Here is a 71,332-nt window from a genome sequence, read left to right on the forward strand (position 1 = left end):
AGGTCCGTGGGAGAGTCATGGAGTGGGCTGTTCGTGGTGTCGTCTGCGCGAGGGGAAAAGCGAGGCGGTCGCTTGGCAATGCAAAATCTTGGCTAACCGGGACTATTTTCTATCGATGCGGCGGCGTCGCGGTCGAAATTACGATCGCAAGCGTCTTTCTATGTGTGGCACCGTATACTCCAACGACGCCCGCGAACGTGGAGTGGTGGCCCCCCGTATACGGTGCCTGTTTAGGCGTCCGGTTTTGCTTCTCTTGGCACCGTATAACACGGTCCGCTTTCCTATATAGTGACGTGGGCCGTATTATGCGGGGCCTGCCATAATGACATCAGAATCCAAGATGGCTACCGAACGAACAGGACACGGTGCCGGCACCGTATAATACGGGCCGGCCAAAGATAGTTCAACATTTCCAAAATCGTTTATGTTTGCAAAAACAGTTTTTGCCCTGGAGAACTCCAGGAACCGCGTAATCGGATTCAAAAACATGCGTTCTTGCTTCTTTAGGAGTTATCGTGCTATTTTTGACAGAAAGGTCTTGGAAGCATATTGATACTCAAACTTTGCGTAGCTTACACTTGAGTGCAAGTGAATGATTGAATGAGATTTAATCATCTTTTTCTGGACGAGTAGAACAGCAGAAGTCGGCCAAGTGGTCGAAGAATCATGTCGAAGAACTTCATAGCTTCCTCGCTCTTCAACCTAAAATTCTTTTTTGGGATACCGTCAATAAAATCAAAATCTAGCTTAACTTTATTCCAAGCCTTTCCCATTCCTTCCAATCTCTACCACTAAAAGCATACGCGCCATCTTGGTCGAACGTCACGTGACGACTTCCACCGCGAACTCCTCCGCCGTTTCGCGTCGGAAGCCGATTTTCGACAAATTTTCGAGCCCTGCGAAAAAATGAAGATAACACTTTGGCCTTTTTTCGCGTCGGGGACCCTTTCGAAAATCGTCGATTTTCGAGCGATTCGGGCGACGTTTCGCTTCGTTCGAAGTGCCGAGAGCGATTATTCGACGCCGCGAAGCGTTTTCGATCGTCGAATCGCGCCGAAAACGCCCGCGAAGCCCGTTTTCTGCGATTCTCGCGATCGATCGATTTCGAACCGCGCGCGGACGACTTTCTCAAAGACAGGGTCGCTTTTTCGCGTCGTTCTCAACACCCTTCCACTTTCGATCGCCGTTCGAGGCCCCTTTTCGGGAAATCGTCGTTTTTCTCGAAAACGAAGCGGCCCGCTCACTTGCCGATTTTTCGACGTCCGCTTGGACTAATATTTTCTCGCCTGCTTCGATCGTTTCGTTGCAAAGACCGCTTCGAAAATTTTTCCGCCATCTTGCATTCCGATCTTGCATTCCGTCTCGCATACGGGTCACAGCCATTGTCTCCGTCTCCGCTCTTCTCGGCGCGGCGTCTTCGACGTCTTTTCGCTCCTTTCTGCTCAAACTTTTCTCTCGGTCAGCGTTCTCATCGTTGCTGGCTCCGGTTTACACCCGAACACTGTGGTAATTCTTTTTTTCTTGTGCTCAGCAGGATATTTCGAAACGCTTTGCGCGAGCAGCTCTTCACTCGCTGCCGACGTGAATTTCGAATTCGCCGTTCCTATTCGCCTCTCGATCTTGCGCATTTTTGCCGAATACGTCGAATCTCGACTCGCTTCTTTGGAACGGATATATTTTCCTTTATTTCTCTTGGGAAAGCTTCTAACATTCGCGGCTCCGTAGTGCGCCAGAAACTGGTCTTGCCAAGGTATTTCAATAAGTGCCGTCGTTCATTCTCTTTAATTTAGTTATACCTTATTTTGTTTTTAAGGACGCTTTTCGCTGTATTATGGCGTTTCCTCACATCACACACCGTGCCCAGTTAAAAACATTTCAACGCATTGCTGACATACATGACAGCCCTTCAGGTAGCAAAGTCGTTTTTATCAACCGATTCCGAAAATTTGTTTTTACGGGGTTGAAGCTTACCGGGCAAATTTTCATGCCAAAATTGACATGCTGTCCGACGTGAAGTTAACTGGAGCAACGCGTTACTTTCACGGTTACCTTGCCGACGAGACCGGTAAGATTCGATTTGTTTGCTTCAATCCGTCCAAAAAAGCCAAATTCGACGAATTCGCTCGAACGCAAGAAGCTGTGTCGTTCGTGAACCGTGCGTTGATCAAACGAAGCAAATTTGGCAGCGGTGTTGAAGTACACGTTTCTGACAACTCACTAGCGAAATCGCCACAAAAGATCAACGTTACCACGCACCTAGACGCAAGACCAGACTGCCCGAAGAAACTGCATCTGAAGGATCTGGCATCGCAAGTCCCAGGACAAATCATCGACGTTCACGCCAAGGTCATCGAAGCAACTGACGTCAACTTTTCGGCGCAAGGTGTTCCAGTGCTCAAAGCTGGCATTGCAGACGACACTGGCGCCGCTGTTATAGCCGTCTGGGGCGAAGAGCTTCTCTCTCTTATTCGCACAGGCAAATCCTACGATTTCAGAGCTTGCGTAAAATCAATTGACGGTTCACATCAGCTATTTACTCCAAAAAACGTCGGACGCATCGATTCCGCTACAGATCTTCACAACGTCGTTTCTCTTCCATTTACTCTTCTGGAAAAGTCTTACACTCTCTCCAATGCCCGTATTATTGGCGTCGCGAATTTCTCTTCATTCTACATTGGCCCTTCATGCAACAAAGGCAACGCCGCCCTGGTCGATCACGCCTCGCCCTTTGCCCGATGTTCCTCATGCGGAAATCTGTCATTAGCTGCTGATTGCGAGAAGGAAGTTTCTGCGCTTCTGACGTTGATCAGCGGCCCCGTGAAAGTTCATCTCACTGCTGATTCTAAGCAGCTGGTTAAGATATGCGAAATGCCTCTCTCCAGCATTGATGACTCAAAGCTTCTTTTGGCCAAAAATTTCACAGCAAAATACATCAAGTCGAAGAAAATTATTGACGTCATTCGCGGCCCCGAAGAAGACATTCAGCATCGTACCGATCAGTTTGAAAATCCCGGAAGGAACTCCGTTTTGGAGACAACAGAACAAAGTTCACTCGTCGCTAAGCCAAAAAAGGATAACCGCGTCGACTTGCAGCGAAACGTCACCTCCCGTAACTTAGCCAGTGAGTTCGATGCTGCAAAAGAATCCACCCAAGAAAATTTGGACGAAAATCTTCTTCTGTCTATGCTCGAAGATAGCGACGAGGAAGTTCTGCCAATGGCAACTTCTTCCCTCAAATCACCTTCATCACCAAGTAAGCGCTTTTGCAAAAAGTAATCGCCTCTTGCGATACTTCAACTTTTCGTGACTCATTGGTCACAGTTTTTTTGACCCGTTGGTCTATCATCTTTCTGTCCCGTTTTGGAAAGTAATCGCCTCTTGCGATACTTTGACTTGAACTTTGACTTTAGCCTATTTTCCTGACTCATTGGTCAGTTTTTTTTGACCCGTTGGTCTATGACCTTTTTGTCCCGTTTCGGAAAGTAATCGCCTCTTGCGATAAACCCTTTATGCGACACACTGCTTACCGTTATTTGGCCTGTTGGTAATTCGATTAGTATTTGCGTCGATAATTACCTTTCTGTCGCATTTCGTCTTGCATACATTCACGCTAAGCCAGTTTGTTGCAATAACATAACCCGAGCGAAGGCGGGTAATGAGGCCCTTCCACGTGACACAACCACGTGCTACAATGCTAATAGTCGCTCCACTTGAGAAAACTCGCAACAAAACCCGGGTGAAGACGGGTACACTGTTAAATTGCTAGTGTACACCAGTCCCCAAATGAGAGTTTGGAAACCTGCCACTATTTTAAGCTAATTCGGGTGATAGGGAAGCACGTCTTGTAAGTGTTTCCTAACACCACTTTCTTGGAGTTGTGCTAACCTCAAAAGAGAGTTGCTTGGAACCACGTTGAGGTTGTGCAAACTACCTCGCTTGTGCTGCAGTCGCCTAAACGCTGTGCAAATCTAGCAATAAAGTTTTCGCCTTTTATTTATTTACAAAATAATTTGGAAAATATAAAGGTGCTGCAAAACAAACCCTTTCTCTAAAACAGGACACGCGCTTATTCTATTTAATTAATACATGCTGTCTAAAATCTTGAAAAGTTATCTGCCCATGTATACAATATGATCATGCATTTCCTCCTTCCAAAAATAGATGGTCTATCTTCTGTTTTTTGCCAAGTCTAGAAAAGAAGATGGATTACAAAGCGATTTCTTTTTTCGTTCAGATTGTTCTTCCATGTAACCGAGCCCTCTTGTCATTATTCCGCGTCCCATTCTGCAAATAGCACAAAAAAGCACAAAAAGTAATATCAGATTTCAATAGTAACTATACGAAGACTTATCTATTTCACATGCAGCTGAAATGGCTAATTCCAATGATGTTTTTGGTAGTCAAGCAGAAACGTTCTGTATTAGATTGAGCAGAAGCGAAATCTTCACCTGCATTTGCTTATAATTATAAAATTATCATATGCCTAATTTGTACCCCTAAATATTAGAGAAAATAATCTCAAACCTATGTTGTCTTGTTATCGCAGCAAACCTATAGAGAAACATCTTCAAATACACAGTAAGGGAATTTTCACCTCTAGATAACTACGATTTGAATTAAATATTTAAAAGAGATATTTATGTATAACTACAAAAAGCCCCAGATCTCCTTGTCGCCACTCTTCTGCTTAGCAGTCGAGCATACAGGTTCTGATCGAGGTGCATGACCAACAAGTGTTAGTCTAATTGGTAGTGCTTTGTCCACATTTCCATGTCACCACTCGTCTGCAAGCAGTCGAGCATACAGGATCTTGTGGAAAGCTCTACTCTTTAGTCTCACGGATGTGTTCTGTTCAGAGATCTCCTTGTCGCCACTCGTCGGCAAATAAAGCCAATCGAGCATACAGGAACCGATCTCTAGCAGATCTTCATGCACGAACTGCATCATAGGTTTTTGCGGCTGTGTGAGCCAAGAATGTAATTTGGAAGCAGCATACCTGTTTGCAGGTGTGAACGTTGCTGTAGAATTTTCACACCTGCAAACCGGTATGTGCCTCGATCTCCTTTCTACCGCTACCTTTTGCAATGAACTCTACCAAGGAAAAAGAGAGGAGACAGGCTTACGGCTTTGAGCGATGCCGTCTGTAGCCTGGCGTTCGTATAAACAGGTATAAAAGGTTGCGTGAGACACCATGCAGATACATTACAGATTATATTCTACTGATCATGCATTTGTCGGGAGATGCAGTTACCACACAGTCTTTATCTGCTCTCTTGAAGGAAAGGGAGAGTTCGGGCGATGAGTTCCAAGCATACGACCGTCTGCGATCACATGGCAAATGCGTAAAAAAATAGCGCGCGCTATCTTTTATGACCTCATGGACGAAAGCGTTCCACCAGTCGTATCCCGCAAAGCGATTCGCAAACAAAAGCAAAGAAGGAAGCGCAAAGCAGCGGTTGACACCTTAAAGACGGAAGTTGTAGAATTGAAGAGCGCAAACGAGATGCTGACCAAGTAATATAAAAAGGATAAATGAGACGACCTCTGTGACCAATTTATAGAGATCTGGATGATAAAAAGGCTGAAATGGAGACGCTTGCCAAAAAACAAAAAGAGAGTCCTTCTGAAAAATTTGAAACTGATGAAAGTAAGACATATTTACGTTTGTGCAGATTACTTATTCATGGTTTCATATCAAGTGCTACCTCAGCCTACATCTACAATTCACAGACTTCTTCGCCCAAAAATAGCTTTGGGCAGAGAAATAAAATTGGATTGGTTAACCCGGATAACAGATCTGCACTTAGAAACCAGCAAGATTGGAACAGGGGTATTTGGAAGCTGCTATGCGAGAGTACTTGATGGTGATTATGTCTCTGTCAAAACATACAAATCCGGCGAAAAAGAAGAGCTTTTTCACGAGGCTGATATCCTGTCTAGGCTGCATCACCCTAATGTATCATGGCTAGTGGGTTTAGTGTCAGAGAGCAAGCCGTGCTGCCTAATTAGTAAACTGTACCTGTTTTGTCAAAAACCAGCCTCACTCCACTTAGCGATCAATGACAAATCTTGGCCAGCTCACCTAAATCAGAAGTTTTTCACAAAGCTATGTGTTGACGCCGGTTTAGGCATCCAGTATTTGCACACAAGTGGAGTCATTCATAATGACATAAAAGCAGACAATATCGTTCTCCACGGACACAGACAATGTGCTAAGGCTGTGGTTATTGATTTCGGAAAAGCTCAAGTTATGACAAAAATTAGGTATAGAAAGGGTCTCTCAGGTAAACCCTTAGATGTTTTTCTGGAACGACATAGCCACATAGCTCCAGAGGTTGCTAGAGGAACACGTTCTCCTGGGATAGAAAGTGATGTATACTCGTTTGGAAAGCTGCTAATGAGTGCTGGGAAAAAAATGAAATGCAGCCAGATAATTGCTGAAGGAAAATCTTGCTCAAACCATCAGTGGGAGTTCAGAATGGGACTCAGCGCTGCAATTGAAAACCTCTGCAGCATCAGTAATTGATTAACTGGTATTAATTCGTATAACAAGTGAAAGACAGAAATAAAATTTTTCGTTCATTAATACGAAAATAAATCATTAGTTTCTCTTTATTGCATCCTTGACAAGGCTGAGATTGTGCTCTCAGTAACAATAGTCATTTTGGTGTGAGTTTTCTCTCTTATAGCGTATTCCAAAAAAAGCAGAAGGGATTTGTGTCCTGGCTGATACTTTACGCCAAAGCCAAAGTACACAGCAAGGAGAGATGCTGGAATATTGGCGGGGTCTTCAACTTTAAATATAACCGATTTTTCTGCTGCAATAAAAGCTTCTTCCCCAGACACCACAACGAAGGGCTCAATGCAGGCCTGTTCTCTAACGAAAGTGTCCAAATCATTACTAGCCTGTAAAAGTAGATTGGAAAAACAAAAGAATATTGAAAGAAAAATTTTTTCTCACTGGGCAGTACGAAATTATGTATGTTGTTTTCTTTGCTTGAGATTTGGTAGGAGGAAACACGTAAGGCAGCACTAAAGTTGAAAGTAACGCAAGCTCTAAAGTATTCCGTTATATACGGGTAAGCAATCTTTGGTAACACACTTTTACCTGATGTGACATTTGACAAATCTTTTGTTATTTCAGAGAGAGGGGGATTCAATAGCAAATTCCTGGCCTCCTTGCTCCCGTGCAGCTGTGCAAATTTGAATAAGCGCGGAATCCAAGGTTTCCACATTGTTGAAAATGAAAAACTTTCATCTAACTCCCATATCCTTTTCAGTTCATCAGTCAACTAAAAGCAGAGATAACTTAGTCGATGCTAGTGGAAAAGTAACAAATACGTTACCTGCTTCTCCCGTCCAAGAAAAGGGTTTTCTTCAATAATTTCAGTGATGGGAACATCGCTTTCTTCAATAATTTGTCGACGCTGGGTAAACGTCAACGCCATTAATTTGTCAACTGCAGCTCTGTTGGGATTTTTTTTCTGTCCTTCTTGTCTTAGCGTTTTGAGATGTGTCTTGTATGAGTGGCCATCAACCGAGACGAAGCTGGCTTGTACTTTCATCTTTTTCCGTCCTGGACCTTGGGAATCATCCTTTCCCTCAATATCGCCTCGCCCACGACGGAAGGTTTTAAAACGATCCTTTAGTTTTCGAATCCATACACTCTGAAATAAAATGATATTTTATGTTGAGCTACAATTTTTTTATGGTTAAACATACGGCTCTCTTTCCAATTTCAGACGCAAGAAAAGGATATGCTTTGATGATCGCTTCGCCGACAGCCTCAAATTCTCCTGACGTTGGGTAGCGTTTCACGGCCAGCATAGCGTGAGCTATTGTCTGCACAAACTGATTACATGGAGCGCCGATGAGATATTCTTTTTTCTCAAGTAAAACTTCTACTCGAGAAGGAAATGTTGTTGGAAGAGAGAAATTGTGCAGTGTTCCAGAAGGTTCTAAAGGTGCCAAACTCGTCTTGCTCTCCGCTGGAGAAGGGTTCTTTGATGCAGACGACGCTGCGTCTGTTGGGCCAGCCCCGTCGCTAATCACGCAATATATTTATACATGCAGACCTGGTTATAAATGTAACAAGATGCTCACAAAATTACAGTCCACAGTATTTTCAAACGTGCTTGCTCCAGAAGATGCTGATATATCGCTTCTTTGCTAAAAAATTAAAATTTTTAGCTGGGGTCCCTGATGGGGTTAGTGCTATACACTTACATCGATAGTTGCACACAAATCAGTAAGCGGGGCGATGACAAGTACGCTTATTTTGTCTTTATCGGTAATTTCGTCGCCGTCATTGAGATCAATCCACTCCCCCCATTCTCGATTGTATTTTTGGAAGACTACCTTCCCGTAGTCGTCAGCTAGGGAAGGGTAGGACTTTGCTGCCTCTTCTAATGCTTTAGAAGCATTAAAAGTTATCCAATTCACGGACAGAACTGTCTTCCTTTCGCCAAAACAAAGAAGTACCGATTTTAGGGACATCGTGTGGATTCTTAGCGCGCTAGGTTCTGAAAAAAATGTATCGCTGCTCGATGTGCTCCGAATTTGCCGCCCTAAAATTCTCAAAAATTCTTAATCATATAAGGCTTATTCACGTAGCTGAGCCTAATTTTCGTGTCTCCTGCGGAATTGAGAAGTGTCCAGCAACATACACGAATTTCGAGAGTTTTCGCTCCCATGTCAACAGGAAGCACAAAAGCGTCCTTAACTGGTCCTTTGCCAAAAGTAGACACAACGAAGACCCTGAAAACGTAGATACAGAACGCGAGGCTACTTGTTCGTCTGAGAGAGAAATACTGGACTTTGACGATGATGAAATACAGGAGATGACGGACCACAAAAATGAAGAAGATCAGTTAAAACGATGCAGTGCAAAATTTATTCTAAAAATTAGAGAAGAGCTGAACCTTAGCCAGACAGCAGTTCAGCAAATTGTAGCGAATGTGGAAACACTTTTTGAAGAAAGAGACAGGATTGCTGAACTGTCTTCTGGAGAAAACGCTAAGAAAATCAGAAAATCACCATTTTCTGGACTCGAGTCTAGGGTCCAGCAAGAGAACTACTTTCGAGACAATTTTCCTTATCTGGTAAAATGATTCGATGACGCCATAATTTTATCAAGTATAAACCGTTATTCAGGCGCCCACTGAGAGGATATTGGGATCAAAATATACTACAGTTGGCAGAGGCAAAAAGAGGCGAAAAATAAAAAATGATTTCTGCTACGATGTTGATTTATTAAAGTCTATCGAAGCTTTATTACAGATTGATGACGTTTGGGCGCAGGTTAGATTAATAAACAAAACTTTTTTTGCAAAATAGAAATCATTTTTCATTTTCTGTGCACAGATTCAAGAAGGTCATAGCCAAGATGGCGAAGTTTTGAAAGACATATGCGATGGCCAACTTCTGAAACAAAGCCAGTTCTTTCAGGACCATCCTAAAGCTCTTCAGATCATCTTCTTTTATGATGATTTAGAAATTTGCAATCCTCTTGGTTCCAACACTAAAAAACACAAACTAGGTAAATCATTAATCTGTTAAAGATAAAATTAGGAATTTTAAATGTTTTAAGCCATGTTTTACTACTGCCTTGGAAATGTGCTACCTCAGTATCGATCATCTCTTCGCTCCATTCAGTTAGCTGCTGTGGCAAAATCATCAGTTGTGGAAAAATATGGCTTTCAGACAATTTTGGAACCTTTTCTGGAGAGTATTAAACGGCTAGAAAATGTGAGTCTTTGCTCTACGTGGAGTCATTCATTGTCTTTGTGTAATATGTAATTTTTTGTTATAAAGGATGAAGGCGTAGTTATGCAAAGAAAAGGGAAATCTGTTACTGTTCATGGCACTCTTGTTGCAGTTTCTGCTGACAATCTAGCAGCACACCTTCTTGGAGGCTACAGAGCATTGCATTCTTCTATACGTCGTTGTCGTTTTTGCATGGCAACAGCAGATGAGAGTCAAACAAAGGTTAGGTATTGAAGGTTGTTACTGTTTGCTAATTTCAAAGACAGTTTTGCAGTTCATGCCATCCGAGTTTCAAGAGCGAACAAAAGAGCTGTACGACCGTCACGTTTCTGAAATGGAAAAGAATCCTGAGATTAGAAGCGATCTTATGAAAGCATCTGGTCTACGAGAAAGTTCTTGTTTTAATCAACTACAATATTTTCATGTTACTGAAGGACTTCCTCCAGATATCATGCACGATTTCTTAGAAGGATCCCTTCAACATGAACTCAAGCTTCTAATTCAAACGTTGGTTCAAGATGGCGTAATTACTCTAGAAAGACTGAATGAAAGAATGACAAGCTTTAACTACGGTCATTCAGAAGCCAAAAGCAAACCAAGTGAAATAGGAAAATCAAAGCTTTTTTCCAAAGATAACAGTTTGTCCCAGTCAGGTACATAAAAAATTAACACCTTCATGCTCCTAATCAAAAGTCATCATTTTAGCTGCTAAACTTTGGTGTTTAGCAAGGCACTTTCCTATTATGTTTGGTGAATTTATCCCAGAAGACCAGAAGAATTTTGAAAATTTCTTGCTCCATTTAAGGATCATCGATTTGATATTTGCTACGACAACATCAAAGGAAACCATTGACTACATCAGACATCTATTGCGTGAACACCACTGGCGATTTGTTCAGCTTTACCCAGAAATCCGAGTAACACCTAAAATGCATTACAATATACACTGCCCTGACTGGATGTTGAGGTTAAAATAGCCAAAATAGAATTGACATTGAAACCTAATTTTGTGCTATTTGATTTAGAATGGGCCCACTATGTCGTGAATGGTGCATGCGTTTTGAAGCAAAGCATCAACACTTCAAACGCCTGGCAATGAGTTCAAATAATTTTATAAACATTCCAAAGACATTGTCGTATCGTCATCAGCATTACATGTGCTATCAAATGCTCAATCACGATTCGTTTTTATGTCAAAAACCAATAATTAAAAATGGTAGAACTGAAATTTAGTAGATGTACCTTACTTCTCTTAATTAAAAATCTATTTAGTGTCTGACGTGAACGCAGGTCAGATTCAAATCAATTACTCAATCGAACTTCCTGAAGGCGAAACAAAGATGTTTTGGTGAGAAATTTAGAAAGATACGTTGATTATGATCAAAACCCACTTATTTAGCTGCAAGTCGGTATCGTTTCAGAGCAACGAGTACAGAATTGGTCATTGCGTGTGCCAAAAAATTCACGATATTACACTTCATCCCGTATTTGGCGAAATAAAAGAAATCTTGGCTTGCTCTGATAAAACCTATCTAATTTTGGAAGTCTTGGAAACAGTTGCATATGTTGAACATTACCACGCATATGAATTAAGAAAAAATCCTCAACCAAATTATGAAGTATCTTGTTTAGAAAATTTGCATGATTATCATTCCTATTCTATGCATTGCCACAAATTTCTAGCTAGTGACAGTTTTTTTGTAGTTCCTAAATACGATCTGTTGTAGGTGTCAATTTCTATATTAGGATAAACGTTTATCAATAATTACTTAACGCAAAACAAAGAAGATACTTTTCACTACCTAATGCCATTAATGTTAGCATGTAAATTAACCAAATTAAGGAGCTTGACGTACCCAGGACGTACCCAGGGTGGCCATTAGTGGATAGGCGCAAAATGGGCAGCGAGCAAGGAAATTCTTCAGGACCATAAGTAATTGAAATTTGGCTTCAGCACCGATGACAAAAAATTGCAGATATCCAGCAATTTATGATTATTTTTGCTGTACTTCACAATTCTTTCAGAGCAAACGTGCCCGCAAGGTAAAAAAGCGTATGCCTCGCAGATAATACGGCAATGCGCAAATGAAGTGATAGATAAAGTTATCGCATTAAAGAATTACTCAACTACATGCAATAAATTCTCCGTACGAAATTCGCTTCGTTATCGAGCGCGGTTCGCAATCTTCTTCTTCTAAACATAGACCGATAGAGCTGTTGCTACTTTCAGGGGCTAGATCAAGCCACGTAATCTCTCTTTCAGTCACGGAATCGCTTTTTAGATCATGCACGCTAAGGGAAGGAGGAGCGAAAAATCATCCCAAATATTGTGTTCGCTGAACACCAATTCACTCCTCGCTGACAAAAGTGCGGCTGGACACTTACGAGGTGCAGCCAAGCACTTTTCAAGATAGTGATAAGGAAGACCCTCAGGTGTTAGTTCACAGAGTGTCAGGCAAACTCCAAATAAGTGCTCAGCAGACTAGCTCAATTTACAGTGTACTCAGCTACGCGTAGATAGTAATAACCGCAAATAATGCTGGAACATCTGAAGTTAGGATTTCCACGAGCGCGTCACACGCTCAATCGAAAACCTTAGAATCTTCTTCACCACCCGGGCGCAGCCGGGTAGTCAGCTAGTAGAAGCTAAATACACTCTCGTGACGAAACTGGAAAGAACAGCCACATGAGACTTTGACATTGAGCACTAAACGATATATAATGCTTCTTGTCTGTAAAAGAAACAATCACAGTACGCAGAGTTTTTCGTTATGCAGTCGTGCATCATTAAAGGGGAACTGAAGTGGCAAAAAAATTTATTCCGATCACTGCTGTTTCGGGTGTACGTGAATGCGTACGATTCGTTAGCGTTAGTCAAAATTCTGTAACCCAAAGTTTCGCGGCTCTACAACACTCTAAAGTTTAGTGGGCGGAGTAAGGCATGACGTCACTATAGGAACGGAAGTGGCGTTTCGGCTGCTTCCAGTACTTTTTTGACAGCTTCTAGACGTCGAACTCGCTTACTAGCTATGATAGACCTTACCGATTTACGGTAGATACTGACACAAAGAAGCTATAGCTTCGACGTCTAGCTCCATTTTGGGGCAATAAGGGCCAGTTTCATTTTCGGGGAAACCGCTCCGTCTCCTAACTAGGTATGGAACAAACGCGGGTTTTAATGTGTAATTGAAACACTTTCAAACGGTTCTAGAGAGGCGAATGACGTTGTAGGCCTGATTTCGGCGGGTACCAAAATAGCGGCCGAAACTGGATGCAGCGAAAGGCACTAATTGCCTAAAACGGGGCCCAATATCGCTTATTCAAAGCGGTCTGAACTAGAACTAACACTGGCCATACGTCCTTGTTGAGAAAAATCGTGCTGTAGAGGCAATCAAAAATGTACTGGAAGCAGCAGAAACACCCACTTCCGTTCCTAGTGTGACGTCACTGACTCTTCTACGCCCAAACTAAAGCGGCTTCAAGTCCGCGCCTAAGGATCGCGATCGTAATTGACTACCGCCATTAGAGTAGGCCTATCTATAGCTCAAGCATATCAAAAGTTTTCCTGACCACTTCAGTTCCCCTTTAAGCTAAATAAGGGTGCGGACAATTTTATTTGCAAAAAATGAGACGTTGAAAGGGGAAGTCTCATGGGTTCCATTTCCTCCATCGCTTGAAAGATCTTATCAAAATAAAGCGTTCTATACGGCGATTAGCCGCTTTTGTACCTTTTTGAGCGTGCAGCGAGTTGTCGAAGTAGAGGGTGTGTCAGGATGGGCCTCGCCCCTACTATGCAGTGACGTTAGTGGTTCTTGGTGCGTATGGTGTACTGCATAGCTTATGGTTGCAGCAACGGCGACAGAGAAGCAGCCCGCGGAATCAGCTTTTTTCGCCTACCGTTGACTAGGAAAGACACCTTAAGAAAATGGCTTCTTCGTTTGCGCCTGAAAGACCCTCCGCTATCGTCAAATAGCCGGGTTTGCTCAGAACATTTTACGCCAGATTGCTTTGTGAAAGATCTTCGGGCTGAGCTACTCCACGAAAAGCCTCGCGCGACACTCCGTGAAGGAGCTATCCCCACCTTTTTCGACTCCAATTAAGAATGGATTTTTCATGCCCGGCGTTCGTCCAGCATGGTTACTTAGTGGAATTTCCCCAATTTCAAGTCCTCAGCGTCCATCAGATCATTCGTCGGAAATGAAGGGTGACAGTGTAGCAGAGCATTCTTTGGAAATCAAAGAAGAAAGGAGGATTATGAACCCATAGACTCGTCGGCTGCTGACGCAGGGCTCGATTAGTCTAAAAATTTTCCATCGCAAGAACTGCTACGCAAAACAATCTTTGCGTAGCAGAACTTTTAAAATGCATCGCAATTTGTTTAACTTACGTTAAACGATGTGTAAGCATAAGTCTTACAGTATGTTATGACATAGATAAGTCATTAAGTTTCTAAGTCAAAGTGAAACTGACTCCGAGTTCGAGTCTCCATATTTCCTTTTTCGAGATCCATATGGCTGAGTTCCCGAACGTCTAGCGGTGGTAAAAAACCGCCGTGTCGCTTCTTTCGGTTCAAAGTTTTCTGTAGGAGTTCCGTCGATGCTGATTCGCATGACGTTGTCGAGGCTTTCTTCTCCGAGACTTGAACGCCAATCGGTCTTGATTCGTCTCATTGCACTAAATCCCCGCTCGACTATAGCGTTGCTCACGGGAAGCATCAAAAATGCGAATGAGGTGTACAAGATTGGAAAAGGAGTGACTGTACTCGGTCAGCACAATAGGCCAAATCTTATTCTTTTCCACATGTTGCAAGTTGTCAAGCCAAAAGACTTTGAATGTTGTCCACTCGCTCATAATGTTTTCGACTGATGTATTCTTTGCCTCAAGTGCGAGGTTGAAATGACGAACTGCTGATGAAATTTCGCTGTCTCCGTAGCCCATGATTTGATCCTTGTCCGTTGGCCATAATTTCGTGTCAAGCAACCGAACGGCCTTGAAGAAATCTTTCTTTAAGTCATTCATCCGATTAGCAACGCAGTTATTGACAGCCGTAATATAAAGGTTTCGGGAGTTATTAAACGCCTCAAGAACGTCTCAACGTCTACAGCAGAAAGAAATTTTGTAATTTCTGTTGTTTCAATTGTTCCTTCGCGCAACCTCTCGACAGAAACATGAAGTGTATCTAGGATAGCTATTGCTAAAGGCAAGTCCATCAAACTACCTTGTAAATTGCATGATAGTTTAGCCAAGGGCTTCAACAATGCTCGAAAGAAGAGCATATGCAGCACAAATTTGAAGCTCTTTAACTTTTTCAAATAGCCTTGAAAACAAGTTCTTTCTGTTGCAGGCGAGCTCTCAGAAGAAAGGGACTCTATGTGAGCACAGATAACGGCATATCCTGCAATTAAGCTGTCAAGAGCGTTGCATTTGTGTTGTAGCCACCTCGTTCTGTGGGCCTTCTCCGGCTTTTTTACTGCAGTCTCTAGTATACTTCCTAAGTCTCTTAACTGTATTAGCCGCTTAGGACTCTTTTGGTAGACATAGTACATGTCCATTAGCACTTTCGTAACTTCCGTCATGTATGTTTCTGAAAAAGCGTCTTTAGCAAGCCAATTCAAGGCGATGGTTTAGACAGTGAATGCCTACTATCCAGGGAACTTCTTGTCGCAGTAAGGTAACTAAACCTGGTCGACGTCCCAGGTTTACAGCAGAACCATCAACGCACAATCCAATCAACTTAGTTTTCCAGTCATCTATGCCCATTTCAGCAAAAACGTCTTGGACAGTAGCAAAAATTCCTTCAGCTGTAGCATCCGTGACATCTTTTAATCGCAGAAATCGACAATCGGTTGTTCCATCTTGACGACCAAACATCACGTAAATTAGCTCTTTTTCCTTGACACTACTGTCCGTCGAACCATCCATCAGCAGCGAAATATAAGGTGATGCCTTCATATCTTTAAGCACGGCGTCTTTGAGCGTTTGACTGATGACATCTGTAAATTCTCGGCACTTTTTGTCGGTTGCGTATGTATTACCCAAGGCAACTCCGTGTCGTTTTTCCGAAACTTGGCAAAAGGAAGTTCCTCTTTTGCTAAATAGTACGCCACATCAAAAAGTTTCTGCACACGCTCCTCTTCTTCACTTGAAGCTACTGCCATCGCACGGCCTATTGGAGTCGACGTGTAGAGGTTCGAAATAGATGCTGTTGGCCGTTTCTGTCTTCTGGCTTCTTCGTGCATTTGCGACTTCGAGTGCTTCGCGACGTTATCTTTCTTTAGCCATTTGCCTGATACGCCTTCGAAAAAGCGGGACTGTAATTCCGACAGCTTTTCAGGCGCTCACTGTGCGTCTGGCACCATTCGCAGTATATTCTCGTGATTAGACCTTTGTCCTCGTCAAACCGAAGCCATTCGCCGGATCGGTCAACTTCCAGGGCCCAACGCTTCACCGTAAGGACACTGACTGCCATGTGGAAGAAGCAAGGAAGAAAAGATCTCCGCGTGTGCATTCCTTATAGCGTGCGCTACTGCGCTTCTAAGCGTCTCTTGAGCCAAAAACTTTGCGTCGCAAAATCAGCGACGCAAAATCAGCGACGCAATTACATTTTTGCTTCGCAAAACTAAAATCTTCTGTCGCAAATTGCGATGCGATACCGCTTAAATCGAGCCCTGTGACGAAACCAAATCAACAAGCCTTGCTGACGATATCACACCGCAGGATGACAAGACATTTCTTGTGTTCGCCACCTCCGTGAATAAACTGTTTCGATTTTGTCCTATTTGTGGATCTCCTATTTCAGAGAGTACGCAGACCACAAGAGGAAGTAAACTAATGGCCCATTTGCAGTGTTTGATTGGCCACAACGTAAAATGGTCGTCCCAACCAGATATTGCTGGTATGGCCGCAGGAAATCTGCTAATAGCAGCATCAATTTTGCTAACTGGAGGCTCCTTCACAAAATTCGACGACTTTTCAAGACTCTAAATCTGATGTCCATCTCCAAAGCTGAATTTTATAAGATCCAAGATGCATATATTTTTCCTGTTATTAATGAAGCGTGGAAAGGACATAAAAAAGAATTGATCACGAAGTTGAAAGGTAAACAGAGCCCTCACTGGAGACGGACGTTGCGATAGCCCAGGATACTCGGCCAAGTACTGCACGTATACATTTATTGAGCAGAGCAGCGGCCAAATTATCGACTTTGAACTTGTCCAAGTGTCAGAAGTTGCCAATTCTTGCGTGATGAAGAAAGAAGCTTTTTTCCGCGCGCTGAGTCGCCTCCAACGGGACTTGGATATTGTTCAGATTGCAACAGATCGTCACGTGCAAATACGAAGCCTCCTTACAGAACAGTGAGTATTGACCATCAATTTGACGTTTGGCACCTGGCAAAGTCTGTCCTCAAAAAGTTACTTACCAAAGGAAAGACAAAGGGAAATGAGGACATTTTTCCGTGGATCAAGTCCATCACGAATCACCTTTGGTGGTGCTCGCAGTTATGTGGCGGTAATGAAATGCTTCTAATAGAAAAATGCACGTCGCTTGTCCATCATATCGCTAACGTCCACTCCTGGGGAAACAGCGACTTGTTGTACAATGCTGCCACGATGAATTATTGCCAACAGATGAAGCGGAGGTGAAGTAGCTCAAACCAGGTTCTGCTCCTCATGAGGCAATTCAGAAAATTGTCCTTGACAAGCGCCTACTCAACGACGTCAAAAAGATCACAAAGTTAGAAGCTTACCACTCTCTGCTGACAAAGTACTGTCCAAAGCGAATACATTTTCGATATAATGGGATGGTTGCTCGGACGCAGCTAGCGATTCTTGACCATAATAACAACGTCGGGCGCCCGCAAACTGTTGACGACGACGGAGAGGGATGATACAAGATCGTGTTCCCGAAAGCAACAAAGTGTTGGGTTGCAAGCCAATTTATGAGCCCAAGGGTTATCTCTATCGACGAGAACTGTTATCTGACATAATAGCCCTACGAGAGAAAAAAGCAACAAAATTGAATACTTACAAAGTGGAACCTTTGCCGGCACCCATTGCTTCAAGAATTACGTCTGTAGAAAGACCAGAAAAGAGCGACGTAATTAAGAAACAAATAAGTAGATTTAGCGACTGAATGTATTTTTCATTCCTATTGAGGAATCTCCAGTCAGACAGGCCACAGAATGTTATCAAACTAATCTGACTCGCTAGAGGTCTCGTCTATGTCTAAATCCATATTGTCACCAGCCCATTGAAAGCCGACGTATTGGCCGCATTCTTCCGGAAACTTCCTTCTTATAACGACTACAACAAACGATGGGAGGCAAATTCGGACTCCTCGTCCAAGTCGTTCGTGGACCCAATACGTAAACTGCCGATACGCAGTTAGCTTTAGTAGTCTAAGCAGAGTCAGTAGGGTTGACTAGTGTTACACCGCTGCATACCTGTTAGAAAAAGGCTCCGTAATTTCGCCTCTTCTGACGTCGTTCATGCTCACAACAGCTGTTCTCAGAACGTCGACGTTGAGACAGACTGCGCCGAAGTTTTCATGGTCTGTAATGCACTGAAGACCATACATCGTCCAGTCAAGTGCGTTTTCCTCTTGACAACAACGGAACTCTCGCTCAGACGGCATAATGTGGCACAGGTAGCAAGTGCACCACGCCCTACTCGAACGATCGACCGTATCAATGTCGGTTACGCTACTGACGCTGCTCTGATCCAAACTAGAAGGAAGAAAATCCTCACTGTATTGAGGATCGGGTCTTTCATGCCGCGGTTCGAAGCTGTAAAGCTCAATTGACGACATTATTCGGCAAAATAGCGTGCGCACCAAGAACCACTGGCGTCACTGCATAGTAGGGGCGAGGCCCATCCTGACACACCCTCTACTTCGACAACTCGCTGCACGCTCAAAAAGGTACAAAAGCGGCTAATCGCCGTACAGAACGCTTTATTTCGATAAGATCTTTCAAGCGATGGAGGAAGTGGAACCCATGAGACTTCCCCTTTGAACTTTCTCGGGTTGTTGTCTTTTGGTCTGTAAAAGACGAATACGTTCTGAAAAATTGTTGTGGTACGCCACAGGTTTTCTTTTCCTAAGTAGGTAAGCGGCGGCGAACAAGCAACGAGATAATCGATTTTTCAACAAAAACATTCAATCAAAAAATAAATAAATATTCTACCGCATTCACTATTAAACGCATGAACTTAATTAACTCTGCTATGAACCGCGCCTCGCGCAACCCTTTCGGCTTCACCACCTCCGGATAGCGAAAATAATAGTCCAACACTATCAAGAAGTCTGTCTTTAAGCTCGAACGGATCTGCAGCCATCTTCGTCAACGGCAGACTTGGAAAATGCATTTGAATAAGAGGCTCGGGCGGCTGTGATTCTGAAACTGCTCACACATCTGACAACATTGAACTTTTTGCTGACGCAACGCTTTCGGCATTGCGATTTGATCTCTTCATATTATGACGTCCCCCACATTTGACTTAGCGGGACACAAAGGCTAACAACACCCTTAAAGTGAAAGCTAAATCCGCCTTGGTGACGGCCGCCAAGTGCGTAATATCAAAAGCAATCGACTGAGTTGCGGATTTGCTTCTGTGTTAGCCTGTATTTTATTAAAACCTTTTTAACGGTCCGAGTGAAAACGCGCTCTCAACGCGTGTGATAGATTACTGACAACATGAGTCGGTTGAAAAAGCTGCTAAAGCAGTTTTACGTCAGCTTCCGTGAGCAATGGAACCCCGGGAGTTAAAACGTCTAATCAAAGTATTACATTACGCATTAGCCAATGACTTGGTGCAATAACTATTTCCATTTGAAATTATTTGCTTGTTTTAAGTGTGCCACGAAGAGCTTACCCAACGCTTGCGACGCGTTTTAGTTTTACGCAACGATGAAATTGGCTAGCGTGTTAATTCTGCATACAAATCATACATACAAAAAAGGATGAATTTCCCTTATTTCGGCGAAGTCTTTCGAACGCTGTAACGTCAGGGATAGTAGTCTTCTATCTCTGGTAACGTGAACGAAACAAAGTCGCGCGCTACAGTAGAAGTGTTATCTATAGCCTCTTGTAAAACGAAGCGGTTTTCTGCTTCTTCTGCAGATTCCCCTGCCTTTGCTTCTTCCCCTACTTTTTTCTTATATATTTCTTTTTTGCTGCGGTGTTTTTGCGATGAAATGTACATCATTTAGGTTCTTCCGGAGAGTTTTTTCTTCTTTGCCTCGGCCTTGGCCGAGCGCGAAAGTTTTCCACAGCGTCGGTCATTCGCCAACTGCCGGCGCCGAGCGGCGTCGCGCGGCGGCGATAGGAACGTCTGCGCCAACGAGTTCTCTCGCATCCGTTGGTCGTCGCTTTCTTCGAGCACGGCGTGGGTACCGGCGTCATCGTTGGTTTATAGGCTTTTTGCTCGTCGCTGTCGTCGCCTTCATTGTGTTATGCGGCTTGTCTGTCGTCGCTGTCGCCGCCTTTGTCTTGGGATCCGGCTTCTGTCTCTGTATATCCTCTGTCAACAGCCGTCAAATCCTTTTCTCTTAAAAAAGCACATCGGGTAACTGTTCAAAATGACTGCAAATTCCGCAAAGAAAGAGCAATAATGTGGAATGCAGAATTTTCAACAATTCCAGAACTTTCGCTTCGATACGACCAATACATGTCGCAGGCCTGCATAAGGCCCGCGTGGCTTATGCTGTCTGACAAAAGGAACAAATCTGGGTTTACTTTGCCTATTAAAGAGTCGCATGAAACAGATACCATACCAGGTCAAATACACTGACTTACTTTTCTAATTTGTTTCCGTGGGATTCCACTGTTTCATACCTATATCAAAACTCTTTGCAAGATTACACAGTGTTCTTTTTCGATGGTCTCTGATAACGTAAGGGGTAAGAGGTATTATAGAATATCAGGTTATCGAGCGATCTTCCACGGAGTTATTGACATTTTGTCAGACGTAACGGATTCTGGGTCAACCAAGTATTTTCACGGCGTCGTCGCTGACGAGACCGGCCGAATTCGATTCATTTTCTTTACGCCAAGCCGCAGGAAGCGACTCGCTCAATTCGCTGCAGCGAACCACGCCGTCTCTTTTACAAACGCCAAAATCAAGCGCAGCAAATGAAGCCAACATTGAGGGCCTTTCGAGATCTCCGAAAAAAGTATCAGTCACTACTCACATTGACGCGACTCCAGATCCCACGAAGTTCATTACGCTTCTTCAAATCAAGGATCAAGTTCCAAATCAAAAAGTGTCGTTCAAAGCTAAAGTTTTCGATCTCTCTCAAACTATGGAATCTTCTACTGGTGTCAACGTTCGTCGAGCTTCTGTTAGTGACGACACCGCAAAAAGCATTCTGACCCTTTGGGGGAACTTTACAGACGTCGTTCAAATAAATCGGTTATATGGCTTTGTTGGCATGCGGGTCAAACTTGCCGAATATGAATTGACTCTCTGTACCCCGAAAGGAAACGCCGAAAATCGTCCTATTGACGACATCGGCTCATTCTGTCTGCTTCCTTTCTTTTTGTCTGAAAGACCTACTTTCGTTCACGGCGCTAAAATTATCGGCGCCACCAGCTTTTCTTCTCACGCACTTTTTCCCTCCTGCAAGTTTGGCCACACTTCGCAGTCTGATTCCTCCGTCCCATACGCCATATGCTCCTCATGCTTCTGCCTTTCACCACTGTTCCAAAGAGATAACATCGTTCTTGACAATTGCGGCTGACGGAACGAAAATTAATTTAAATGCTCACTGCCCCGAAATGGTAAAATTACCGCCAAAAGCATCACTGAAGGGTTTCGTTTGTCAGCCCCAAAATTCACCGTCAAAAACAACAAAGCCAGAAAAATCGTTGACGTCATTCAGCTCAATAACGCCCCGCAAGTACGCAAGTATTCTGCTGCCGTGCGTTCACTTTTTCCAACTAACGCTGACGCTGACCAGGACACCTCCGCTGCAAAATCTGCCACATTCGAAGGCGATAGCTTCGACGGAGACGAACTTCTCGATAACGAATAACATTTTTTCTGTTGTTTTCAAGTAAGGAAGGAGGGCTTTTCTCCGCTCTTTGCGGGAGACGTTTTGGATTTGCGTTACATCTTTGTAAGCCTTAACAAGCTGTCTTCAGTTATTTCATTTTGCATGCTTTTGTGTTTTTTTAGCATGCTCCAACTGTTCTTAAAGGGTAACTAACATGGAAAAATCCCTTTTCGATTTTTTTGCTTTTCATACTCTTTGTACTGTAAAGGAATAGAAACGCGTTGAAATTTTGAACTATGAGGTATTTTGCCATCATTTATGGCATTTACCCTTGTATTTCCGGACACACCCCTACGGGACGCTAATACGTCATTGGAGGTTCCTGTTTGTCAAGGGCTACCTGCTTCATGAATCGGGAGAGTCAGCATTCCGAGTATTCCTGGGTCCATCGCCATAGCGGTGTCCATGAAGAGCAATCTGGAGATGAAAGTACCGTCAGTGGAGACAGCGAAGCGCTATTAGAGTAGATCGACGGACCTGGCGAACGCGAAGAAGACTCGGACGACAGCGCTGGTGGCGAGAACGTCATCCTACCTTATCAATTCAAGCCAGAACTATCGCCTCAAGCGTTGTCATCGCCCGCAAATGCTGATGAGACTCCTAATCCCAACACACGGCTGGGCTCTCTTCAATGGTAAGTATTTACTCTTTTGTAATGCAATTATGTGCATACCCACCCTTTTGTAGGTGTCACTGTGGATGCTGCACTATTATGCCAAGTGAGGAGGAGTGCATTTGCTGCCAAGAGGAAGCTGCACTAAACGCCAGAATGGATGAATTCAACCAAGTACGATGCATTACTGACCACCCCGGATTTCCTGCAGTTTGCCTCAATGTATGGGTGCTTCAAGCGGCTTACTTCCAACTTCGCCAAGAGCACGGGGTTGAAGATTTGTCACAATATACCCACGAGTATATGCACTAAATATATACAATTGCATTTCTTTATTCGTTCTATTAGACGGTACAGATACGTGGCCTATAGGCAGTTCGTCCGGTGGTGCTGGGGATGGCTAGGACAGCGTGTTCGGGTAGTCATTCCTGCCTGTGTTGTGACGAAAATTAGAGAAACTTTTCAGTCTAATATGTATTTGGGATTTAGGCATCCAGATTTACAATAGATTTTGGGAATCTAGTAACATGAGACATAACTGCTTCACCTTTGTCCACTTTCGAGAATGAGTCAGTAAGTGATGGTGGTGGAGGATCTATCCCTCGTTGATTTGTTAAATCTGAACGTTTCACCAAAATTTCCACTTCAGCAAAAACTTTTTCTACGTAATCTGACAAAATTTAAATTTACAGTTGACTTTTAGAAAGGATCGACAATATTACCAAATGTGGCCTTCACAGGAAGTTTCCTAACAATATATTCTCCCTTTTTGTACTTAGGGTACAGGACAGAGTAACGCTTTGCACCGCCTTTTGTTACAGCTTGTTTGCGAGCACAGTTTCCATTAAAGTGCAACGCAGCTAAGTATTGTCTATATCATATACAGTAAGCAATAATATTTTTCACTCAATAGGGACTAAAACAGTTGTTATATACCTTGATTTCATTCCGGCATACGAGAAACAAATAGACTTTGGGGTGAAATGAATGATGACGCTGTGAAACGCTTCCAACGAGGACGTTTGATGAATTGGTGACAGCTTCCCAAAGTCGTTTACGAAAAGGGTATTTCTTATAATTTTACTGACTTTTTTACTTGCCTTAGTATCTGATAAATTTATATCATCATATATTTGTTTGTATAATTTCCTCATTTGGTTACGTGGACTAAGCCACAGCTTTCTTCTAGGCTCTGGAAGAGGCCCGTGTAAGCATGTTGGGAATGATGAGCTGTGCCCTTCGTGAACGTTGTGTAAATGGTTGTCCAAAGAAAGCCATTTACACTTCATCATATTGCTATCACCGTCTGGTGTCGACGCTGCACACCAGTAAATGTGGTTGACCATGCTTTTAATCCATTTGCCTACAATCTCGCACTCCTTTGTTTTGGCCAAGGCCTCGACCTTTTTCCTAAATGCTAAAAACATTGATTAGCACATCATTGAAAGATACACTGGTTGTAGCGTACATTTTGCAACAGGCCACACATCAAAGAAGTGATGAGTTTCTGGCATATTTTCGCGTACCCATTTGCCAATTCCCCTATGTCGATCACTTATAAATGCATTGATTTCAATACCCTCTTTCTTCAGGACTTCGAACCCCGCTTCATCCCTTCAATTTCCATATGATAAGACCCACCCACTTCGTTCGACTACACAAGGTAATCAACAAATTAATTGTTAATTAATTAAGTGTTAGATTAAATTATTACTTAATTACAATGTTGTTTGGTTTGTTAGTCGTTACCTGTACATCTTCTAGGTCAATAACAACGCTCTTCGTGACTTCAAAAAGACTACGTCCCGAATTTAGCTGAATGCCCGGGGCTATCAGCCCGACCGTCGCCAATGACTTTGATGCTTCCTTCCGTCGACTTCAACTGCTCAAGATTATACGTTCTTTCTCTTTCCCAGACGCGGGAAATAGCAGGCTGGAGTAATTTGGACTGATGGCGGAAGAAGGTTTGCTGGCTTATAGTAGCACAGTTCATAAATTTCATTAGACGTAGGCTTTTGGTAGGCAATGAACCACTACAAATAATGGCCGATGTCAGATGGAGATTTCCTGATGGTATTGAGCCAATGAAAGGCTGACTATCCCAGTTGTAAGTGTAATTGCAGTCGTTGCAGACTTGTTTGATTCGAAGGAAAGTGCCCTGCACTATTTCCTGGACTGTGGTGTCAGGACCATGACAACGACGACAGAAGGCAAAAAGGGATAGAATAGCACTTTTGTTAACTAAGAACTTCTTCTCTCCGACAAAACAAAATGTCTCAGAACTAAGAAGAAAAACTAGAAAATAAAAAGGTAACCTATGAATGTGTTTACTCAATGCACGACTCCTGCTCTTCTGTTTCGTAGTTCTCATCGTCGTCATCGTCGGCCCCTTCTTCGTAATCAGCGTCGTCATCGTCCCCACGGTCTTCCTCGCTGAAGTCGTCCATTTCAAGGCCAGAATGCATTTCTTTCCATATCTGCCTGCGATCCGTACGCCCAAGGTCACACTGCACTCCAACGCTAGACGTAGGGAGAAGTTCCGTATTCACTCCTAACACAAACAAATTTCCGTGCATGAAAGAACTAAAATTAAAACTGATAGAACTAACCGGTCGACGTAACACTGATTGGGCAGGTCTGCACAGACTTGCTACGCTCTTCGTACTCTGGTGATGTGTCATCTGGTTTATTGCAACCATTTTTAGTGGTCGGAGAAGGCTCGTTAAGTATTGATGCAATTATCTAGAGTTCAGTTTTTAATCGGGTAATTAACCGAGGAGCTGTAGCTCTTACGCGGGCGCGTTCACGTTTCAGATAAGCGCCTCGCTTCGGCCGTACATTTTCTCTCGCAGTCGAAGAAAGAGGCCTTTTGAAAATCGAAGGAATTGCTCCTTCCCTTAATCGTAGCGATTTCCTTGGTACTCCAAGAGACGTCAAGAGCGATTGCGAGGTTTCGAAGCAATCCGCAGCGAAGTGAGCGCTACAGAGTCGACTGTGCTCGGTCGGACGCTTCCAACCATCTCTCGTCCGTTTGACCTGTTCTGTCCATTTCGCTAAAAGACTTGCGTCTTTTGGGAAGCGAAATAGGGTGATTCCAGGGCCGGCTGCGTTGCTACACCCGAAAGCGACACACTGATACACCATAGCAGCGGTATACGGGTTGGTGACTGAATTGGTGGGGTAACAACCGGAACCTCTGATGACGTTTTAGGTCCCGGAGGGGGTGCGGCCAGCCTACACTTTTCGATCGCGATTTGCGGCTTATCTACGCGTCGTGCAGAAGCGAAAGTAGACACAACCTTTATTGTAGGTACTAATGTTTCAAATAATTGTAGCTTTTTATTCCATGTTAGTTACCCTTTAACTAACTAGATAATGACGACTGCTTTGGAAGTCGTCATGTGGTCCCCGAACACATCGTACGTACCTTTCCTCCTGTCCCTGCTCGCTATCCGTAGAGAGAGTTTTAGAAAAGACAGACCCCGTATTAGAGGGAATTTCCGTTACTACGTCAGAATGAAACGGTTGCATTTTCATTCACTCATGGATATGCGCCAACCTTCGTAAGTGGATTTTCTCTAAATTTTAGCCGTGAAATTAAGTTGTTTAAGGAGAACACGACGCGGAAGTAGAGAAAGGCGCCGCCGAGGGGGCGGACCCCTTCTCCCTCATGCGTGTGACGTACGGTGGGATAACGATCTCCATATCACCGTGGCAGGCACGCAGTACCGGGGTGATTTGCCCTGAAGTTTTGGTCTGAAACTCTGTCGACCGTCGACAGAGTTTCAGACCAAAATTTCAGGGCAAATCACCCCGGTCCTGCGTGCCCATAGCCATACTACTATCAAGCGGGCACCTGGTCCTCCTCCTCCTCCTTTTCCTACTTCTCCTCCTCCTCCGCCGCCTTCTCCGCCTCCACCTCCTATGATTTCGGCGGCGACGGCGGAGACGGCAACGACGGCGGCGATGGCAGCGACGGCGGCGACGGCAGCGACGTCTGCTTTTAGCGAATTTCGTTTTCGTGCGTCACCCGTTGCCGAAGAAGAAAATTTCTTAATAATTAATTTTCAGTTCTTTGTCTGTTTTTTGTTTTGTTGTTGAAATATATAATATCTACATAATGTGCTTTCATGTTAGCGTCACCCAGGCTACACCACGATGCAATGCTATTCAATTCGACTGGCTAAAGATGCTCCAATCTGTCAATTACGTTTGTGACCTAGAAAGGGAACATCAGTTCGAGGGTAGCAACAAGCGGCCGGACATTGGAGTTTCAACTTCGACATAAGGAAAAAGCTGCTTCTAAACGTCAGAATTGCGCACCCTCAGGTGTCTACGGTCTTACCTCAAGGCGCGAAGTTTGCTGGCCATGCTGCGTCAAAAAGAGACGAGTTTAAGATCAGGAAGTTCAGAGAAAAAGCGAACAAACTTGGATATCTTTTTGAACCGCTTGTCATGGAAGTCTTTGGCCGCTGGAGCCCGATTGCGTTGCGCATTCTTCGACATGTGGCGGAACACCCGTCCATCGACTTTTTCAACGACAAGAATGCTTTCCTTGAGTATTGGCGTCGTTCCACGTCTGTTTGTCTTCAGCGCGAAAATGCGCGCATTATTTTACATAAAGTTAAATGTCTCATTCCCAATTCCCCTGCCTGTGTATCTGCCAGTTCCGCTGACACTACTGTCCTGTGTTTCAGCAGAGACTAATATGCTTATGTGTTTCCGTCTGGTTTCTCTGTTTCTGTCTGGTGTTTAGTCTTTAGTAATAATAAAAAAACAAGAAGGTTTGAACGCTTTGGAGCCCAAAATTTTTTAGGGGCATCGCATTATGCACAAGCCCCAAGGCCGTAGCCTAGATGCTGTTCAACAAAAAAGAAGCATCCCAAATTCTCAACACTACTCTTCAGCCGTCCTTGCTTGCGAGAGACCTGGTGCAGTCAATTTTATACTTGGATCGAGTTGCACGATCAGCTCGAAATGATTGTGTTAGTAAAGTATTTCAGTCCTTTGAAACAGCAGTTTTTCTTTTTCTGCAACATTTAGATGAAATTGTGGCTTTTTTATCCCAATTTCTACCAATCCATGTATAAACACAGACATCAATATGATACCGAGTTGCTATAGGATATATTTCTGCCTTCGTCGCCAAAACAACTCGATTTCTAATCGCGCTTACGTGATCATCGTACGTTCTACCCTCTGGAGAAAAGATCTCAAACGCATCTTCGAACTGCGACATGTCTACAATTTGAGTCCGAAACTCCTGATGCAAATCTTAGACAGCGAAAATAACCGTTTCCGTATCCAATTATTTTCTCCCTTTTTCGACCAAGTTTGCTGAGAATAGGCAATGGAGACGTGGGTTCTGGTACTGCGTTTCCAACTTTTCTCTGCACTTTTCCACCAGGTTTTCGAAGAGGAGGCAGAGGAGACGCAGTACGCGGTGCTGTATTTGGTGGCTTTAAAGTACCGTTGGCAGTGTGACTTTTTTATCATTACGTTTGTTCCTTTAAATGTAATAGGGCTAGTGTTTTCCTCCAAGTAAGAAGCGTCAGAATTATCATCACTATCTAGCAGCTCTTGCAGCTCCTGCTGCTCTTCTGGCTAGGACAAAAAATCGTACATTTTGTCGTTTGTTGCCAAAGACTGAAAGATTGACTCCTTACACTTGGCTAGCTTTTCAAACGTCGGTCTTCTCTCGAACGTAGTTTATAACTTTTTGACTTGTTTGAATGAGCAATGCAATCAAGTCAAAGCTTTGAATTAGGCATTCATCTAAATTTCGCATTCGACAATGCAACCTACGTAATTCCTGGTGCAAAATCTCGCTGCCCTATATCAATTACGGCCTTGTCAAGAGTAAGACCCTTGTGACTTGTGAACGGTTATAGCCCACGCCAAATAAAGCGGAAGCTGCCCCCGTTTGCAGGTAGTTGCGTTACTCTTTACATTTGAGCTTGGCCATGTTCGTTCAATGGGACTAATAGGAACGCGTCGCTCTCCACTCCAAGTTGGGCCGACGTATTTGTCCATTCGAATAACTATGGCATCAGGCAGTGAAGGCGGCTTGCAGCCAGTCTTCTAGAAAATGGCGGCAACCGTTCCCATTACGCCGTTGACCAAACCTTTTTCGGTTCAGAGATTTGAGATTTGAGGTCAGCATTACACGCGCGCCTTCGCAAAGACGATGGCGCAAATGTAGTCCGCCAGCAATTTCTTCGCTTGCCGTTGAAGCTTCGTGGCAATTATGATCTGCATTTATAACCGCCGCACAATTTGGGGAATGCTTTAGACAATTTAGATTAAAATCTGTCACATCTTCATTGCGTGAAAAAGCCGAAGAGCGTCAGCAGAGTGCTTTGCGACGCTGTTCGTTTGCGGGCCCTTTGCGTAACTGCGAGACATGTACAAATCATGCCAGTCTTCGTAAGACGGCTGTCCTTTACGAAGTCGAAGCAACCTTTCGCGAAACTTTACTTGCGAAGCGCTGTTTCCGGACTGGCGCATGATCTGTCGAAGTTGTATGACGACTTCAAATGTTAAGTACAACTGTCGGCCTCGATTGGTATCGACCCCTCTACAAGCTGTGTTGGTGTAAAGAGGCGATTCGCCAATCGGCGGCAATTGACCCATGCCCCCAAATAGTATTACGGAGACTCCACCGAACGACATGTGAGCTTGGGTGGGAAACGTCTGACATAGCCGTCGGTGAATAAGTGAAAGTTGTTGCCGTCCAACTATTGACATTTCGTCAATGATGAGATGGCGAACCCCATTGAATTTCTCTTGCAATTGCTGCAGAGACGGTCGGCTAAGATCGGCAAAGTTGCTCTTTTGCAATGGCAATCGCAAAAGAGAGTGAAGAGTTTGCCCCCAAATGTTAAAAGCTGCTACTCCAGTCGGAGCAGAAAGCAAACATTGAGACCCAATAAAACACTTAATAAGGAATGACTTTCTGGTTCCTGCTGTACCGCAAAATGTCATTCTCAGTGGTCTGCATGAATCGTCTGCTTTTCGATGAGAAAAGCTGTGGTGAGTACGAACGATGTCGTACGCTAACTTTTGGTCACCTTTAATCCTTTAATTGAAAGTCGTCGCTCCCCGGCGCCGGCTCTTGCGGCGGCAGGCCCTTTTCAGAAGCCGGCGTATTTTCAGCCAGTGACTCTTCTCTTCGGCTGTCAGAGACGAAATTGAAGTGGCAGGAACAGAGAAGAACTTGCAGACCAATTGTAGTCCGCATAGTCTTTTCCATTAGCGTTCAACTCTTCCATGCTTAGATCTTTGTTGATGGCAGAAGATGGAGAAAACAAATTTCATCCAATTATCCTGATCAACGTCTTTGTTCTTGCTCTTTTGTGCCCTCGTCGTCACTTTCCTCCGACGCTTCATCAAAAGGCATTGTAAGTATTGCGTCGATGTCGTTCGATATTTCAATTTTGTTGAGAAAACTTTTAGCGACAGTAAGCAGAAATTGCTGATAAGAATCGGTTGCAGACAGAACCTCTCCGTTGCTGCCGTTGTCAAATGGCCTAGCTGACGAAATGGCTCGTACTTCATCAGCTGGTAGTAGCAGTTTCATTCGTATTTTTCGGCATTCTTCGAATTGCGAGGGATTCGTGGGACAACGCGAACGACTACCTATTTTCCCCTTTTCTTCAGCTGTTCCTTTGAATTTTAACTGTAATCCGAAACGTAATCCATTAGGCAAAGATTTTGTGTCGCTGCGCTTCGCTTCATGTATTCTTCGACAGCCGTTAGAACGGTCCCACTTGAATTTGACGAACACGCATGAAGGTTGAGTTCTTGCTTATTTTGCAAGTGCAACATCTTAAATTCGCGGGAAGCAGTAACCAGTTTGTCACCCATAATGAGATGACACGTTTCCTGCGCTGAGTAATCCCGTTCACCAATTGATTACATTAGCAACTTTGAGACGGTTTTCCGAGAAGGATCGCGCTTGTCAAGACCGTCCACAATCATTTGGAATGTTTTTCCAAGAGTTTTTGATTGTAGCTCACTCTCTGTTTCGTACTTGACGACGTACTTGGCAAGTCCATAAGTACTTACGCAAAGTTGCATATCAACGTTAGCTCTCCAACCCTGAAGTTCTAAAGGATTGCGATTGTTGATTCGTGGGTCGTTTCGTTTTGTATCGACCGATAGTTCTATTAGGTTATATACCATAGATAGAAGAGAAATGGAATAGGCAACTCCCGTAGTCACATGATACTTTTAGGCGCTAGGCGTGGGACAAGAAAATAGATGCCGTCCGCAAGGGTGTCAACGATGTTGTCGCCGCAAAATTTTGTGAAGAACCTTGAAGAAAAAGTAGGAAACAACCACGCGCGCAGAATTTTAGAAGCGTTCGATAGCGGCGTTTTCGCAGTTTTTGCCTCCGAAATGCAGCGTTCAATGGCCGACTGCTTCACAAAGGGAAAGAAGTCGGTGTCGGGCTTTACGCATAAAAACTTGCTACTGTTTTACAATGAAATAAATGGGAACGCGCGGTAAACGGCGCGCGCTCGCGACGCAGTAGAGCAGTTGCTACACCGTCTTTAGATTCGGCAAGTAGCGCAAGCGTTACGCTAAAGACTAAGGTACATGCTATGCTGCAAATCGCTGTCCTTTCCGAAGACTACTCCGAGCAGTCGGTACGATCAGACGCGCTGCGCAACATAGAAATCTTACTGCTGCGAGCCGTCTCTTGTGGTCTTGGCTTTTTTTGGCAGTATTGAGCTGTTCAAGTTGGCTCTGTGCGTCGTATAAGCGAAAAAGCAGGAGGAAAGATAACTTCGCGAGAGTGCAGAGAGTACGAAACGATACTAGCCTCAGCGTGGCCATGGAAATAACACAGCACCGATTTGAAACTCCCACAACTTCTAACGCCGATAAGGAAATAGACTCACGCGGGCTGATGAAAATGAAGGTGCGTCTTCTCGTAGCAATAGACCTTATTCCTCACGTGAGGTCATGTGATCTCTTCTACGTCACGACGGTGATCAAGTGTACAGCAAACGCTCTGTTTGTTTGAACGGCGATGAGTTTAGCGTCTATACCTTCGCTCGATTGGAAGGTAGAGCAGCTAAAATCGTTCCTGCGTGATCGCGGAGTTACTTCGTCTGGCTTGAAAGACGATTTGTTTCGTCGGGTCATCGAAATACACCGCCAAACCGTCATCGACAACGAAATTCGAGAGTCTACGCCTAAGTTTCCTATTTCGGACACGAATTGTTCGTTCGAAGCTCTGCCTAAGTCTGGATGGGGGAGTACGGGGTTTCCAGAAATTTCACTTCCTGTCGTGAGAAAGTATCTTGATTCTTTGGTACGAAACTTTTAATTCAGTATGTATAGTAACTGCCTCTCCGCCTTAGTTCGCTTTTAAGAAGAATTACTCAACTGGTGTCCGATTGTGTCAATGTGGTCAAGTGTACGATATGAGCGTTTGGACACAGAAAGCGTCAGCGCGCGAGGAGTTTATTGTTAAGTGCAGGTGTCGCCCTACGATGAGAACTAAGCCACCCTTCTACTCACTGTTTGTGGGCTTGACACATAACGTCGACCTTGAAGAGTGGACTATTGACAAGGGTCTCTGCACTTGTCCTACAGGTCTTTCAAGAAGTTGCGTGCATGTTACTGCACTGCTCCTCTCCGTGATTGAGGTCGGCGCAGCTGCGTGCACGTCGTTACCGTGCTTGTGGAAAAGGCCATCGGGTCAAGCGAAAGGCATGACAACCGAGAAAATGGTTTGGCCTTCTAAGGGAAAAGGCTACTCAAAGTACACTGGCCCTCTTGCGGATCCACGGAGTCTCCTTCAAGCTGTAAACAGCTTACCCGGAGGAGAAGACTCTTCAGCCGTCGAATATTTTCGTCACTTCCAGAACGACGAGTCGACCAACTCGACAATATCACTGCAGGACCCTATCGATATATTGAGAAGTTTAGCGGAGAACCAAGGATATGATAGCCTCACAGCAGAAGATGTTGCCACGTCATTGCAACTGAATGAAGTAGAACGAAAGGTGATGGAGCTTTCTACGCGCGGTCAAAGTCGTAGTACCACATGGCTTCAGGCACGTCAATGGCGAGTGACGTCTTCAAAGTTTGGATGTATTTGTAACAGGCCTAATCGTCGAGGAGGGTATCCCGCAAGTATGGTAAAGGGAATCTTAGGCAATTACGGAAATGTCCACAGTACTTCTCTGGATTATGGACGAGATACTGAAGGCGTTGCTCGTCTTGTTTATGAAAGCGTCACTGGCAACATTGTCGAAGAGTGCGGTCTTTTCGTACATCAGACGCACAATTTTTTGGGAGCAAGTCCGGATGGAATAATATCTAGCGTAATAAATACGATTTGCTGTCTATTCATATACCACAGAATAAATTTTCTTTAGGACGGCTTGCTTGAGATTAAATGTCCGTGCTCAACCAGAGAAGCTACGCCAGCAGACACTGCGCGAGAAGTGGCGACCTTCTGTTTGAGAGAAGTCGACGACCGAGTGAGTCTAAAACGGAGTCACGATTACTTTTATCAAATACAGGGTCAGCTTATGGTGACACAGCGTAGCTGGTGTGACTTCTTTGTCTACACACGAAAGGGCTATCACCTAGAGAAAATATTTCCTGATAAGACACTTTTTGAGACAATTCTTGGCACACTGCATGATTTCTTTACTAGTTGTCTTGCCCCTGAGATACTCTCTAGACTTAAAATTAGCATATCAGGAGCAGACGCCATTGGTTGCACTGACGTAAGAAGATGGAATTCTTTCACTCGACCAATGGCTCTATAAAATGCACAATCTATATGGCGAAGACAAAAAATGATCTTTTACCGTTCCACATGAATCCGACAAGCAGCTAAGGCACGACTTTGCAAAGACTCTGCTGAACTCTGCTGACTTTTACCTTTCAGAACAGACGGTATCTCCAAAAACGCTCTTTTTCGCGCTAGAAGGTCACGTATGGTAAAGCCACGATCAGCCATGATTCGCTGACCATCTCGTACGCTGTTGAGAATTCCGCTGTGCTCGACTACAAAGTGGTCACTGCAGCTTCCAGAAAAGCCTTTTGAGATGAAAACGATGCAACCGGTATTGGGATCCACAGCAATCAGATATTTTACGGTTTGGTGGTGTTTATATTCTGACCACATTGCTTTCTGGATTGTCAAATTTTTCGGACGCTCTATGAAAATTTCGAAACAATCAATAATAGCAACTGTGTTGGGAAAATGATCGTATAGGCCTCCCGTTGGACCCTTCAATGAAGTAGGCCACATTATCAACTGCTCAAGCTGACGTGCTAGAAAGGGAACCCATTTTCCCAGAATCTTTGATATTTGGCCCTGGCTTACTCCCCAGCGACAGGCTAAGTCTGAAATAGTCCAAGCCGAAGTCTTATCAAAGTGACGACGACTTTGTCTTTGCAGCTCATACTCAAACCAGACAACTCCAACTTGTTAGCAAAGGGCTCAATCCAGTTGTAAAGGGCGTTGAAAATTTCAACAGATGCCATCCCCGTGTGAAATTTAATATTTTTCATGACAGCGTCAGTCACAGGGGACCTTTTCTCTTCAGACGAATGCAGCAGTTCCTCTAGCCGATGCTTCTCTTCATGAAGTTTTTCGATTTCAAGTAAGAGTGAATTTCGACGTCGCCACCATCGTGGAGTCATTTCATCTGAACGAATCGAAGTTCTGTCGTCGTCACTTTCCGATATGATTTCGCCTGGATCACAGGTTTGGACGCTGATCTCACTCGTAGAGGTCTTGACGCTTCTCTCACTCAAAGACGTTTCGTTGTCACTTTGTTCAGGCTCGAAAGTTGAGTTCGATTCGGTGTCTACGTGTCCTAAGCCCGTTTCAACGTCTGCTAAAGAGGTAGCAGTAGCTGCTTCACGTTTTCTCCTTTTATACATTCGCTCAACTCTTGGGATATCAAACGATTTTCGAGGCTTAGAGTAATAGTTACTGCCAGAACCTCTGTTTACAGAGATGGAGGTAAGAAATGATTCTTTTACAGGAAATCGCATCTTATCAGTGCGAGCTGGACTAATGTGATCAACAAAGTGAACGTTGCATATGCAATCATCGCGATTTGGGACCCAGTTTGAGGATTTCGATCCGGGTTTGTCAGCGCGATCCATCAGCTTTAGAACAGCTTGTCGAACGTCGCTCTCCAAACTGTTTAGTGTGCAGAGTGGGGAGGTTGTGGTTGGCAGTGTTTGGGCAGCGCTGAGACGTAGCCAAACGCGGACAATCGCACAAAAAAACGCCTTCCATTGTTTGTGGACACAAGCCCTTCCGATTTTGGCAACCGGGAACGCAGCATTGGCGTCCCGAATGCCTAACTTCCGACATGTGTAAAGGCCGAAGGCAGAAAACGGCGATAAACGACACGAACGGGCGTATTTGCTTAGAGACGATCACCGTCACGTGATGCAAAATGTGCGAAGGAGGAGTCAGGAATAAGGTCTATTCGAACGAAGCGTATTCGCATACGGAACGTGAGTGGGAGGGACTGGGACACGCTTACAGTCATACCATGTTCATGCGAACTCTACATAAAGGTATCACGTGACTACGGGAGATGCCTATCCCTTTCTCTTCTATCTATGGTTATACTTACATACTTTGAACTTTGTCTCCTTCTGCAAAGCTTTTGGAAAGGGAAAGCGGCATATTTTGTGCTATCGCGCAGATCTTTCAAGCAAGCTTTGCGCTGTCTGTTTTTAACAGTGGCAATGAACCTTTCTCAATCCGTTTTGTGATTATCCACATCGCGCCAACTCTGATGGCATGGATGATCACTCGGATGCACCTTGGGCCTTTGACCATACCTGCATCGTCGAAAGAAGGATTAACTGTTGACGTTAGCCAATCTGTAAATTTGACTATGTTCTCTCCTTCTCTCGCACAAATGCGTTCAACCGCTTTCCAGTTGGCTTTCTCGTTAAACTGCAAATTCATTTCAGGATACTCTTTTATAGGTTTCGTTATCGTTTTGAAAAAGCGTGCATGCTGTATCCAACCTAGACCGTGCGAATGAGCCGGCCGTAGACCATCCACGAATCCCGTGGGCCGAGCTCCGGCTACGCGAGCCGGCGCCTGGCGGTGGGCCCACGAGCACCACCGTTGTTCAATAAACTATATTTACCCGGGCCTGGCTCGCATCCTCGCCGCCGCGTTACGCCAATGCGTAAGACACTCTTCTTCACCGTTCGACATCCTCATAGTTCCGCCCTAGCGTCCGCCCTGAAGGCCTCCTACCAGCGCCCTCGCGCCCGCCACGGTCTCTTCTGGGATCCGCACGTAGCGCATCAAGCAGTTTCTGCGCAAGCGGACAACGCCTAAATAACCACCGTCGACGCCCCGAGCCTCGCCGCCTTCGTCGCCGCTCCGACCCGCAGGATGTGTCCCCCAAACCACTCCGACTCCACCCATGCTTTGTCCAGCGCAGGCCGCAAACCGTCCACCAGCTGCCCCCGCGTCAGCGTGCTGCCATTCGGCTACAGAAACAGGGGACCCAGTTGGGGCCTGTTGCCGCCACGTAGGCTAGGAGCGCGGAAACTGGTCACACACCTCCCGGCGGAGCGCGACACAGAAAGACAAAAGCCCCTCACCTAACTGTTCGGTTTTTGACATCTTGATTCGCAACCTTACCCATGACAGGTCGGGGAAACGGTCGACGACCAAGTCCTGCACGACAAGAAGCCGTGACGGCGAAAACTCTCGAAGGGACGGCACCGTGAACTCCCGACCCAGAGGCATCCAGAAAAATCTAAACACTGCTGTCTACAGAAGCCGAGCCTGTGCCTGATTATCAGGCGTTCCCAATCCAAACGCGCCGCAGACGCGCTAGCAGAAGAATCGTCAGCGGCAAGCCAGAGACTGCCTGACGCCGCATTGCGTTTGCTTGCACGCGCTGAATGCCACGCAGCACGCGGTCCAAGAGCGGCGGCCGCGGTTGGAATGGATCTGCCCCTGCCGTGATGTGGAGGCTGCGCACTACGGAGATACTGACGCACGGTCGAAGCCGCGAAACCGTCCTCCGCCAGCGCCGACGCAGAGGCAGAACGTGTCGAGCGAAGCGGGTACAGGACATCTATTAGGAGTCTCACAGAACGACACTGGCCGGACGAGTAAGCTCTCGGCGATGCTAGAGCCAGGCCTTTTAGCGTGTAGACGCGACGATCCTCTGCCGGGATGTCCAGCCCTTGTCGCACCCCAAGGAGTGCGTCGAGCGCGTCGGCCACCCCATCCGGCACGACCCGCATGTCTGTCGCCACCTGCAAAAACGGCAGTCAAGTACAGTCGGCTCCGCGCGACAGCGCGTCCGCGAAAACATTATCTGCCCCCGCTGTGTTGCGACCTAAAGCAAATATTAAGGGGGCTGCGACAAACTGCAAAGCGCGCAGCAGAGGCAGCAGCCGCCCGTGCCTACTAGATCCAGAGTTGATCGCCGCAACTACCGTGGTGTTGTCGCACTGGAACAGTCCTAAATCGCCTCGAAACGTGGGGCCCCAGACAACGGCCGCCACTAGCACCAGATAGAGCTCCTTGGGCGCGATTGGTTGATCCCGCAAAGGCAACGACCAAGGCGACGCAAAACTCTGCTATGGTGAAGAGGAGACGGAAACGGCGCCGCAGCCCCAACGTCCAGACGCGCCCGATTTCAAGCGCAACAAAGGAGCCCATGAATCGACCACCGACGGAAGCGCGACGCCGTTCCACGACGCCGCAAACGCCAACCACAACGCAGTATCCGCTCGCGCGGCCTGGTTTAGTCGCACAAAACGATCGAGCTGCCGCGCCGTATGAGCTAGGTCAAACAGTCAAAGCACGACCAGACTCGCGTGATGCATCAAGCCCACGAGAGAAAAGAGCTCCCCCTTGGTGCATACCTGCCTCCCTCGCCTCTTATTGCGTGGTTGTTCCATTGCTCAATGAATGAACGCAAAGCGCGGTTGATACGCGGGAGGAATACATGGTGTAGGCAGTACAGGTCATTTTCGTCGAGATGATTAAGTATTTCCTCTTCAAAAAGCTTAAAGATATTTGAAAATGACGAAATGACAATTCGTTTCACTTTTAACCACAGCCGTTCAATTCGCTGATTATGAACACTCGATCCCACTATAACAGAGTGTCTATTTGTTCCACGCAGTGGATGAGACAACATGTATCGAGCGACATCAATATTCTCTCCCCCTCTGTCGCATCGGACACGTGATGGTATGCCGTACTGTTGAACAGCGTTGGTAAATCGCATACGCTTTCTGCCACAACGCATTGGGGCCTCACACATTGTACCGACGACGACTTATAGGAACTGCTCGCCGAATAGCTCTATTCATTGGATCTACTTTTCTGATTGATTGACGAAGTCGAGAGCGTTGTACACGAATGCCACGACTGATCAACGCTCCTCTCACATAAACTTCTCCCGAAGCAGGAGCAGCGCTTAGAATGTCGCTCACAGCGTCATCCAATGCCTCGTCATGTATGGCCGAATAGATTGCAGCGTCGATAGGGGATGCGTGCTCTTCTCTGCGTCGTAGGAGAGTTCTTGCAGACACACCCAATGATCCGGCAACTCTAGTCCACGTCCCCATCATATCGTGCAATTCCGTAATTGCATCTGAGCCACCGACGTGCAAATATGGGCGGCCTTCCGTTTGAACGTGTGTGACTGAATGAGAAAATAGACCTGCTGCAGAAGACCTATCTATGGGCTCATCGTCCATAATCATTTCGACAATGTCTTGACAATTGTCCAAACAGTATTCCACGTCACGTTGCAATAGACGAATAAGTTCCTGGAGTTCCTCGTCCGTACACCGAGTTTGTAATGTTTCTGAAAGAGCGTTACTCTCTTACAAGATGAAGAATCCCAGAGTTCTTCACTTCTCCTACCTAGCACGTCATAACCTGACTTCAGTTTCGTAATAGCAGACGATAAAGCGGTTGGGTGACGGGAACGAATGGCTCTCTCGCCTTCGTGAATAGCGGATGAAGTAGACAACACGTAATCTCCCAGCGAATCCGTCAAAGTGTTGTTAAGCGTCTCCGAAACGGATAGTTCGGAGATGATGAAATGGCTATACGTGTCCCGTATACAAGAAAGGCTTAAAGTTCGCGAAGTTGAAACGAATTGACCAAACGGGTTTTATTGCTTTTTAAATTAGGGTTAGGGTTAGCGCAAAAATAACTTGCAAATAGAATGCTGCGCTAGCCCTTAAAACAATTATCAGACCAGTAAGATCAGTCAATAATCAGACTAGTAACATCAGTCAGGAACAACATGCGAAGTTTACACGCATTGAAAACCCTGCGCGTTTCCGATGGCAAAGGCCATTCGTAGTCGTCGACGTGACAACTATTAAAACAAATTCCCAACGAGCAAGTAGAAACGGTCATGAATCCATGTCCTGTAGTGCTGAGGTGTAAGCTCGGACGAATGTGGAATCCTCCCAGAGGTATCTCTCTGTCGCCTGTCACGAAGGAAAGAACCATTGGCAGAGTGATCGGTTCGTCATTGATTTTCACATCTACGTGCAGAGTTGACATAACTTTGTAAACTTTGTGCTAACCATATACCTCCACTTTCAACTTTTTTGATGAAATCTGACCAATTCAGCCACATCTTCTCCTGTCGATCACGCAGATTTGATCCGACGAAGTCGTAAGCAATCGTAAAAATATCCAACAGGGAATCTGCGGTGAGAGGGACCTTTGCTGATGAGTGAAGCAGGGTGAAAGCAATTCCGGGATGACTTTGAAGAAAAGGGAACAGCTTGAAGGCTTTCATTCCTTCAGCCATTTGGTCTATTTCAGCTTTTCTTGATAAAATAACCTAAAAGGAAGTAAGTTTTCAGGAAACATGCTATTTCGTTGCCTACGTGGTTTATGCAAGCAGCCTTCATTAGTTTTACAGAGTCCTTCACGGTAAAAGCCTGCACTGGTTTCCCGTATCCAAGGTCAAACTGGAATGAAAAGTTGTCTCTTGTAACACATAATAGGCACTTGCCTTATAAGTTTATGATTTCCATCAACGTGCCAGAGTGCCTGAGGGCCATACACGGAATACGCTCGACGGATGTGAACTGACGATATCCATCGCAATGCTACCCCTGCAGGATCGCACCTCTGCATTGCTTGTCGTATTCGATGAAATTGCACTTTTGCTCCTCTTGCTTTTAAGAGCCCGTACATAATCCGGTATCCAACATTAGGAAAATCCATTTTAATTTCTCTAATAATGTCGTCAAGCTCGCCATCTGTCATATTGCTGTACGTCTCGGAAATTCCAATTTGAGCATCGTGCAGACGTCGCTGCCCTGTTCGCTTTGATACGCCTAGCATCCCGGCTATTGATTTCGCTGAGAATCCCAACTGGACAAAATATTCTAACTGCTCTTGTGCTATTTCAAAAGATGGCCTCCTTCTCTCCCCAGTTTGACGTACGGTTGCCGTAAGTCCGTCGCTGTGACTCTCGTCGTCCACAACGCATTCTAGAGCATGCAATGCGCCTTGAAGGCATTCTGTAAAGTGGTTATGAGCACCCGGTGCCAGAACGTGTACAGCAGCAACTGCACGCGTCATCAGCTGGTCCAGACGAAAGCGGAATGAGCGTATAAGATCGACGTCACACGTTTCCGTCTCAACCATGCGTTCAATGCCGTCGCGAAGAGAGAACAAACACTGCCGAAACCCATTGACTTCCATTTTTGAAGAACCCGTATGCAGTTCAGGCAATTCGTCTTTTAATAAGAACAATTCTTCTACCTCAACGCCTAACAGAACTTCAACCAAAACCTTAATTCGAAAACATGATTCCTTAGAACAATCCCACTTCCTCAACGCCTTACACTGATACTAATTAAGTACGTCAACAGAATGACTTCTAAATTAAACGTTAGTTGTCTTCAAACTTGACCGAAGAAACCGTGGCTTTTGAAGCCAAGATCAAGGTTGTCGTACAACTTCGCTTTATCCCCGCCGCAGGCGCACATTGTCGGGATAGTCAACGTGAGATTGCACGTCTGCGCTTTTGGGAAAATGGCGCCGTGATCAAAAGCAATTTTGAAGGTGTCATCCAATCCTTCCGGGGGCAAAAATGATGCGCCGGATATGAAGATGAAAACATCTGTAAGATTGGCACTTCTCTCACCATCTAAAATCGTGTTCATATAAGTACCAACACGTTCACGGAAACATTTGGTACCTTCGCACGAACGAAGATATTTCAGAAATTGTACGTACGTACTTCTCTCTCTCTTCCATTTGTCCTCATCTACTGATTTATCGGTGTATGAAACTTTGCCCTCACGAATAAGCGACATGAATGTCTCTAAAAATCTAGAAACAACAACCGTGGTATTACCGTAGGAGATTGTTAGGGCTTCCTCGTAGCAAAAGAATGGTTTCACGACACTAGGGTACGATTGCATGTTGCTCAATACTCCTAGAGTATCAAGCCCAGAGCGGATTTGATCCAAAACGGTTTGGATAGAAGTCAGGCAATAGTGAACGCGAAGGCACTGCAACAGCTCCGGTTTCCACGAAAGATCAGCTGAGATAAGCGGACGACGAAATCCGGCGTCTGATATAATTTCAATAGGACGATCGCTCATAACTGCATCGGTCAAATCATCGTCAGATTCCGCAAATTCAATCTAAAGAAAATACTTTAATTAAACACAAAATATTTTTTTAAAGTTTTTTGTATGTCACCTTTTGAGCTAAGTCTCTCACTTCTAAATTGGTTATGTCATCAGTTTGCAAATCAACTTTGACAACGTCGCCAATGCAATAATAGCTGTAAACGTATGGAGCGAAGAAGGAAAATCCAGATCCTCCTTGTATAAAGCTCATTGCGATGAGACGACCAAAAATGAAGTAGCCATTGTTCTACAGATCGAACGTTGTCATTCACAACCACTAAATAATTGTAATGTACCATGATTCGCTCTGTATTGAGTATAGGAACTTTTCGCAGAAGATCACCGACGCACCAATTTTTTTGAAATTCTTTAGCGAGAAGACGCCATAATTCGCGGAGAGGTCCGCCGGTGTCAATCGCCTACTCGAAGACGAAGTCGACCTATACCATAATACATTAATGAAATACATTTTCAAAGTCAGACGTAAATGAGCGTAAACCTTTATTGGCTGGTTAGGTGAAAACTTCTTTCGACGACAGAAGTCCATGACGTCTTCAATGAGGCACTCTCGTCGAACGCTTAGAGTAACGGACTCTGATGATAAGTTCTCCTTCAGCAATTTGATAATGCCTTTCAAGCTACTTACATTTTTAGTTATACCATGTTATGCAGTCATTTCCAACAAAAAAGGTTATACCTGAGGTCGTGCTTTTGATTTGCCTGCGACAACTCCGCGACAGCATATAGAGTGGATAGTTGCTGCAGCCAAGCAATGTAGAGTTCGCATAGTTTTGGGTAAAATTAGCATCAAACCTCAACGGCTGTGTCGGTGTTTTTGGCAATGACATTTATGAGACTTTTTCCGTTAGGAAAGACGTCGCTAATTCGCCTCAAGATTGCTCGGAAGATCAATCACTTTCATTGGACGCCGTCCTGCGTTAAGAATTGAAAACTTTTCCGGATTTTCAATGCTGGGCATTGACGCAATCCAAAACACAACGTCCTAAAAGTAAAATAGGTCTTGATTTCAACAGAGACATTCATCTCTAACTTGAAAAGCACAATAATAAAAGAACCGTCTGCTTCTCACGGTTGAACAAGGCAAGCGCACTTTCAATATCACGACATCGTAGTCGTCCTTTGGCTCGTCAACGTTGACGAAAAGAGAAGCTAATGCCTTTTTCGTTTCAGCACATTTCTGCAGAGCGATAAGAGCCGTAAACAAACTGCTTTGTAGTGTTCAGTGGTTTAGCCTTTTGCAATTGAGAACGTTCACTTGCTTCTCTATCCTACTTACGTGTGAAAACGTTTTTCTGAAACTAAATGTATTCGCTTGTCACCTTTCTTTGGTCTTCTGCCAAAGAGGCTTCGTACTCCCTGTCTTGCTCTTCGCGAAGGTGTCGCCACTTCAAAACGGAAATCACCAGTGATTTATGGTAATGGGCGTCGTTGCAGGGCTTACTTCATCGATGTCGCTTTGAGCATTTTCATTGGTGGATTTCGTCACTGCTGGGTTGGCTGCTTCGCTCTCAGCAGTATTGTCGTCCGATATTTGAGTGAGATCCAAGCATGAATTTTCATCAGAAATGCTACAAAGCGTACACATCAAATAATAAAAACATAATGGAGAACTTTTATAAGAATCCTACGGCTGTAGTGGAGATTCAATATCATCGGAATCGCTGTTGGAGTAAAAAATAATAAAAATTAAATTAAATTGGATGCAGCTGTTGCTTACTCTTCCGTGACTTTGCATGTCTCTGCGTGCTGCCGCAGTTTCCCCATAACTTGCTTTTTGCCGCACTTTGAACACGGCTGAGTTATCTTTAACAAATCATGCGTTACCACAAGTACTCTACGCACAAGCATGCTTTTACCGAGTGCAATTCGCTGATATTTTCCGTTTTGACGAGGGATAATTCTCCGACAATTGGCCGCACGTAACACTTAGCCTGGCCAAACGCTGTTCTTAACGACGCCACACCAGAGATGTTTCCCACGTCCTCTAAATCCTTTTTCCCAGATCTAGTAGTGCGAAGAAACTCGTAGCCCGTTGCAGTCAGACCCGGGAAAGCCTCTAAAACAATTTCGTGCATCACCTCTGCCGACGCATCAGAAGGAAACTGAAGACATTTTTCGCCGAGTCCCGACTCTTGCAGCTTCACTTTGTCTGCACCAATTGGCGCAACTGTAGTTGACGAACTTGCCAAACATATGACCATTTTTCTCCACGTTGACGGCAGGTCTACAGCAGTCCGACGTTTCTTCGACGACCATCGGCGTCCTTGAGTCTTTACTTGTGCACTGGGCTTGTACTGAAACAAGCTTGCGTTCTGAGCAGCAAGAGAGGACCGTCTGCTAAAACGCGCGTATGTGTTTCGACATCTAAAAGCACTTTATGGGCATCGTTGCATTGATACGTTACTAAGTTGTCTCTGCTTTTCGCTGTTTGCGTCGTTGAACGCCGCAGCTCTTGCGTTCGAGCGAAATCGTCATCCTCGTCGGACACGTCGCCATCTTGGATTCCTATTACATCACTAAATGACGTAGAGAAAGCGCGATCAACTCATTACTCACGAGATGCAGAGTGAGTTTCCATGGCGTCAACTGCTCCGCTAAGAAGGGAGATGGCACGGCGAAGATCTTTCTGCTTTCTTGACATACTTTCAGATCGAGACTATGAGCATGCGTGCGCGCATTGAGCATGCTCAGTAAGAAAGTAAACAGTCTCCACGAGGTATCCCCACTTAAACATACAATGTTAAACCTATCCATGTTAAACTTACAATGTTAAACAATGTTAAACTTACAATGTTAAACATACAATGTTAAACTTTTAAACATACCATGTTAAACATACAATGTTAAACTTACAATGTTAAACATACAATGTTAAACTTACAATGTTAAACATACAATGTTAAACGGAATAGTGGAATCAGAAGGAATTAAGGGGATGCGCGGAATAAATACACTCTCGCCTGCGTACTGTCCTGTGCATATTGTCGCCTCTATGACGTTGGGGCAGAGTCGGGTAACGGTCAATTTCGCTCCGTTGGGGCGTCGATGTTGCGCAGAAGCATAATCGGAGCACCCACCTTTAGGGCCAAGGTATACGCAGGAAGACCGGGGGGATTCCGCGAATTAAGAACTTCTGTAGGATAGTTGACAGCGTCGTCTGGTTCCATTGTCGTATCGACGGCCAGATATACTTTCTCGTTTTCTGGTATAAGCTGAAGCATAGTGTCGTTTATTTGATTAACAGCGTCATTTCGAGGAGCGAGAATGGCGCGTTCGGCAAGCCAGGCTGTGTTTTTGTATTGCTCGTGAAGTTGAGGAAAAACGGCTTGTATGAGCTCGTCGGAAGATTGCACTACTGTGCCGCAAGGGACGTTGATGAGACCGTCTTCAGGGTCCGTGGGGATCGTTCCATTGCCGATTAGCAAGAGCAACTGCGCGTAAGATCCCGACTCGCGGTCTCCGTAGAGGTGGACTCTCATATTTGTGGTTAAGCGCAGTGTTCAAACTTTCGGCCATATGATGCGGGAGTACTTCAAACACGCGGCGATTTCGTCAGCTTTTGTTCCTTTCGGTATTACGGGCAATGTCTGTCTGAAGTCTCCTGCGAGTACCAGAGGTAAACCTCCCATAAGAGCGTCGTTGTTTCGAATGTCACGCAAAGATCGATCTAGTGCCTCCACAGCTTTCTTGTTTGCCATGGTGCATTCGTCCCAAACGACAACTTTGGCCAAGCAAAGAAGTCGCGCTCTTGCCGTGTTTTTTGAACGGTGCACGTGGGACGTTCGTAGCGACTGATGTCGAGGGGTAGCTTGAAAACGGAGTGAGCTGTTTTGCCGCCAGTGAAAAGTGTTGCTGCAATTCCGGAAGAAGCGACTGCAAGGGCTATGTCGCCTTGCGATCGCATTTTGTCAAGGAAAAGATTGAGCAAATAGGTTTTTCCTGTTCCTCCTGGCGCATCGAGAAAAATAATTCTATCGTCGGGACCTCGAGCGACGTAGGCAAGTAATTCTTCGTAAATGTGCCTTTGATCTTGCGTGAGAGACGCTTCGTTCGCTGTGAGTCGTTCTTGCAATTCCGCGGTGTTATAAGAGCATTCAGCGGCAATTTCTCTTGGAAGAGTGTCGTCGTCTTGTTCAGAAGAGCGATCAGGACTGGGCAAATGGTAATCGCTAAGTGGCTTTCCTCCGGGAAACGAAAGCAGCTTGTTTTCGATACATAGTAGGGCTCGATTGAAAATTTCGTCGGTGTACGGAAGTGTGTCGTCGTTTGCGCGTCTGCGAAGCGTTCGGAGGAAATCTTGGGCCATCGCTTCCTTGTGTTGTTCCCATAGACGAAGAGGATCGGAAATTTCGCACATGTGGAGCATGATGGCAAACATGTCGCGAATTTTATAAGGACGATCGGTGACCGTGGCTTCGGTGAGTGCGAGGTGCCAATGCTGATCGTCGGCCAAAAGTCCGCGTTCTCTGCACGCTTCGGAGTACGTATCGAAAACGGTATCGTCTACTGTGCGCAGGTCAGCGAAAGACGTCGGTCCTCGAACGTGAAGCAGGAGAAGTCGCAAAAGATAGCATTCGGTATTTTTCGGATGAACCGTGTAAATGCGTCCTAAAGTTGTTGACTTTCTAATGCCGTCAGTTTCGGGCACGATGTGACCTTGCTTTCTTCTCTGCCACTTTTTGTTGACCCATCTGTAGTATCGCGAAACGTCGATGTATAGCAAATTTTGGCGAAATCGTCATTAGAGCAGAGCTCGAAGAAACCCGTCAATGTCGTAGCAGGAGGTTCTGCTGCACGGTCCGGGGCGTTCTCAACGGTGAACAGCGTTCTCTGTCCGTTTTCCAGATGGACTTGAAGTTGTTCGACTGCTGGAAAGTGGTCGTGAATGGGAAACTGCAGCATGCGCCAGACGTCTTCGTTTGTACTAATGTATCTCGCAATTTGGTACCGCAGGATTTCGTCGTTTCTGTGCTGATTTGCCAAGCCGACGACAGCTTTGTCTTTGCCCTTGTTCAAGTAGGCCATGAGGTATTTTAGGGCGCAAATGGACCTGCAGTATTCGACGTTCACGTGGCAGTCGAAAGTGCGCGATAGAAATGGACTGTACGGAACTACCCACCTGTTGTCAACGTGAAATCTGCCTATAGTCGTTTCTACTCCACCGTCGTCTGGAGATCGACGTCGGTACAGCGGATAATCGTTGAGAGGTGTGATGGTCTCGCGCAAAAAACTGTCTTGGATAGCGTTTTGTGCATTGGCCGTCTTTCATGCAAGGAGATCTGCGATTGAGTTGGCCGCAAGGTCCGTGGATCATGTGCTTGGTTATCGTTGCGAAAAGTGCCGGGTCTTCGTTCGGGTCGGGAAGTTCGGCGCTTATGATGCTGTCTATTTGATTGGGACGAATTTTTTCTACCATCCACGAGAGACAGTGTACGTGAGGTAGGCCGCGCTTCTGCCACTCGATCGTGTAAACGTGGCAGCGTTTGATGCCGTAAATGTTTTGCGTGTCCACGAGGTACATGAACCTTTCAACTTTCAAGCGGAAAACTCTTGCTATGAGATCGTGTCGATCATTTGGTGTTTGTCCCGGAAGGAGTTCGCTCGTAATTTCCGGCCAATTTGGATTGCAGGTCATGGTTACGAATAAATCGGGAGCTCCGTGATGCTTGACGTACGTCATTGCGTCTTGGCACTTTTCGTGCATGTATCGTGGTCCTCCGGTGAATGAAGAAGGCAAAACGACCGAATGACCAACGTTGCTCGCGTCGCCATCAGTTTCGACTGCATCTCTTAGCGCCGTGTAGAAGGCAGCACGACATTGTTCTTGCTTAGTGCGAAGGAGGTCCAGTCTGTCAGTTTCGATTTTTGCAAAAACGTCGACAATGAATTGGTGGGACAATTCGCCTGCGCGCAGAAGAATGTTAAAGTCGCCGACGTCGCGCTGCATGATTCGAAATGCGTAAAATTGCAGCATAGACATTTTTTTTTGGGTAATTTGATTCGTTTTCGGATCCTTCTCTCTGCACAATATTGTGTAACCATCTTCTCCTCTTGGAAAAAGAAGCGGATACTGTAACGAATCGTAAGATCTGTGAATTTCGGTAATGCGTTTAATTCGACTACCGTAAAGTCGCCATTAAAAGCCGCCCGTGAATAAAAGCCGCTCTCGAATAGAAGCCGCTAATTTCGGCTTTAAATTTTTCATAAAAGCCGCCCCTAAATACTGCCCGCGGGTTATATTGGAGACCCGGCTTCTATTCGGGACTTTCCATCTGTCGCAACAACATCTGACCTTGCGTATCTTCCACTTTTGGTTCTTTGCCTTCAGCGCTGTTCAAATGTCCGAACCTCCCTCGAAACGAAAGAAGTATACTCTCACGTACAAGCAGGCTGTTGTGGCAGAAGCAAAGAAGTCCTCCAATCGCGCTGTCGCTCGAAAGCACGCTCTCGATGAAAGTCTTGTAAGACGCTGGCGAAAAATAAACGATGATTTGTTAGCAGAGGCAAAAACCAAAACTGTTCGAGGGGAAACACGATCAAGACGCAGTGGAGGCGGGAGGCACGTGCCATTTCAGGAACTCGAGAAGCGTCTCTTTGAGTGGATCGTGTTGATGCGTCAATGCAGGCGACGTGTCACTCGAAAGTCAATTAAAAAACAGGCTAAAAAGATGCACGAAGAAGCCAACGGCGAGAAGCCGTTTGAAGGGAGCTCAGGTTGGTGCCAAAACTTTTTGAAGCGATTCCGCTTAGCAACTAGGATAAAAACTCATCAAAGTCAAAGGACGCCGTTGGCTTTAGTGCCGAAGTTACTCAGCTTCCTCTCGTACATGAGAAGCTATTTTCACGATCACCCCGAACGCGAATTACGCAGCATCTATTCAATGGATGAAACTGCTGTTTGGTATGACGCTGTCAGTACTAGAACAGTAGATTTCGTCGGGGCTAAGTCAGTGTCGTTAATGAGCACAGGGCACGACAAGCAAAACGTGACTGTTGCTCTATCGGCCGCAGCTAACGGATTAAAGAAACTGCCTTACGTTGTCTTCAAAGGCAAGGGCAAGACTGTCGAAGATCGTGAATTGAAGACGAGGCGTGATATTGTTGTCGCGTTTAGTGACAACGGCTGGTTTAATACCGATCTAACTATAGATTGGCTTCGACGCGTTATGGGTGCATTAGCTTTTTCTCAAAGGCTACTTATTTGGGACTCTTACAGATGCCATATTTGCCCAGCTGTCGATGAGGAAAGGAAAAAATTAAAACTTCATTCAGCTGTAGTTCCTGCTGGTTGTACCGGCCTTATCCAGGCACCGGATGTGTCTTGGAACAAGGTTTTCAAATCTAGCATGCGCGAGCAGTACGACGACTGGCTGGAGAACGGCGACAAGTCGTATACCAAGGCCGGAAATATTCGTGCCGTCACAAAAACGCACCTTTGCAATATGATTGTCCAAGCATGGAGCAGCGTCAGCTCAGAGATAATTGCGAAATCCTTTGAATGCTGCGGCCAGGTGCCGGGTGCAACAGCGGAAAGTATCACCTGCTTCAAAAAGGGACACCCAGCAGAAAACGGTCAAGATGATTTACAGCGGCTTTTTGGCCATCCTTTGGCAACACACGAGCTTGAAAGTGGCATCGACGGCGGTGATACGGGCCAAGAGGATGAGCTTGAGCAATCGGCTCTTGTTCTGGCAGGACACGACAAAGACAAGTGCGCCGAGGAAGAAACAGCAGATTCAGATTCTGCTTCAGAGTCTGACGATGATGACAATGAAGATGACTTTGCAGAAGACTAACGTACATGCTCTAACAGTAACAGCACGAATACGGTAGTTGAATTAAAGTGGTCTACCGGTAGTCACTCTTTGCTTTTTGTTTAGATAGGCAAACACATAATACAGCCAAACATGCAATGATTCCTGTGTCCGCTCTGGCGATTGCCTAACGTATAACCCGCCCGCGAATAAAAGCCGCTCTTGAATTGTAGCCGCAGAAAAAGTGCGGCTACTATTGACTTCAGCCGCGGCTTTTAATAGCGACTTTACGGTATCTCTATTGGGGAGGACGATGTCACGATATCCTTCTTGACCTTCGGGTAAGAGGGCGGCGACGTCGTTGCCAGATGGCGCATTGAACTTTCTTTGGTGTTGGCCTCGGGGAACTCTGTCTGCACGTATAACGACACGATAGTCGGGCATGTCTGGTGTTCGCTGTTCGAGGGCGGTTTTGAAAATGCGCACTTGCTCGTTGTGCTCGTGAAGCATGTCTTGTAGGCAAAGGGTGGTGTGTCTATTTAACTGCGATTCTCGGTCTATTTGCCAAGATAATCTGGCGTCGGCTTGTTGTCCGCGATCGTCTATGAAGTATACTTGAACGAATTGGGGTCGCTATTCAGCTGCAGGAGTCAGGTCCGATATTGTGATAAATTTGCCCTTGAACTTTAAAGGTGGGCATGAATCCGGGCTCGACTAAAGTGTGCGCTTAAAATGACGTCATAACGAAGCAGGAATTGTATGTGCGTATTTTTTTCTGAATTCTTTGGCTTGTGGTGTGTTAGTTGTCAGAAGAGCTTGTAACGGTTCGGGAGGAGGACCGAGCAAGGGAACGTCGACTTTGCCGTTTGCACAACAGATTCTGGGAGGTTCGGTTGGCCACTTTTTTGCACTGCAGTGGCGACAGGTAGCAGACATTGAACCTATGCGTGCGTCCTCGTACAGATTTTGTGGGTTATAATGGAAAGCGGGATAGTTTGGGAGACGCACGGGTACGTCGTGTACTTCTGCATGCTCGTTTGGTATTGGTTCGGGTTGGGTTGTAGGATTTTGCGCGCTATCGGTTTGGGGTTGGATAGTTTGCAAGGTATGGGAAGTGGAAGGCGAGACATTTCGATCCTGTTGAGAAACAGTCTCTTGGGTTAGAAGAGATACTGGTGTTTCGTTGATATCAATAGAACGCGTTTGATTGAACCTTGAGGCCGAATACCGATTTGTCGAAATTTCCTGCGTGTTTGCGTCATCGGCTGTTTGGGCACGTTGTTCGCGATCGTCTGCTAGTAAACGCTGTGTACTACTGGCTGTGTCGTTTGTTTGCTGAGAAGGAACGGAAGCCTCAGATGAGTTAGACGAAGAAGGTCCTGTTGGGGCAGCTAAATTAGTGGATGAAGGAATATGTGGCAAAAGGCCGGCAGTGCTTAAGGAAGACACATTAAGACGAAGGAAAGTAGTGGGTGCAGCAAGGGATAGAAAAGATTGGGAAACGTGCGTGCGATCGACTGAATCGGTAGGTATTAGGGAGCGGCGATCTCTGGCAGACTCGGATAATAATTCAACGGATGTTGCTGAAGAACGATGGGATGAGACTACGGCGTAGGAGTGGTCTCTCCTGTCTTGCGATGAGGATCTGTCTTCTCGCTTTCTTTTTGCACCGCGAGAGGGCTTGTCCTTGTCGGAATCCTTCTTTCTCTTGAGGGGCATTGCGAAAAAAGGGTAAATCTAGAGAAGAGATTTTTTCGTTTCTCTGCGTTTATCTGTTGTTCTTGTTGTTTTAGATTTTTTTGGCTTTTTTGGGATAATAAGAATTTTTGTAGTCCGGCCGCAGGGCACGGACTAAAACGTCGAGTGTCTGTGAAATCTAAAGAAGGCGCAATTCAAGTGCTTTCGACCACAGCAATGTGAAATACTTACGGAGCGACAGTCGACCGATTGCAATCGGCTCTTCGAGACGGCGATTTCCACGAAATTGGAAATCGGCGAAGGCGATAACGTTCGACAATAGAACGTTAGAAAAAGAAAACTGCGCGAGAATAAATAAACGATGGGGGAAAGCGGAATAAGTAAGTACCGATAGGCGCGGCGGTCTTTCGAGACGACGATTCCGACGAAGAATCGGCAGCGAAACGGCTCGCACAAGTATCGTCGCGAGACCGACGAAAGAATGCCAAGAAGGCGACGATTAGCGACGACGTCCACGCGACGAATTCGTCGAAGAAATGTCGACGGCGCGATGATTCCGTCGTTAGCAACGTTCGAACGACGGGAAAGAACGTTCGAGAGACCTTTGCGTCAGAGAAGATCGAAGAACGTAAAACCGCTGGGGAATACCGCACCGATAGGCGATTCTCGCTTGCCACGAAGCGAGAAGACTGTTTTCAGATCGAAAAGGAGCGAAAAACACGGAGAAGACGCCGAGAAGAGCCGAGACGGAGACGAAACGACAATGGCTGTGACCCGTATGCGCGACGGAATGCAAGATGGCGGAAAAGCTTCGAAGCGGTCTTTGCAACGAAACGATCGAAGAAGGCGACAGAAGATTAGACGAAGTGGACGTCGAAAAATCGCCAAGTGAGCGGGACGCTTCGTTTTCGAGAAATACGCCGATCCCTAAAAAGGGGCCTCGATAACGATCGAAAGTGGAAGGGTGTCGAGTAAGACGCGAAAGAGCGGCCCTTTCGTCGAGAACGTCGTCCGCGCGCGTTTCGAAATCTATCGATGTCGAGAATCTTCGAAAACAGGGCTTCGCGAGCGTTTTCGGCTCGATTCGACGATCGAAAACGCTTCGAAGCGTCGAACATTCGCCGTCGAAACTTCGAACGAAGCGAAACGTCGCCCGAATCGCTCGAAAAACGACGATTTTCGAAAGGGGCCCCGACGCGAAAAAAGGCCCAAACATTATCTTGATTTTTTCGCAGAGCTCGAAAATTCGTCGAAAATCGGGTTTCGACGCGAAACGGCGGAGGAGATCGTGGACAAAGTCGTCACGTGACCCTTCGCCCAAGATGGCGCGTATGCTCATAGTGGTGGAGACTAGCTAACTACCCGGCTTCGCTCGGGTTTGCTAGAGAGTCTGAGGTTCTTCACGGCGTCTGAGACAGACCGTAGCATGGCCTTATTTTCGACGTTACTTCCGGTAATTACTTCCAGTAATGACGTCTTCTGTCCTTGCAGGTAAACGGCATTTGTGGAACCCGTTCTCGCTAATCAGGCCTCGACAAGGGAAAAGCGACATTCATGTGTGTCCTAGTCTGTAATTACGGGGGTGTATTTACTCTGTTTAAGCGACCCGGCATGTCCTGCGCGTCGAAGCCATTGCTTGTGCACGAAATAGCTACGATATCTTTATTGTGGTGTAGCTTTGCTAAGCAACACCCGCTTCCGCTAAAGTTAAAGGAATCAATAGGACCGGTCGTGGCAGCAAGTGGCCTATTGTATCAGTGAAATATCCGCATGGAGAGAAACTGCTAGAAAAATGATAAACCAAATTGATTAGTAGATACGAACTGTACCCTGGGGTACATATTTACGTCATCCAAAGGATGCCAAGGCTAAATCAAGAGGAACTTATCCGAAACGGTTTGCATGTCGTTATACGGTACTCGACTTGCAAGAACCTGCCTAAGACCCGCTCTCGCTACGCCTTGGGAAGCAACAACCGCCCCCGCTAAAGTGTACGGTTAAGTCCTTATTAGAATTTGTCCTTGAAGCGACTGCGACTATCGGCTAATGGCGATCACAGTTCCACCATCCGAGGAAAAAGCAGAGAAAGCACTACGATCGCGAAAAGTCTCCTCCAAAAATGCGTCCTGACGTCGATCGAAGACCTTCGACGTCGATCAAAAGGAAAAACTGTAGAAAACGAACTCGCGATGTTCGGAAAGGAGTCGAACTAACAAACATTGCATTTCACGAAACTTTCGAAGTGCAAAAACGCACGGAAATAAGCGGAAAGGGGAAGGCGAGCCGCAGAAATTTGTTGATCACGCGCCCCGAAGAATCCAAGATGGCGCGGGCTAATCGAGATGACGTCAACGACGAAAACAGAGCTACGAAAGCGATTTCGGGCACCATCGAGCGAAGAAAAAGCTTCGGTGCATCGATAAATCGCCTTCGGACGTGGGAAAGACTCGCGAAAGTGGGCAACTTCGAAGAAAAAAGACGATTTCCCGAAAAGGGACCTCGATATGCAATCGAAAGTGGAAGGGTGTTGAGGAAGACGCGGAAAAGCGACCCTGTCGTCGAGAATGTCGTTCGAGCGCTTTTCGAATTCGATCGATTGCGAGAATCTTCGAAAGCGGGGCTTCGCGGGCGTTTTTGGCGCGATTCGAAGATCAAAAACGCCACGAAACGACGAATAAGAGCTCTCGGAACTTCGAACAAATCGAAAAGTCGCCCCAATCGCTCGAAAATCGACGAATTGCGAAAGGGGCCCCGACGCGAAAGGAGCGCGGTACGTCCAGGAGACCCTTTCGAAAAGTTCGCTCGCGACGCGCTCGGCGCCGAGCGACGAAAAGCGAAGGAGGAGTTCGCGGACAACGACTCGATGACGTCACGCGAGCAAGATGGCGCGTATGCTTTTAGTGGTAGAGATATCCAATTTGATTACGTTGCGCCCGCCTCTCACCGCATCGCCGCGAAGCTCGACTTCTGTAGAGTATGCGGGGATTCGTATCGAAGCACCAATTGTCGACGTCCTCTTTTCTCGTCCTTTACGGAGCACGCTTAGTCGAATTACAAAGCGTCCCGTGGAAGAAGCAGACGGACTGTTTCCCACAGTGTGCAATTCGTGTTGGAAAAACGAGCGAGCGTTTCTCGCTTAGAAAGACAGCTTGAGGAACTCAAGTCGTGGCTTGCGGAAAGCCACAGACGCACATGCGCACATCCGAATCTCTGTTCGTTCCCGTTGGGTCTGCTTCTGCGGCTCCTTTGAAAAGGCGAATTCTGCTTTCCCCAAGCTCAAATCAGCCCACTCCAAAACGAATTCATTCGTCAAGCAGTCCTCTCAGCCCATTAGTACACACACGCCGCAGGTTTTTCCAAGCTCAATAAATACTGGTATTTTCCACCCAGTGAACACGTTCACGTTTTTACTGAAGAGCACATTTCTGCGCCTCTGCGTGCGTTAACTCCCAAGTTCCTATTTCTGGTTGGTTTGTACTAAATAGTAGTAATCTGTGCCATGAAGAAATCACAGGCTTCCTCAACTGCACCGAATGACATACCGTAGTTTCATAAATTTTCGTTTTACATTAATTTTCGTACAACGTGCAGTGTACGAAAATAAAGCTGTACGAAAAGGAAAAAATATGTATAATATATGTCGTAAAAGGAGCAGTGTACGAAAATAAAGCTGTACAAAATATTACAAAACAAAATATTTCAAGGCGAAAATTTGTGAAACTACGGTAGATTATTCTCGCCTTGCCGCACCGCTGGAAAATGTGGCTCTTTTAGCACAGAATCGCACTGATGTTCCTGCAGTGAATTCCACTTTGGCTTCGGTTCGTCTGCAATCCTTTTCCTTATTGTGCAGAAATCTTTGACCTAGGTACAAATTCGCTATCGGTCTCGAACCTTCATTCAAATTCGATGTGAACGACACACACCAGCTTACCCTTCTGCGGACATTGCATGACCCCCCCCCCCCCCCCCCCCAGAAGTTAATATTAAAGCGGGCGAGTTATCTAATTATTTAATAAAATTAACTGGCTTAATCGTATGTATGGGAATTATAATAACACAAATCTAAGTGCAGTTGCAACGGCGGCATGTGAGGTAATATTGTCCAGGCTCTTCACAGATGCAAATAGAAAATAATGGTAACAGTTTATTAGATTAGCTCTCTGGACGTAGCCTCTCTGGCCGTAGCTAACGCTGGCCGTAGCCAACGCTGTAGCCAAGAAGATCGGACGAGTGCCGCAAAATGTGTTCAGATCAAATCAACTCTGTCTTGAGACAGTCATCTGATGGAACATTGTCAGCCATAGATCCAGCAACAATCATTGAAACCATGTGAAGAAATGCACCCATGCTTCTGTCTATTGTCTTCGCTGTAACTGGCACAAAGCGTGAGTCTGATTGTCCACAACAATTCAAGCTAATTGCTTCTGTTGCAATTGTCTTTTCCATGCGAAGCAGCCGCGTGAATGCTTTTCAATACGTAGTGGGAACACTATTGAAGTAATCCGGCACATAGAAGTTCGCAATTAAACAGTTGGTACGATTAGGACTGACGGTATCTGCATAGAGTCTCATAATTAAATCAGTGGCAGAAGATTTTGACAAAGAAATGCGAGAGTGGATGAGTTCCGTTGAAGGAGGGTTGATAACGATCTGATAGATCAGATTGTTGGAGATAATATCGACTTTGAATTTCGAAGCAGAACTCTCACAAAGAAACAGCAATCTATGCACTGGTTCCATCTCGTTGCGATCAAGGAGAGAATTTCTCCACCAAAAGAACTCAGCTCGGAAAAGCCCCACTTGTCGATTTTATCAATTCCAGAAAAAGATTTTCTTCCAACCAACCGCGATATTAAGAAATTAAAAGACTAGCTACTTATTCTCTTCTGCCGGACAAATGTAGAAAACTTAGATGATTTTGCATTTCTCGCCGCACTTGTTCCTGCTCATCTTCCCCATGAACATTCTGATGCTGTCTCTGAAAAGTCGAAATCAATTCCATTAGGAATAGTAATTTGGAAGGAGAATAAGAGAGGAGACATGATTAGCCTACTTAAATACGTGCGGGACAATTACGTACAGTGCCTCCCAGCATAAATTTCCAATCCGATAAAGTGCGCTAGCATCGCCACCGAAGGTCGTACGGGGTCTCCGAAACGATCGCTGGGGTGGGGAGGCCCTAATCTATTTAGTGACGTCCTTCTTGTAGTCGTAGAACGTAGTCCTCTTCGTAGCCAATGAGAGCGATTCGCGGCATCATGTGACGTGACGCATAATTGGATTAGCTCAAAAGACCGTTAGGCACCGCGTCCCGTTGCCAAGCGATGGCTTGCGCGCTTTACCTTTTCTGGTTCTCTCTCGAAACGATGGCCGAAAAAAGATCGAAGCGACAGCTTAAATCTCTTTACTCTCAACGCGGACACGAACTGAACTTACGACTGGCCCTTTTGCCAGAAGAAGCCGGATCAGTGTCACTCTCCCACGATCGCGAGGAAACTCCCACTGACACTCCTCTTTCTCCTCCGCCTCCACCTCCTCCTCCTCGTCCACAGTCACCTGCCGGTCACGACTCGGACTATGAAGAGCTGCCGTTCGCAGAAGACGAAGTTTGGGACGCATTAGTGCATTGGGTCCAATCGCGACCCTTAGACGATTTGAAAATGATTTCCTTGGTTCTTTACGAATTGTTTAGACAAGAAGTCGGACTGGGAATCATGGCTGCATCGGAAAAATCAGCAGAGATTGTCGCACGAACTGCAAGAACCATTCGCACGTGGAGGAGGGATTTCATCGATAATCGAGGCGAGTTCTCTCCGTACATGCGCGGAAAGTATGCTCGTCCTTCATTGATTAGTCAAGAGGATGTCAGGACTAAGGCTGCTAAGTGGGCGCGAAGCAATGCTTGTGTCCGTGGCATGCCTAATATGACCCTGGCATCCTTTGCACATAATCTTAACACTAATATCATTCCTAAGTTAAATCTCCCTTATGGCTTTCCCCGTGCCATTTCTATTTCCACTGCTTCGCGTTTTCTTCACAGTTTAGGTTTTCGACGGGTCTCTGCTAACCGGAAGTCCGTGTACATTGATGGCCATGAGAGACCCGACGTTTTGGAAGAACGAGAACAATTTTTGGACTCTATTTTTCTACTGCAAACGACTCATCGACAACCACCTCTTCCAGACGACGGACTTCCTGATATCGCTTATTCTATAGGTCAGAAATAATATAACAAAAATTCACTATTTTCACTAGCTGTGTTTTAGGTGATCAGACGGCTGGAAAAGAGCTTGTGACTCTGTACCATGACGAATCCTCATTCCAGTCAAATGACAATCAAGGAATGATGTGGGCCCAACCGGATCAGACTGCCATCAAACCAAAGGTGATATTCTTTCAAAAAAAAGTACCTAAGTAACAGGCATTCTAGGGCCGAGGATCAGGACTTATGGTTGCAGATTTCATTGAAGAATATGATGGGTATCTTAGAATAGATCATAATGCCGTTCCTCTTGTACCAAGAGAAGAAGCAAGGAAGGTTATTGAATATGGAGTAAATCGGGATGGATATTGGACAAGGGACAAATTTCTGGAACATGTGAAGAAGGCAGTGGACATCGCGGAGAGGAAATATTCTAGGAATCAATATACTCTTCTTTGGGTATTTGACCAAAGGTTAAAAGACAATTGTAAAATTATTTTCAAATCATTTATGCATATATTTTAGTTCGAACCATGTCGCTTTTGCAGACGATGCTTTAGTGGCTGGTCGGATGAACGTGAAGCCAGGAAACAAGCAGCCCATCATGCGCGACACCTACTTCAGGGGACAACCTTTCTCAATGGTCAACGAAGCAGGAGAAGCAAAAGGACTCAAGCAGGTGAAATTTTGAAAGACAAACATATGCAATAATTATGTGCACACTAGGTTCTTATTGAGCGAGGCGTTGACGTCACAGGAATGCTTAGACCGGATATGATTATGGAATTGCGGAAGCACGAAGATTTTGCCAATGAGAAATGCCTGGTTCAAACTTTCATTGAATCAAGGGGACATCATGTACTTTTTCTTCCAAAATTTCACTGCGAACTGAAGTACAAATTTTCAAACATAAAAATCAATTCTCACAAGAATCATTTCAGTCCTATTGAGAGAGCATGGGGACAAGCCAAACGCCACACAAGAGCTATGTGCAATTATAACATAGTCACTTTAAGAAAAACTGTCCCAGAAGGACTTGATCTTGTTTCTGTAGATTTAATAAGAAAATTTTTCCGGAAAGCACGTGAATATCAACATGCTTATAGAAGTGGCGCTGAAGGTAAAAAAAGTTAATGATTATTATCTGGAACTTACCTACTGTGTAGGGGGTGAAGCAATCGAAACAGCGGTGAAGAAGTATAAGTCACACAGGAGAGTAAATGTGGAGTCATTTACTTAGTGACTGGCAGTGATTTTGAGGGGAGTGGGCGGGAGGGAGGGAGGGAGGGAGGGAGGGAAGATGAAAGTGTCTTGTTAAACGGCCTGTCGATTTTTGTGACTGAGCCTAAAACAATTAAGCACACTACAGCAAATACTGGCCGAACACGGCCATACATACCCAGGCTTTTCTAAAAGCCATTGAAAATGAAAAGAAAGTTGAACACGGAAAGCACGTAATTATAACATATATTTATTAAATAGATTTTTTAAAATGTCTCACTTCGTCTTCAATAATAATTATTGCCGTCTTATTCCCCTTCATAATGATGCGTACGTCCGCCACCCTATTCCTGTAGCTGCCAGACCCCTTGGCATATGGCCCAGTAATGAATTCCCTGGAAGAGTGAACATTCTTGGAATGGATATACTGTACGAGACTATTGTGAGCTCACCCATTGGCCGTCACGCGTCCGTGCTTGAGATATCCGCCGACGATTTCTGAATAGGCGCGCTCCAAGTGGCCCATCATCCTCCGACAGCCCCCGATCTCCGCGAACACGCCCACGGCATTGGGGTCGTGCCGATTACCCCGCTCCCATTCGCAAACGACGCGCAGTCCCTCTCCAATGTCGTCGTAGTAGTCGTAAAAACGAATGCCTGCGACGCTACAGCAAAATCGAGTGGTTTCCATTACCGGAAGTGAAGTGCGCTAAAGGAAACGACTCCTAATTTTGGAACGCCATATCTCCAAAACGAAAACGATTTCCGCAATTTCCAACGATGAAAAGTTAGAAAATTTCCTTATAATGCGTTAGCGCGTATTCGCGAGACCGCGCGTTCGCGCAGTCGCCCACAAAACAGCCGTGAAGAGAGACACTTCAAAGTGACATTTCGACCTCTAAAAGACGATCCCGAGCGAATGAAGCAAAACGCCACGATGAAAAGTTAGATAAATGCTTTTCCGACCAAAGCTCTTAAGGAAGTTTTTCGTGTATGGTCGTCTTAGACACTAAAAACAGCCTTTTATGATGACGTTGGACTCCGAAGGTTATTTGGCCAGTTTGACTAAGGTGAACTGTATTTCTCTTAAATATTACGTTAGAAGAAGCACGCAAGCATGACAAAAGCGACTACAAAGTAAGAAAAAAATTGCGCGAACAGAATTTGAATGACGCGCCATTTAAGCGCGCGCTATCGGATTGAAAATTTATGCTGGGAGGCACTGTACCACATTGAGATGGCGAGCCTGTTGTTAGAGTTAAGTTCAGTGGAGACTTGCTAACCGCAGAGAGAACGAGCGAGGTAAGCCGTGCATTCACTCACCGGTGGACTGTAGTGGCTCCGAATGTCTTGAAGGAGCCATACCCAATGCCAAAGACTTTCACTGCAGGAATGAACGGCTAATGGTCTCGCGTGTTATCGAGAGGACGACGGAACGATCTTTGCTAATATCTAGCTTCAATAGAAATGACAGCTTCTCTTCAATTGTAGGAATGGGGCAAGAGGATTTACTGCCGCCATCAGAGACGGACGCGACGCCGGGGTTGTTGATGGATATACTGGCAAGAAGTGGTGAAATCTTCGCTTTGAGTCTTGTCAAAGACTCTTTGCATCGTTTTCTTTTCTTGGAACTTAATGTTTTTTACAGGTGCGTAAAGCTACTTTCGGAACAAGGTACGGCTTCCACGCAAAGGAGTAGTCTCGTTCCTAGTCCTTTCCCCTCCGTTAATATCACTACGAGGAGAGGGTCTAGGGACATGCCTTTGATATTGTTTTGCACTGCTCCGCCGATTTTTTTTTTTTTGGGGGGGGGGATAATTGGTAGTGACGTAGATGCCGCCAAGTAGCAAGTTCAAGCGCGAAGTAGCAAGTGAACCCGCGATTCAGCGATGCGCGTCTATTTTCAGCTACATTACGGATCGCGAGAATCACGCTCTATCGGGTATGCGCTGCAGAACGGTTTCGCCGGCAGTAGTCGACATTTCGTCCTTGACCTACAAGCATTATCCTATAGAGCATTTCTGGACTGTTCCGTCCGAATCCGAACCATCTCACCTGAGCCTCAGAACGATTCGAGAAATGTGGGGATTTTCTAATAACGTCACGTACATTGGATCATGCAATATTTCCCTTCCTTGACGTGAAGATATTTACGTCTGGATCGAATGAACAGTGCCACTTGAGATCAAGACAAAATGGAAACTAAGAAAATAATTACAGAAGTAATGAGATAACCGGATTCCCACATTCGCTATTCCTGAGCGTCTCGGTCTTCTTGAGCGATGATTGCTTGGAAATGACCCGGATTTGACGCGAGAAACATAGTTTGCGCATTCCGCTGTATGATATTTCAACGGCTAACTTTAAGTCCTTTCGCAAATCTTCGTTCTATGTGACGAGCGTCTTCGCAGCGTAGTAGCCCTTCGAGGAAATTAATCGTTTAAAAACGGAGACGAAACCCACGCAATCCTCACGGTGCCCAAATCGAACGATTGCATGTCACCATTTTCCATTCCGATGCGTCCGAGCGGTTCGGATCGACGCCGGCGGCGATTTTGCCATGACGTTTTTGCAATGACAATTTTGCCATGACAATTTTGCCATGACGATTTTGCCACAACAATTTTGCCAGTCGGCAAGTGCGGTGCGAGTTAAGCGCACACGAGCGCAGATCTCTATACCGGCGAAACCGTTCTGCAGCTCCCCTTTGCATAATCATATAGTGCGAGATTGTCGTGATCCGTAATGTAGCTAGAAATCGATGCGCAAAGCTGATTCGCTACTTCGCGCGTGCACTTGCTACTTCGCGGCACCTACGTCACTAACAATTATCCCCCAAAAATCGGGGGGAGCGGTGAACAACAAGATCAAATGCATGTCCCCAGACCAGAGATATAAGAGAGAGGGATATGAAACTCCCGTTCTCACGTGACTTTTGCTGACCCAATGTCCCGTACGCGGCGCTTCCTTTGACTGCGAAACGAAGCGAGAATGACCTCGTCTTCTCTCATCTGCGAGTTTTGTTTCTTTTCTACGTGAAATAAACTCCTTTAAACTGATGCGCTAATAACATGCCGTATTTGACCGAATAAACGCCCGGGCGTTTATTTCCTTGAGAAGGCTAACGATCCGGCGTTAATTCCAACCCGGCTTTTATAAATGTTACCGGCAAGACCTCCTTTTTTTAGCAAGCGACAATACAAGTATCACAGCAAGTATAGTTCTAAAGAATCATGGTATCGTCCGATAAGTCGTCACTCTCTGTTTCACTTAACCTGCTATCATCGCTGTTGAAACTTTCTTCGTCATCTGTGTCCTCGATAAGCGCTTCATTTTCCTCTCTTTTCCCGTCATTTTCGTAATCAGATGGCAACTGCTGAACATCATTGAAGACTTCAGATTTTCGCATTTCCTCTGCAAGAATTTTTCTCCCTTCAGCGCATTCTTCGCCTGATTTAAAGAAATGAATTTTGTCGTCATCTGTGCCATCGGTAGATGATGTTATGGCGCAATACAGAAAGGAATTCTGTATTATTTCTGAGATACCTGCCCAGGAAGATTTCACCCATTCGCAAAGCAACGAACGAGACGGCAGCTTCAGATTTCCACTGTTGGTGTACCCCATCACCATAACAACGGCGAAGATGACTTTTGAAAGTGGCATTCCAGACAAAGTCTGGGGCTTGAATGTATTTTGTGCACACTCCTGGTATTACAGCTGTAATTATTATCATTCTAGAAATTTCGGCGCTTACAGCTTTGCTTGTGTGGCATTTGTAGGCATCCCAGACTAAAAGGCGCTTTGTAAACGCCACGGAGCCAATGATAGCGTGAAAGTATTCAATCGTCAGGGAATCATTCATCCACCCATTTGGGCTTAACTTCACAGCTATTCCAGTGATTGACATTAAAGTTTTTAGAAGTCGGGTTCCCTTTCCTTTAAAAACAACAAAAGGTTTAATCTTGGCTCCGTTAACTTTAGCAGAAAGAATAACCGTGAAGTGGTCATTCTGGTGAACAGTGCTTTTAAGGACAACTGAACGAGCGCCAGTGTGATGAACGGTGGCGTCTGACGGCATGTCACACCAACGCGCCGTTTCATCCATGGCAAAAATAGCGTCACTGTTAAATTTATGAGGGACCCTCAGTGAACGAAGATACAGAACAAATCGGACAAGCTTCGGAATGACATCTGCAGGCGCCTTTTGTCTGATCGTCGTTCTTCGTTTAATAAATAAACAATTAAACGGCTGTTTCCAAATAACGATTGCCACAAAATTGATGGATTTAGAATAATGAACTTCAGTGCGCATGCCTACTTTCTCAAACACAAAAGAGCCCGTATATCCGTATTGATCGCTTCGTCGTATTCGGGGCCCCATTGCTAATTTCTCTTCTAAATGATTTTCAATTTACGCCATAGAACAATCAATTTATCAATCTCACCCAGAGGTCGAAATAACTGTCGGTCATCGGACATTGTCCGATGAAATTCTGCATATGTCCGTCTACTTCCTGATGTGTTCGGTCATCTTGACCGGCTGATCTAAAACATTAATATTGTAGAAGAAAAGTCTCGGAAAAAGCGAGCTGCGCAAGCCTAGCGTGCCGCTCAAAAGCCAAAGTCTTATCTGGACTCTCCCACTAGTCCAAGCATTCATTACGATCTGTTAACAATTAGGAGGCATTCATTGATTGCTTCTGCTTCGCCGACAGCCTTGCGCGAGCTAAGACCTAGTAGTTACGCAAGCAACTGTAAACCCGACTTCGCTTTCTGAGCAGCATCGGCGGGTCGCGTCGTTAAAAAGGATTCATCGTACACCGTCATCGATCGTATGTCATCAAAGCGCGTTGCTACATCGGACGCCGCCGAGAAACGGCCTAAAAGTGAGGCGAAGAAGCGTCTAGTTGACTTCTCGACTGTGCAGAAATGGAAACGAGAACTGGAGAAAGAACATAACACCATCGCCTGGCTGGACTGCTGCTCCACTGTCGTTTGTGGCAAAAAACCGTGACGAAGCTGAAGTGTAAGATCTGCCACGAATTCAAAGACAAGATCAATGGTAGAAAGCATTTCTCAAAGAAGTGGATCGAAGGAGCCGACTCGCTAAGGCTTAGCAGTGTTCGCGATCATGCCAAAAGCGACCAGCATGCGCACGCTATGAACTTATTTAAACGACGGCGACTATCCGATTCCGTGAGTTCGACAGCGGTTGCGCCCCAGCCATCTACTCCAATCGAGCGAGCTTTTGCTCATCTTCCCAAAACCGAACTTAAAAAAATGGAATTTAAATTTGACATTGCCAGGTTTGTTGCCAATGAAGGTCTTCCTTTTACAATGTACGCTAAAATCTGCCAATTGGAAGCAAGTCACGGTGTTTCCTTGGGATCTTCTTACCTAAACGAAAGCGCATGCAAGGAATTCATTCATTTCATTGCCGAAGCGAAAAGGGAAGCCCTGAAAGCACAAATACAAAAATCGCACTTTTTTTCTTTGCTTCTCTACGGATCAACGGATAAAGGCAACATTGACAATGAGATGTTTCTGCTGGTCTGGTGCGATACTGAAGCAGATGATGAAAAGATTCACACGAGGCTAGATTATTTCACGGTTCTTAGACCCCGGTCTGTAACGGCGGTTGGCCTCAAAAACGTTTTGGAAGAAGGCCTTCTTGAACTTGGAATCTCCGACTTAAGTGCTGAACAGTGCCACAAACTTGTAGGAATAGCAACCGACGGGGCTTCGGCCAATATCGCAGCAGCAGGTCTAAAAGGACTTGTGGAACAACAATTAGACTGGATATTCTGGATGTGGTGCTTTGCACACCGGCTCGAACTCGCTGTTAGAGATGCTCTGAAGTCCACAGCTTTAGACACTATTGATACTATGCTACTGAGGATGTACTACCTCTACGAAAATTCACCGAAGAAGTGTCGTGAACTGGAGGAAATTATTAAAGATCTTACAGAGTGCTATTCCTTTGATACTCACGGCATCAAGCCCGTGAGAGCCAGCGGGTCAAGGTGGGTCACTCATAAGCTCCATGCGATGAAGAGAATATTATCTAACTACGGGGCATACCTGTCGCACATTGCAGCTTTGGCATCTGACTCGTCTGTAAAGCAAGTGGATCGTGCCAAGCTTAAAGGATATTATAGTCAATGGTCCGATGCAAAATGCCTTCTTGGATGCGCCTTGTTTTCCGACTTACTGACGCCGTGTGCCACCTTTTCCAAGTCAATGCAGAAGGATGAAATTGATTTAGTAGAAGCACTGTCATGTTTATTAAAAACTACAAAAGAATTAGAAAATCTTTCACGAAAACCTATTGAAGAGTGGCCTACCTATGCAGCAACAATGAAAAAGTTTGCTGATGACAAAGACGGATCCAAAGTCTACCAGGGGACAACTGTGAAGAAGTTCACACAAGCCGTCGACTTCTACTCTTCTCACTACGCTCAGTATTGCGCTAATCTAAGCTACTGCATCAAAACGAGACTTAGCTGGAACGATGATTTGGGCGTAATGCGTGACGTGATATTTTTCCTAGCAAGTCATGGCTGGGAAAAACACTTGCAAGAAGGGAGTAACCTTGATCCTGTTGAGAGGTTGGTCACACGATTTGCAGAGCCGCTTTCAAGAGCTGGTGCAGATGCATCAGCTATTCCCGGAGAATTTCTGGCGATGATAGAATATGCTGTTCAATTTATCTCTCTGTCTTCAGCTAACTATCATTCTGTTTGGTGGAAGCTATTCCACGCTCCAGACTCAGGAGATTGGCCAAATGCTCTTTTACTAGCGGAGCTACTTTTCTCTTTACCTGCGTCAAACGGAAAGCTAGAACGCATGTTTTCCCTGATGGGCGTAATCAAGAGCGATAAAAGGACCCGCTTGACCAACGCGTCCCTCAATGATTTGTTAATGCTTAAAGCAAGTCAGAGCTGCACGTCGCAATCTCACGCTCAACGAGGAATCAACCTGTGGTGGAAAGCAAAGAACAGACGTCCAGAACAAAGAAAAAGGAAGAAGTACAAGCGACGCGGCGGAGAGACAATAGAACAGGAATCAGAAAGCGCGAGTGACTCGGTAGACTCAGAAGAGGAAATCGAGGACTTTCAGTTTTGGCATGAGCTCCAGTGAGTAGACGCAATTAGTATACTCGAACTTCAGTGAATAAAAGTCGAATATTTCTTCGCTGATGTGATGACCGAACGATTGGGCGCATGACCGACCAATTGGCACAGTAATCGGACGATTTGACCGTTAATCTTAAATAATTATTTCGACCTCTGCTCACCAGATCGTCTTCATAGCCACCTGATAAAACCACAGAAAACGCGCCTTCTTCAGCGCGACCGTGAATTCCTGCTGCGGAGGGTCGATGCACGCCACACTTACTTGCCTATAAAAATCCCTCCAAAAATTTAATAATTTATGATGATGCGTTACGACATTAGACAAGACTCAATCAATGGTTCAGGTTGCGGAATTACAGAGTGCGCGTACGAACCGAGATCTGGGAAGGGTAAGATAAAGAAAATAAATAATTAGTATCAATAGCTTATACATGTCTCCTCAACGACGCTAGGAAGGTAGCTTAAGTAGTAGGCTTACGTAAAGCCCGTTCACATTAGCTAACGCTAGGCTTGCGTCCGTACAGCGTCAGCGTCACTAGCGTTCACACTAGAACGCTGACGCTGACGCTTGCCCTGCGTCCGTCCAGCGTCATGACGCTCGGGAATGCTTTCTGAGCAATCCCTGCGTCAGGCGTTGCGTTAACAATGGGCAATGGACTAATGAGAAAGCTCCGTAGAGTCACGTGCCCTAATTGTTTAAGTTCATTAGAAGCGTTCATTCATTCACTAATTCTACCGATACCAATGAGTCACGAAATGCTGATGGAAGCTGTTCGTGGCTACCCCTGCCTTTGGCAGGTAAGTAGCCCCGTTTACAGAGACCTTCGGGCAAAGGACAACGCCTGGAAAGTTGTCGCAACCGTCGTGGGTGCAGCGGTCGACGAATGCTGCGCTGGCTGCAGTCTTCGCGACCGCTACGTCCGCGACCTGCGAAAGGTTCGCAAGTGGCGAACCGGCGATCCTGGCCCGCCACCCGAATCCCATTGGCCTCTCTTTGAGCCGATGGGATTTCTTGAGAAAACAGTTATATAAGGTATATACGTAAAGCACAATTTATAATTTGATGCATAAACTGTATAAACTCTGCCAAAAACGTTTACGACTGTGGCAAATTTTAGCGCAACGGCATTCGAGGAAAGGTGCTCGGAGATACAGTGCGTGCCAGCATAAATGGCCACAAAACGCGCTCTAAGATCACTGTAGATCATTCGCTGCAAGACATACAGTGTCACTGTGTGTCAACCTGACCCTTGCACGTGACCGTGGCATAGGGTCAGGTCAATCGGGAGGGAGGGATGTGTTGCACCCCGCACTGTGAAGTGCGGCCCAATCACAGGCCGAGTTGACTGTGACGTGGTAAGTTTATTAGCTCTGCCATTGAACATGGCTGCCTGTTTACCTCAATTCTTTGCCGTGGACGAAGTGGACCGCGCCATCGATTATGCGGCGACAAAATTGGGCGTCTTGAACGTATATCTCAAGCAGCGACGTGCTATTAGGGCAATCGTTCGAGGACGAGACGCCTTCGTATGTCTTCCAACAGGTTTTGGAAAAACCCTGTTTCTCTGCTTTTCCTTGGGTATTTGACTACATGAGAAGTGTCTCCTCCAAAGGCATCCTCATCGTCGTATCTCCGTTGTCGTCGTTGATGCTTGACCAAACCGACTCGCTTCGACAGAAGGGAATGACGGTGGGCTGCGTCAAAAACGCTCATCCTTTGAACAAAAAAGGCTGACCCTCGACGGAAATTATCAGATACTTTTATTAGTCGAGAGCTCCTTCTTTGAAAGAAGGTGTGGAGGTCAATGGTTCGTTCTCACGTTTACGCGTCATCGCAATTGACGAAGCTCATTGTATTATAGACTGGTGAGCTGTGCAGCATCAATGTTCGTCAGCTCACTTCCACGCTCTCCTGGGGTCAAGAGTTTCGAAAGGAATATAACCATCTACGGGAGTCTCGAAGCTTGGCTCCAGAAAAGGTTTGCATTATGGCTGCTACTGCCACCGCTACGATGGTCGAGATAAAAGTGATCATTTCGTCGCTTGGTCTGGTTAACCCAGAGGTAATATCTGCCTCGCCTAGCAATCAAACTTTTACTACGCTTTATCGGAGTTTCCAAAATTGGAAGTAAAGTATTCATAAAAAGCGTCGGATAGTCGCCAAGTGACGGAACAACGTTCAATGTAAGATATCTAAAGCCCATACCCCAGTTTAAATTTTGATCGACGCAAACATGTTTCAAAATTTGCCTTTTTAGAATTGGTTGAATTTCCAACGAAGTGGTTATGACGTGGTATTAAACGGGTCTGTAGGTAAAGGTAGGTACTAAGTGTTCAGGGTGCGGCTTATAAACGAGGGCGACTAGTAATCGAAGATATACGGTACCAACAAAAAATCCTGGATAATCTCGTATTCTCTACACAAAGGTAATCAGTACCTTGGTAGATGAATAGCGGATCGCTAGCAAACGCGATAAAACCGTGAGGGCTGTTTTATACCGACATGACTCGATCTTCTGGGCCGAATACGAGACCGATAGTTAGCGGGTGTTCCGGGCCCACAGAGAAACTCTCAGAATACTTAGATTACATCATGAACCCTATTGCCCAAACTAAGACTTCCTACATTCGAGATAGTAAGCAGTTTTTCAGTCTTATAGAACAAACAACTACATACCTTTACGTACCTGATTACCATCGACGTTAGCTGAATATACATCAGCATACCACAGCGCAAGGGTATGGATATCGGTCCGTGTACCTTGGGGCCATTTCCTTTTTGTAAATCCTAATTTATTTTTTGTAATTTCTAATTCTAATTTTCTAATTTCTAATCCTAATTTTCAACTTTCTCAATCTAATTTTGTAATTACTTTTTCTAATTTTCTAATGTTCTAACCCTAAGTAAGTAAGTGAGTGAGTGAGTGAGTAAGTGAGTGAGTGAGTGAGTGAGTGAGTGAGTGAGTAAGTTACTCTGTCTGTCACTCACTCACTCACTCACTCACTCACTCACTCACTCACTCACTCACTCACGCACGCACTCATTCAGTTTGTGTGCGTTAGTTTTTTTTTATGAGAACAAACATGAATTAATTAATAAAGAAAACCGTCTTACAATGTGATTCTGCAGAGTACCATGTTGTCCAAATTTTGAACTACAGTACGCCTTGACTAACCTTTGTTGATGGTGTTTGGATTAAAGGCCTACGATTCGTCTATTCCTGTGTTCCTCCAACAAGTCCTGCACATATAGGAGCAGGACGTGTTCTCTTCCATGATCAGATCGAACTGTATCCCAAACTCCATGAGCCCATATCAAAGGTCTATATCGTAAATAAACATATTTACTGGAGACAATAATAGTATAGTAGCTAAAACTTACTCAAAAAGTGACCCATAGATAGTGATAGGATTTTTGACTGGCATGACAGCAAAAGCAACTATCATGCCGCTGAAGCCATCGACAGCTGCATAAAGTGCGACACCATACATTACCAGTTTCTCATTTTGATCGATATGGATCTTATGACCAAAATATTCAGCTGTGTAAGGTATTGGATTAGTTTGTCGCTCCGTTCGAGTGGTGCGAGCGTAATGATACACTGGTGCAACCATCTTCAGAGACTGTCCTATTCTTCGTTGACTTATTCGAAGTCCTCTAGCAGCAAAGAAACCTTTCATGACTTTTTACCCGTATGTTGGTCCGACCTGAAAATATAAATATTGTAGCTAATAATCTCGCTTCTATCCGACTAGCCCACCCATTGACCGACCTCTTACACAGCTTCGTAAACGAGACGGTCGACTTCTGTCTGAGTCAAATTGGATCGAAAAAATATGCCGTTCTTTCGACAAAATCTTCGAACACTACGGTCACTTATACGCCTTCTGGCGGGAAGCATCATTTGCAGCCTGACGCTGACGTTTTCAAACGTCTGTCCTTCTTCAATCCATTTTCTTACAACAGTAGGGTTTACATCGTCCATGCTTGGAATACGGGATACCAAATTGACGTCAGAAACGCATGCGTTCTGACGCATTCGCGTTGTTCGCCCAACATGGCCGAGGAATTCACGCTGACTCGAGGCCGCACCAAAATGAGAATGCGCGAAGCCCAAGTGACGGCGGTTCGTCTGGCAACTTTGGTAAGACATTCTCCGATGCCATATCCTTTGTCTGAAAATCGCTGCAACGTGGTTCCAATAGGTCGCGGAAATAACTGTTCATCTACTTGATACGGCGGGAACGAGGGTCGAGGTTCCGAACAGCGAAGGCATTTTTGACCTGTCTGGATTCTGAAACGCCGCTCGGCTGACCGTCGGCGGCGAAACTCTCGCAAGCGAAGACCATCCTTCAGGACTGGGACCGTCGTTAGCGCAACTACGTCTCCTTCAATGTCTGACGGTGGAGGAGGGTTTTCGTCAGGCGCCAGTGTCGCAAGGGGCTACAGCTCAGGCACGTCGTCAACAAGTTCTCTTATTTCTCCGTCGGCGAGCGCGTCGGTGTTTTGCGCCAAGCCCAAGTTCATGTCGCGAAAAGGAAAAGTGAGAGCTCATACAAAGACAATCGCCATTCGCGCTGCCCGTGTTCGAAACGGCAAGGTGAATCCTTTGCCGTCCCAGTGTCACATTAGTGTGACTGAGGCTAATGCAAATGTGCACTATATAACGGAGAGGGTTCGCGAGTCGTTCGAGGAAAATGATTTTGTTCTGGTGAGTAATAATGGGCTGGAGGTTATGGAAATGCCTGGGACACGAGGTAAGCATAGATTTACCGTTAGCGGGCTACTCTAACATGAATTTCAAAACGCGTTTAGGTCTGGCGTTTTGGGGACCTCCTGCACGCCACATTTTTGCAGTCCCAAATGATGATGTGGTGCAGACAATTTCTTCGTCTGATGAATCGGATGGCGCCGTCCGCCAAGCAAAAACTGCTAGGAAAGAAAGCCTCCCTACCGCATCGCCGAGCATTTTCAAGACGCTTATGGCTGTCGAAGCGAAAGTGAATGCTATTGATGACGCAATGTCTAAGAGCAAGATTCTGGACGGCGTCAAAAAGGCTATATTGGAAAGTTTTCAATGCTGCATTTGCCACTCCATGCCAATGACTCCGCTACCGATCGCATCCACCTGCTGTCAGAGGATTATTGGCTGTGCTACCTGTGTGAACGAATGGTTCGCAAATGACGACGAAGCTGTTAAGCACTGCCCTATGTGCAATGCTGAAAAAGGAAAGAATCGCACCATTGTTTCTTTGGAATTGATGCATTTTTGCGCGAAGCCAAGTCTATGGCTCCAAATGAAGAAGAGGGCAATAACGACGACACTATTCCTCTTCCTCAGCCTGACTCTGACTGAATAACTCTAAAACCATTGTCCGTTGACAAATTCTGGCTGTCCGTTGACAAATTCCGCAAATTCGTGAAACAGTAGCTAAAAGAGTGTTTCCAGCGTCTTTGAAGACGAGTTGAGTTAGTATAACGTTTTATGAAGACGAGTTGAGTTAGTATAAAGTTTTAGCGGTATACCATTCTTTCAGTACGCTATTGTAGACGTAAGAAAGTAATAAAGTTCCTGCAAGCAACGAATCTAGCAACGAATCTAGCTTTTTTTGCTTACCTACTTACTTGCTTACTTACTTACTTACTAACTTACTTAGTTACTTACATACTTACTTGGTTACTTACTTACTTACTTACTTACTTACGTACTTACTTAGTTACTTACTTGGTTACTTACTTATTAACTTACTTACTTACTTAGTTACTCACTTACTTAGGGTTAGAAAATATTAGAATTATAAATTACAAAAAATAAATTAGGATTTACAAAAAGGAAATGGCCACAAGGTACACGGACCGATATCGCGGTTAGAGACATTATTGTGCACACAGGAGACACCGAACGAGCAGAGTTCTGTAGAAAACTAATGGAATTTGTCTTGTCTCAAAACGTGTTTATTTTCGATACAACAGTATACAGACAACGCCACGGTACCGCAATGGGGACTAAATTTGCCCCTCCGTTCGCGAACATTTATATCGCTGACCTAGAAGAATCGTATTTGCAAGAATGCCTCGTACAACCGTCTCTATGGGTTAGATACATTGACGACATCATAATGAAGTGGGATCACAGTCTATTCCGATTGATAGCCTTTATGGATAATCAAAACGATTTCGACCCAGACATTAACTTT

At 45.3% G+C, this 71,332-nt stretch overlaps 4 protein-coding genes and 1 pseudogene across 4 annotated transcripts; 2 read left to right on the forward strand and 3 right to left on the reverse strand.

Moving 5' to 3' along the window:
• Positions 1-17,010: 17,010 nt before the first annotated feature.
• LOC136193044 (uncharacterized) lies at positions 17,011-22,955 on the forward strand. Its single transcript, XM_065981834.1, has 6 exons — positions 17,011-17,120; positions 17,265-17,274; positions 17,414-17,499; positions 22,507-22,606; positions 22,781-22,783; positions 22,941-22,955. The coding sequence occupies exons 1-6, from the start codon at positions 17,011-17,013 to the stop codon at positions 22,953-22,955; spliced, it is 324 nt and encodes a 107-aa protein (XP_065837906.1).
• A 20,567-nt stretch (positions 22,956-43,522) lies between these two features.
• Positions 43,523-44,598, reverse strand: LOC136193045 (uncharacterized). Its single transcript, XM_065981835.1, has 4 exons — positions 44,197-44,598; positions 43,909-43,931; positions 43,763-43,865; positions 43,523-43,624 (listed from the first exon to the last, which is right to left on the reverse strand). Exons 1-4 carry the CDS (start codon positions 44,596-44,598, stop codon positions 43,523-43,525), a joined length of 630 nt encoding a protein of 209 aa, XP_065837907.1.
• Positions 44,599-46,244: 1,646 nt separating this feature from the next.
• On the reverse strand, positions 46,245-47,099 carry LOC136193046 (uncharacterized). The gene has a single exon (XM_065981836.1). It carries the CDS (start codon positions 47,097-47,099, stop codon positions 46,245-46,247), a length of 855 nt encoding a protein of 284 aa, XP_065837908.1.
• An 8,841-nt stretch (positions 47,100-55,940) lies between these two features.
• LOC136193047 (uncharacterized) lies at positions 55,941-57,836 on the forward strand. The gene is made up of 6 exons (XM_065981838.1): positions 55,941-56,790; positions 56,841-56,959; positions 57,005-57,249; positions 57,302-57,455; positions 57,503-57,601; positions 57,831-57,836. The coding sequence occupies exons 1-6, from the start codon at positions 55,941-55,943 to the stop codon at positions 57,834-57,836; spliced, it is 1,473 nt and encodes a 490-aa protein (XP_065837910.1).
• Positions 57,837-68,512: 10,676 nt separating this feature from the next.
• On the reverse strand, positions 68,513-69,120 carry LOC136193048 (uncharacterized; annotated as a pseudogene).
• Positions 69,121-71,332: the final 2,212 nt, after the last annotated feature.

The sequence above is a fragment of the Oscarella lobularis genome, chromosome 11 (assembly GCF_947507565.1).
Source record: "Oscarella lobularis chromosome 11, ooOscLobu1.1, whole genome shotgun sequence".
NCBI classification, from domain to species: Eukaryota; Metazoa; Porifera; class Homoscleromorpha; order Homosclerophorida; family Oscarellidae; genus Oscarella; species Oscarella lobularis.

Coding starts and splice junctions, on each gene's coding strand:
- LOC136193044 (XM_065981834.1), top strand. CDS start 17,011: ATGAAGAAAGAAGCTTTTTTCCGCGCGCTGAGTCGCCTCCAACGGGAC. Junction 17,500..22,506: donor GACGTCAAAAAGATCACAAA/GTTAGAAGCTTA, acceptor ACCCTTTTGTAG/GTGTCACTGTGGATGCTGCA.
- LOC136193045 (XM_065981835.1), bottom strand. CDS start 44,598: ATGAGAGTCCACCTCTACGGAGACCGCGAGTCGGGATCTTACGCGCAG. Junction 43,932..44,196: donor CGTATACCTTGGCCCTAAAG/GTGGGTGCTCCG, acceptor TATGTTTAAAAG/TTTAACATTGTATGTTTAAC. Junction 43,625..43,762: donor CTCATAGTCTCGATCTGAAA/GTATGTCAAGAA, acceptor GTGATGTAATAG/GAATCCAAGATGGCGACGTG.
- LOC136193047 (XM_065981838.1), top strand. CDS start 55,941: ATGGCCGAAAAAAGATCGAAGCGACAGCTTAAATCTCTTTACTCTCAA. Junction 56,960..57,004: donor AGACTGCCATCAAACCAAAG/GTGATATTCTTT, acceptor CAGGCATTCTAG/GGCCGAGGATCAGGACTTAT. Junction 57,250..57,301: donor CTTTGGGTATTTGACCAAAG/GTTAAAAGACAA, acceptor CATATATTTTAG/TTCGAACCATGTCGCTTTTG.
- LOC136193046 (XM_065981836.1), bottom strand. CDS start 47,099: ATGTCTATGCTGCAATTTTACGCATTTCGAATCATGCAGCGCGACGTC.